Below are 72,089 nucleotides of genomic sequence, written 5' to 3'. Positions count from 1 at the left end.
ATCTACAAAAAAAAATGTTGAAGGGACAAAGAAGTTAAACCACATTCTGAGTAGTCAAAGGCCTATAAATAACAAAATAGGCTTGGGATACTCTAAACCATAGAATTCTTCTATGGGATACACGAGTTCCAATTCCACATGATTCGAAGACCCCTAGAGCTATGTAAAGGTGCTTAAAGGAAGAATAAATCAAGATAAAGAAGCACTCAATATGCTGAGCCTCATAAATGGGTAATTATATGGGCTCATTTTACCTCCTAACCTAGTCAAATCAACCATTCTCTTAGCTTATTGTGTGATTTTCAGATTATATTTATGCTTATAGAGTGAGTTGAGTTAGTTATTATGCCATGTGGTCTAACATGTATTTAATGTAGATTATTGATGGATTTCGAGGTCAAAGTCAAGGATTTAGTGGTCAAACTGCAGCAATAACTCGAAGTAGACAGAGGAGAGGACTTATAGGATGGAATCCCCCTCATTTATTTCTCCTCACTTTGAATTCCCCTTCATTCAGCTTGGAGTACAAGCAGCTGAATCATGCACTAGAAGGCAGTCGAGCAAGTGGAAGAGGATTGATAGTTATCTCGAGTTTTGTGAGCCAAGACTCCTTGATTTTAAGGAAGTTGTTGGTAGCTTCAGATGTATCAGTATAGAGGCCTAGGGCCTCACTAGGGTTGAATTTTTTTTGCTTGTGTAAACTCTGCTCAAATTTCGAGCTTACTATTTTATGACAGTTTTATGTAATATTGCTATTTTTTGATAATGAAGATGGAATCCTTTTTGATCTAGCACTGAGTTACCTCATAGGGATGAAGCTCTTGGGTTAGGGCCAAATCCAAGTAGCCAAGCTTCTCTTTACTTGTTTTTGTATGCTTTACTTCAGTTTGTAGATTAGTTTGCTGTTAGATGTATTTCTCGTATGGTTAAGAATAGATTGCTTTTGATGATTTAGTAGCTTTCTTCCATTTGTGCTTTTTGTAGCAGGTTAACCAGTGATCAGAGAAGATTCAAAAGGCTAGCAACAGTGCCTTGGCCTCTCTTCCTCCCTCTGGGACCATGATTTGAGGCAAAGACTCTCTTGCTACCCCAAAAACACAGATTTTCCTCATTCCTAGGACTTCTAGTGTTTGCAACTCTCTAGTAGGTTGATAGTCCAGTTTTTCTTTGCTTTAGATCTTCTTTATCATGTTCAATTCTTGATTTGCAACATTCCTTTTGCATGCTTTCCTTTCCTACAACATTTCCTTCTATACATCATAGTTTAGGCCATTTTAATGCAAAACTCTGTTTTTCCTAGGATGCACTCATTTCATTGGTTGCTTGATTTTCTTGGTTGACTGTCAGTTTCTATGCAGCAGATCTCTTCCAGCAGTAGGCCAACTTACCAGCAATCACACCCTCCATCTGATCCATGCCCTATAGGTCTCCCAAACCTCACCTCAATTCTGCCCTAGTTTCCTTCATTTTTCATAGAACTTCTTCCTCTCTCCTTGAGAAAACCCAATTATATTTCTCTCTCCTTGTGATTCATGGTAGACCTTAGGCACCCTAACACCTCATTACAACCTTCATCCACCTTTTCCACCCACTCTCACACCCTCAAAACAGCGAAAATTGCTCTCGGCCTCCTCCTGTAGGCCTCCTGTAGTTTCCCTGTTTTCCTCCTGTAGTTTTCATGTGTCCTCCTGTAGTTTTTCCTGTAGGCTTTCTTTTGAAGGCTGAGTGTGGGAAAGCCTTCAGAAGGCCACCTAATACCTCCTAGGACCCATCCACACCATCCTACCCTCTAACTCCACCTGTTCGCTGCCACACACACACACAATAAATTAGATGCATGTTAAATTCACATAAAAACACATAAAAATCCAAAAATATGTTTGTTTGCTTATTTACTTCCAGAAATAGCATGGTTAGATGTTGTTTACTTCTTTGATTAGGTAATGGCATTTATTTCATGGTTTTCATAGTGTTTTTGGCAAAAGTATAATTAGCTTGTTAATTAGGGTTTACTAGGTTTCGCCTTACATTCCAGTCTTTCTCCTTCCTGCAATTAGAATAACATCTGTAGATTAATATTTCTTTCCTTTAATCACACATAGAGCTTCTTCTGAAATCTATAGAATTTGTCTTGAGCTCCTAATGATCTCGCGCCGGCTGCCCAAGTGACAACCTACAGTGAAAACTAGTACTTGTGCATATAGTACCGACGCTTCCAAGTTTGTTACGAACTATCGGGTTGATAAAATTAAAGTTGGTAGCCCAGGAGTTGTAGCATTCTTGCTGCAATACTGGCACTCACCACTTTTTTGGTGCCATTTCCGGGAAGCGTCAGAGTATTCTGTGATTACTACTTTCTTCTATTTCCTATTGCAACATTCTGCTAATAGTTTATTTCGGCAAAAGTAGACTAGTCATTTCTTTTCTTTCAGTTCTACATTTCCTTGATTTCCTTTTCAATTCTACAAATTTCCATTCAAAAAGTTCATTTCAGCTAGTTGCAATTTATTTTGTTCAATCACAATTTCAGTTTCTGCAGGTACTTTCATTGTGGGGAAAAAGAAACAAAAAACCAACCAAAAATATTTCCTTTCATGCCTCGTAGGAGTAGAGATAACTTAGGAAATTTTTTACCCAACACCCCCACTGCTTCACATAGCTAACCTTCTCTCTTCTTCGGTAGCTGCAAGCAAGAAGAACCCTTAGGTGAACATCCAGACATATTTGAAGAACCTATAGGGGAAGAAGAAGAAGAAAACATTCCTTTGGAGCCAATGGTTGAAAACAGAAATGTTAGGGGAAATGGAGAGAGAATAGAGGGTACCTTCCCCATTCGGGAGACTAATGAGGACACCAATGTAGTGAGAAGCAACAGAAAAGACTGGGCAAACATATTAGTTGAGGCCACTTGGGCTTACAACACAACATGGAGGACCACCACCTGGTTCACACCCTATGAACTGGTCTATGGGAATAAGACTTCGCTGTCAATAGAGTTTGAATTCAATACCCTAAGGATGGAAGCTCAACTGGACCTAGACCTCAGCCATGCAGAGAAGGAGAGATTACTTCAGCTCAATGGATTGGATGAATACATATTTCAAGCCCTTCTCCATACAGAGGTAGTTCAGCTTTAGAGAAAGATATGGCATCACAGAAATATCAGGGAGAAGCAATTCCAAGAGGGAGATTGGGCACTACTCTATGATTCAGGATATAAGGATTTCAAAGGCAAGCTAAGGACAAGATGGATGGGACCCTACACTATGGAGAAATGCAATGACAATGGTTCAGTTCTGATCAAAACCATTGATGATGAAGCCATGCCCATGCTTGTCAATGGACATCGGTTGAAAGTCTACAAGAAACCCCTCTCCAAGCGAGATTTTATTGAATATTTGAATAAAAAATCGATGGTAGTGGAGCATGTATAAGCTTCCACTTCATCCACTCACTGAAGAAAAAAGAGAAAAAATAAGGACTCAAGTGAAAACCTTCATGAGGCGCTTGAGTCCCATCATTGGGTTGAAAACATCTTCTGCGACGACCCAGTGATGTCAAAAAAAAGGGGAAAGGAATAATATCCCTGGGTGAAAACCTCCCTTGGAGGCACCCAGTGTAGGAAATTAAGGTGAAAACATCTCTGAGGCACCCTAGTTGTTTTCAAACAAAAAAAAAAGAGAGAAAAAATGAATTTCTATTGCATTGCAGGTTTGCAGGAGGACTACAGGGAGCAGAAGAAGGTGCCAAGGGGACCCTGGCATTCATACCAACATCCATCTCATCTTCTCCACACCTTCCTCCATCATTTTTGGCATCTCTTTGACCCCATTTTACATCTTCTTCCAAAACTGTGTTTCCTAGAGGAGGCTCTATTTTTTCTACAGGAGGCTCCTGTAGGAATTACAGAGAGCCAAAAGTGTCTATAGGAGGCAGTTTGAGGGATGAGAAAAGCTTCATGAGGAACCTATAATACCTCTTACCATCTTCAAACCTCCTTGCCATCATTTCCAAGCCTGCATCACACTCCAAGCATCATTATTATTATTTTTTCCCTTTCCAAGAACAAAACACAGAAAAACGCTTTTCTAGTTTTGAAAAAAAAAGGAGGAAAAGGCACCATTAACTTTACCTGAAGCTTGCCTACTATCCCTCCATCATTCATCTCTACCTATGGCATCATTCTCAAGCTCCAGGCACAAGGAATTAGCTAAAGTTTCAAGGGGAGAAGCAGCTACAGGAGCTCCTGTAAGAATTCCTGTAGCAGCTGATCCCATAGAAGTCCAGCACCCGCAGTAAGGGACAACACATCTGAAGGTTGAAAAGTCACATACAACTCAGCTCCAACAAAAGAAGAACCTACAAAAACACACAACAACACATCAGCAAGCAGATACAACATGCATGAGGTGATGCAATAGAGAAAGCCACAGCAACTCACAGTCGATGGCGGCAAATACACTTGGATTACAAGTAAGTAGCTAAGTCAGTCCTCTATGTGCATTTGTGTAATTAGGAATCATACAAAGGCAACGAGATGGTTGAAATAGAAAGAGGGAAAGGTGGCCAGTTAACTTGGCCACCTTCATTTAGTTGACTCCACTTAACCGAGATATCACCCACACGTGTGCATAGTCAACTCAAGAAAAAGATGCAAAAGACAGATAGTGGGAGGAAGAGTTAACTCTAATGCAGTAATGAGGGGATGATTACGAGGGGGGTCATGATGACCAAGTAGTTGGGGACCAACGGTCCTAATCTGGGCAACGTACACCTTGCCAGCTCAACACTCATAACTGAAAACAGCCATAAAAGGTAATGAGCACTCCTCCCCGCGCATTCTCACCACCTTTTCTTTATTATCTCCTCGTAACTCAGCCACACAATATTCTTTTTATGCCCCCACAGCCTCGTATCCACCATCCTCCATCTATTTCATCCATATTTTTGCTCTCGACATCTTCTACAAGATCCCTATAGGTTTTCTACAGGAGCACCTACAGGAAATCTACAAGAGGGACAACGAGCTTCTACAGGAGGGGCAGTGAGTCATTTTGAAGGGAGGAAACATGATTTTTGGCACAAATTTCAGTCTGAAGAGGTAGGGTTCATGAATGCCCTCTGTTGAATATCAAAATGTGAAAGAGTTGGTCTCAAATTGAAGATAAAATGAGTCTTTAAGAGGGTAGAAATACATTAAAAAAAAATGTTTTTTTTTTTAAACCACAATCCCCTTTGTTTTTATATTTCACTCAAAATTCTTTGTCTCCACCTCCATATCTGTTTTTTCAAAAGAATTACAGGCAGTATGATAGGGGGTTTATGAGGAAAGAGCCCAATAACTCCACTAGACACCATGCACATCCTCAAGTGGTGGAAATATTTACAAGGGAAAACTGGATGAATTTCTTTGAGAAGTTTAGAGGGTTTGATGATGAAATTGCCCATGAATTTGCTCTCTCTCTGGTCCCTCACACAAGAAATCATGCTACTGTAACCATTAGAGGCCTCTCCATTGAAATAACCCCTGAATTCATCAGTAGGCTCACTACCCTTCCTCTTGGGCTGCCTTGGAGTAAAGATGAGAAAATAATTGGCCAGGCTGCCAAGAGGAAAATTACCCAAGATAATGAAACCCCTGTTGAAGACAAAAATGGAAATAGAAGGGCTAGTGTACCATATCCTAGGATGAGATTAGCTACCAAGTGATGAAATACATTTCTTGTGAGGGGAGGCACAACATTGTTTATGGATATCATTGTAGAATCCTCCAAGAATTGAGATATGGCATTGATACCCCAGTATATCAAAAGCTCAGTATCCCTTACTTTCTCCTTCAATCCCTCATTGACTCCAGCACCAAGGTACAAGAAACAAATTCACAGCAGCTAGCTCACCATGACCTAATCAAGATTCTAGTAGAAGAAGCCCTCCATACCCTTACAATCCCTATAGCATGGGAAGTTTTCATAAATATGAAAACTGAGGATGAAATCAAGGCATTAACCTATGATGTCAGTCTTGTTGTCAATGAGGAGGGAGAACAACAAGGAGGAGAAAATGAAGCTAGTGGTGACATAGCAGAGCAAGAGAGGAAGGAGGAAAGAAAAGAAATAGAGGAGGGGAGAGTTGAAGAGACAGAACAGGAGGTAGAAAAAGAGACAGAGCAAGAGGAGGAAAAAGAGACAGAAGAGGGAGAAAAGGAGGCAGAGAGGGCAGAGCAAAGAGAAGAGTCCCTTGAAACTTTGGAAAGAGAAGCAGTAGCTGCCCTCACTGCCCTCAGTACACCACTCAATCAGAAGCAGAAGAGGAAAAGAAAAACCTCCATGTATTTCAGGGCAAGGAAGAGTACCAGAATTAAAATAGGAAAACCTCAGCCCTCATCAAAGACTCCCATTAACATTGAAGATTCACCATCTTCCAAGGTGATGAGCCTCATAAATGGGTAATTATATTGGCTCATTTTACCTCCTAACCTAGTCAAATCAACCATTCTCTTAGCTTATTATATGATTTTCTGATTATATTTATGCTTATAGAGTGAGTTGAGTTAGTTATTGTGCCATGTGGTCTAACATGTATTTAATGCAAATTATTGATGAGTTTCGAGGTCAAAGTCAAGGATCCAATGGACAAATGGCAACAATAACTTGAAGTGGACAAAGGAGAGGACTTATAGGAGGTTTTAGGATTCCAAGAAACTCTCCTAGGTTGTAGCTCGGAGATGCCTGGTAACGTATAAATTCAACTATTGTTGCAGGTTTACTGGAAGGAATGATGAGTTGGTTCAAGCCAGATAACCACTTCTACTTTGTTTCACTCCATCCATGCGTGAACACCCTCAGACTACAAGGATTTAGACCACAAATGCTTACAATTTTAGATATTAGGTGAATGTGCAGAATACTAACCACACCAGCAGATGCACAAGACCATGTGATGGCCGACTGCAACTAGTAAAGAAACCTATAAATCTAATCTACTAATGCAAAGACAGGATGACAGCTCTCTTGCATTAGATAGAAAAAACCTGAGTAACCTATTCATTGATACATTCAACAATCTAACACAGGGATAAGATGACAATTATCTAGTGCTACACCTCAAAAGATCAAGAACACAGCATATCAGGCACAAGCATAGAACAGAGGAAAATGGAAAGTGAGCAGTTAATGGCAAAAGAAGCTTGTATTAGACGAAAATGAAGACGAGATGCTGCAAGTGATAAAATATCTACAGTCTTCAAAAGTTGAACCTTACATCCAATGCCAACCTTGATTACCTCTTGTTTCTAAGTATTTATAGATTTACATTACAAGGGCACTTGGCCGCTTAGGTATGGAGGGGTCATAATTGACCACCAACCACATTTAACTACTTGATGAAGTCCCTGAATGTGTTTTCTTGCTTCAGTCAGTGAATCCAATCTGTTCAGTTGTTGTGCTGTCCTTTTGGGCTATTGGAGTCCTCGTACCTGTAGAGTCCATAATTGATAAATTCAGTTACAAAGTCGTACTTGTCCTTTTCTCCCTTGGCCATGCTTTCTATTAAATATGGTTGTTGGGGGTCTGACAGTGACTAATATTGGCATATCTAGTCATCTCCTTCTTCGGGCGAACAAAATGGTCAAGGAAACAGGGTGCATGGGCAAATGGACAGTCGGGATGAGTGAGAAAGATGACCGTCAGGTCGAGGTGGGAGCAGGGTCAGTTACGGTCGTTAGATCTTCAGTGGATAGATCGGATGGTCATAAGGCGACAGAGCTGCGCAGGCGTTTAACGGGCGGAGTGGATTTGGTCAGGCGGTAATGGTATTCATCGCACCACTTTCGGGCATTGAGCAGTAAATTCCCGAGGTCGCACGATTCCATTCAGTGATTGACACGTAGCAGTGGATGAGAGAGAAAAACTGCTCTCATCACGCGTTATCGCTCGATTAAGTTGTAGGCGCGATAAAAGTGAAGACTGTCAGATCTTGGCAAAGATGATCTAACGGTGGAGAGTGGTAGAGTAGGTCACCTTTATCGGGTGCAACAGGAGCCATTGGATTGGCGGGGTGATCAATGGTGGGGATGAGACGCGATGAGTTATGAATGTGCAAAGACATATGGTAGGGTATTATGGTAGGTTTTGAGTTTTGCGCTCAGGGCTTAACATCAAAAGGGTTATTTTGTCAGGTTTAGGAGGCAAATAGGGGAAACAGAGATGGAGGAGAATAAGCTAGGTAGAGGAAAGAAGGGAAGAGTGACCAAATGTGAGCCCCTTTGAAGACACCACCAAACAGACCAAGCTTTTCTCTGACATTAGAAAGTCAGCACTGCATAGCAGAGCTAACACTGGCTCCTTTTGGGGATGAAATCCTCCCTATGAGGTTTCAAGAACCGTAGACCACTACCTTTCATACAAAACAAGATCAGCAATAATTCCTAGTGTTCCATTGGGCATGGAGTCTAATTAAGCCTACACTAAAACTTGTAAAAGAACATATTTACAATGCTGAGGCCTAAAGGCCTTAAACAATATAAATTTTCAGAAACTGCCCATTAACTGGGCCATCAAAAACTGTTTCTCCTTCCATACTTTGCAGCATGAAAGTGTTGTTCCCCTAGATCTGAGCAATGACAAAAGGTCCAGTCCACAGAGCATCGAACTTCCCATGATTGCCTTTCTTTTCCTTCAGTGCATTCCACTTAAGAACCAAGTCTCCAGTTTGAAAATTGTCCCTCTTTAACTTTCTGTCAAAGGCTTCTTTGATTCTTTTTTGATGTGCTGTAGACTTTTCAATCAATTGATCTCTGATTTGATGCACTTTTTCCAAGTCACTGATCTTCTTTGCCATGTCATCTTACTCATTCTACTCTTCTTGTAAGAACTTAGCCACAAGGAGGGTCAACTGAATTGGGAATATAGCCTCAGTGCCATATACTAATTTGAACGGAGAATTCCCTGTGGATTTCTTAGTGGTGACCCTGTCAGCCCACAATGCATACTTCAGTTTGGAATCCTAGTTCCTTTTTTTATCTTCCAACAGCTTTTTGATTATCCTTATCAAGCTCTTATTGGATGATTATTCTATACCATTACCTTGAGGGTAATATGAGGTGGAATGCACTAACTTAATGCCCATTGAGTCACACATGTCCACCAACTCTTTTGCCCTGAAGGTTGTTGCATTGTCTGTAACTAATTTATGTGGACAACCAAACTTGGTGAAAATGTTTTCTGTCAGAAACTTCATGACCACATGGTGATCAACTTTCCTAGTAGGGATGGCCTCAATCCATTTAGTGAATTAGTCAGTGGCTACTAAGATCCATCTGTGCTGGCCACTGGAACATGGATTAATTTCCCCTATGAAATCCAAACCCCACTACTGGAAAGGACCACTCGCATATATTGGCTTCAAGGGTAAGGATTTCAATTGCTATTTTCCTTCAAACCTCTGGCACCTATCACAAGATTTTACAAATGAAAACACATCAGAAAACAAAGTGGGACAACAATACCCAACCCTAAGGATCTTGTGAGTTGTGGTTTTCCAATAATGATTCCCTCCACATATGCTGGAATAAAACTGATGCATGACCTATATAGACTGTTCTTTGTCCAAACATCTTAAAAGGATGCCAGATGGATCCCTCCAATAAAGAAAGTTTTCATGAACATAGAATTTGGCTGCTCTGAGCTTAATAGTCCTAGCTTGGCTTGAACTAAGGTCTAGAGGAACTTCTAGCTTCAGCAAAAATTGAGCTATTGTGGAATACCATTCACAAGAAGCTAGATTTTCAACTAAAGCCTAGTCATGTCCTGTTGTTGGTTCTTCTATCTGTCCATCCTCTGAATTTGTACTTATCCAATTCATGTCCAGCATCCTGCAATTTTCCTCAGCCATCAGCTTGGCAAGGCCCTAACTGTCGTGGCGGAAAAAGTCATTTGGGCTGACACAACTGACCTCCCTAGGAGTATAAACTCACTAGCGACAAACAAGACAAAATGGAATGATCTTTCTCTAAATCTACCTTTTATAACATGAAAAGTACAAGTGTTTAGGCTTACCTTATTCCAAAACGCTATTGTTGTAGTTCGTTCTTGCCAATCCGGATGAGCTCCTCCTTCAAGTCAATTCCTGCAACCACAAACAATCAAACAATTACCGAGCACTTGTATTTCATATAATAAAACATAGATTCAACATGCAGACCAAGGAACACATGAAATAACTCATTAACATAAGCTATTGAGAAAAATAAACCAATTTGTATTAATAACGAAACAAAGAAACTCTTACAACCTGGCCTTGGTGTTGTGCAAGTTCCTCCCAGGGTCCATCAAGTGTCTTCCTCTACTTTGACAAAGCTCACCCACTTCCAAGTAGAATCATGTAAAGACAATCTCTCCTCACAAAGGTTCTAATGGAAGACCTAAATCCTGCAGCATTTACCCAAAGAAAATGTATAGCTCCAACCTCCTCTCCTTCTGGCTCAATGCCTTTATTTATAGTACTGTAAAGAGGTTATTCAGGTCCACTATCAATGGGATCATCCCCCTCTATGGGTGGGATAGCTCCCTTATTGATGGGATAAGTTCCCCCTTAATAGAGATACATGAACCAACTGGAGGCGCATCCATTTCATCAAACCGACCTCTAGAATGTTCTAGAAGTAACCACAAGTAACTTTTTCAAGATAAAACTCGCGCATTTTGCCTTTTACAGAGGGACGCACCTGTCCCTTAATATACAGAGCGTCCATGGACGCAGTTTTTGTGAACATGACCTGCGTCCCCGCAGGTAAGGCTAGAGAGAACCTGCGACCCCAGAGATAAACATAGTTTTTACAAGACTTTCTCTCTTCTTTGAGTTTGAGATGGATAACAGAGGCATAGACTTGCCTAAGAGGGTAGCATGACTGTTGATTTTGAGCCATACTGACTGTAAGTAGTCAAGGTGACATTTTTTAGTGTAACAGATTGCCCCCTAAAGTGCGAAGCCTGGAATAGATTGGTATTTTGTAATTCTAGGAAGGGTGAAGCGCTTTATCATTTCAAGGATTGACTTGTGGATGACCTGGTTAGAACCTGCAATTTTCAACACAAAATACATGTATAAGATTATATCATCACTGAGGTAGGCATTCCCATACTCAGATTCAAAACTTTAACTAATGGACTAACTAGTCTGATACAGGAATGATCTTGCAGTACATCATTTTATAGACTTTTGTAGACACAGTATGGACGCAGCCATCTGTTTATGATTAGTCTACATAGATAATGAACACAAAATTCCTCGCAGCCTGGATGGTAGAAACTAGATCCAGGGTCTTCACTTCTACTTCCCGAATTGGTACGATTCTAGCCATGTGATTAAATGATTTGATGTCGAACATGTTAGAAACCACTTGATTACCAGTCGATGATGTGAACTGTTAACAAGCGTGAGAGAGACCACCAGTAATGTCAATGGCTCTCAAAGTACCAAGCACAACCCGTGAAATGTGAATAGATGTTTTGATGTCGAACACTTCACGGAATCCTTTGATCGAAAGTCAATGATGTAAACTGACGTCAAAGGCGAGAAACCTGCCATTGATGCATGCAGACTTCAAGGTACTGTCGATTCCTAAGTCATCTTTCTAGATAATGTGTCGATGTCGATAGAAAGCGACCCGTTGCAGGCAAGCCCGCAACACGAAATCATTGTTCAAGTTGAAGAAATGTTGCTGTAAGGACTGACTCAGGGATGGTCAAATGGATGACAAGTATTTTGCAGATGAAAGTTTTGCTTGCAGACCTCTTGAACACATAACGACACAACAGATGGTTTGGTGACGAATAACTCAAAGTTGATCCCTGAACCCGGTTAAAGATTTTCAAAGTGATTTGGTCAACTGTGAGGTAAAAGATTTCCCAACCCAGGTGAAATGAAAAAGTGTCGTGCTCAAGAGTGGTAATAAAGTTTCGTTTGAGACAAAAGGTGACAAATAGGTTCATTCTTCTCTCTTTTCCCCCACCATTTCTGGCAAGTACCTCTTTATTTTTAACAAGCTTGAGGAGGATAACATATGCTTGATTATAAGCTCATCCTTCGGACGAGTCCAACCTAGTTTAAATTCGAACCCTAGGAAGGAGTGGTTCGTTCCTGTTTGTAATTGAACAGGTCCTTTACTGTAAAAGTTTAACGAGCCCAGTATAGGAGAAACTCGGCGTTTTTCATTTTTAGAGAGTCTGAAAAACTTAAGGAAACTCCACGTTGAACTTTTTCGTAAGTTTGTGTCCCTCAAGCCTGAAAAAGTATAAAATAATACCTGGGGGAACCGCTTGATCTTGCGACCAAGGAGTACTTTCATAATAGTGTCGTTGACCTGAAAAGTAAAAAGCGATCAAAGACACGTCGTTTTATTTCCTTATCGAGTTTGAAACGACAAAAACCCGGCAATCTTTTCCTGATTTTACGGTCAGAAAAGAGCTAAAAGGGGACCGTCTTTTAATTCCGTTTTAACGAGTGAAAAAGAAACACTCGGCGATCTTTTCATGTTTTAGGAGTCAGAAAAGGGCTTAAAAGATGACTCTGATATTTTTATTTGTGAAAATTACAATTTCCCTCGAAATCCCTTTGTCCTGCACAAAAGCGACACATTACTCATACCTGTTTAAAATAGGCAAAAATACATTGAAAAACATCTTTTCATGGTAAAAAATGAACTAATTCATCCAAAAAACCTATAAAAAGACCTTTTACCATGTCATTTTTACCGTTTGACTTTGAGGTTGAAAAAGGAGCTTTTGACAAGAAACTTCCCGTGGTCGCTGCGGAAAATCTGACCGTCGGAATCGAACGCCGCTTCACCGAGGTATTTTACACATCCCACTCTTCATTTCTATCCGTTTAGAAATTAGTTTTTGGTCTCTGTTTCATTTTTTGGGGGGGTTTGGGTTCAAAATGCGCCCCTCGGCGGACGCAGGTGCCCTTCGGGTGACCTGCGTCCCCCGACTTTTTCTCTCACGGGAAAAAGGTCGGGGGACGCAGCCCTCCTTCAGGAAAACTGCGTCCGGACGCCCTGTGCTACAAAGCCGGGGTGCGTCCTCCGCAAAGGGCGCATTTCAAAACCCCAACTCTCTCAAAAAACCACCAAATTTGCTCAAATTAATTTCTAATTGACTCTTTTGATGTGCAGGACCTTGAACATGTTAGACTGGAGAGAGAGAGAGCACGTAGAGGACGATGAAGCTGCGATTAACCACCAACCCTCTCTGGATGCCTTAAGAACATGTGGATTGTACAAATATTGGACCATACCGGGCATGAGGGGCCAGGTAAGATTTTTGGAATGGCTGGTTGAGCGATGGAACGTTCAGGATCAATGTTTTTACATTGGAGGGCACCAGCTCGAGATAGAGCCCTCGGATGTATACTTTCTCACTGGCTTGCCAAACAGAGGTGAGCAACTCAACCTTGCGGGGACCAGGCCGGGTGGCCAATCCCTTGATGATCTCCGCGAGGAGTGGTGCAGACCAGGGACTCGCCATAAAAAAGGCGTGGAGATAAAACACATCGCTCTGGCGGAACTTAGAGTTATTGCATTTACGGTCACCAGGATTTGTGGCGCGGCCGCCTTGCACATTGCCTCCGGATCCCAAATGCGGATGGCAGTTGACTGTTACCAAGGCACCATCTTCAACTGGTGCGAAGCTGTGTCGGCTCATATGAAGAGCCAACTGACCAAGGCAAAGAACGGACGACTAAAGACTTTTGGATATGGGCCTATAGTCGTGAGCTTTGCCTTGGAGAGAGTTCCTATGCTGATCCCTCAGCAACTCACTGTTGATGACTTGGGTCCTCGGGAGCCAAAGCTTGTTCGATGGGTTGCGGTGATGGCCCGGCATCCTGACGAGGGTGCTGCAGTGGTTCGATTCTCAGACAGTTACTTCGACTGGCTAGAGGGCCAGCTTTTTGTGATACAAGACTTTCCATATGCCGGAATGGATTTCAGAGGTGATCCGGACATGGTTCTTCCACAGGGAGAACAATGGGATGACAGAGGTACTTTCATTTTCACAAGTTTTCTAATTATGTATTTTTTATTTTTCATATATATCGTCTCAAAGTAACAGTAAAATTTTAAAAATGCAGATGTTGGACCACAGCGTCCAGCCAATCTCCGGCCTTATGACAGACGACATCCAGCTGCACCGGCACCGGCCCCACAGGACGCGGCTGCGGAAGTACTAGCTGATTTGGAGCATGATCTAGAGCGTCTCACGGCAGATATACCTGAGACTACTATGGATGATATTCCTATGAGGCTTCAGCGCTTCGTAGTTGCGGTCCCTGGACCGTTTAGGAGATTTTTGCGTAAGGTAGCCCGCGCAGTGGTGTCGTACAGAGAGCACCACCAGTGATTGACTAGTCACTTTTGTAGTCACATGTGACATTTTTGACTTTTTGTACTATCATTTTGCCGATCATAAGGTGTGTTAAACCTATGATCGAAGACGATGTATATATTTTTGGACACACTTCTATCTATATCTATATATCACTATTACCGGCTTATCTTGTTTAACATGTATGATGAAATGTCTTTTAAATTTACTTGCATGATTATTATAAATGTCTGTCCAACACTCGAGAAGCAATTGCATCTGCTAATGTATTCAAAGACCTTGGAATATGTTGATATTCAATGTAATCAAATTCACGTTCCAAGAGACGCACTCTCAAAAACAACCTTAATAACACAGGATTTCTAATGGCATAAACTCTATTAAGCTGTAATACAACAAGTTCAGAATCTAACCTCACTATCAAACGTCGAATTCCAAATGAAATAGATTCGGATAATAATTCAACCACTGCACTGTATTCTGCAATGTTATTCGTTGTTTGACCGAGGCTTACCCCATGCATAGAAACTAACTCGTCAGAGGGTGAATAGATAACCCAAGCTGCGGAAGAGATATTCCGTGTACTACGACAAGCACCATCAGCAAATCCAATGTATGTTTGGAGAGGCGTCGACATCTACAATATCAAGAGTAAAACCAAGATGAGCCAAAATAATGACGAAAACCACACTTGCTAAACTAAGCACACTGACTAAACTAACACACTTGCTAGCTAGAAAGGAAATCTAACCTATCTAAAAATTTCTCCATCCATCATTTTAAGCATAATACCTCTTTAGGTAAAGTCCATTTCTGGGTTTGCCCAAAGAGTCCCCATCAAAATCAACTAACTCATAAGCCCCTTTTGCTAGCTTTCGCTTTACAATGTAGGGCCCATGCCACATGGGAACGAATTTTCCAGCACCTAGCTTATCGTTCGCTTGATCATATAATAGTACTAGGTCTCCTTCTGAAAAACTTCGAGGAGTTACATTTTTATCGTACTGGGCTTTCATTCGTTTTGCGTGAGTCTCGATAGCTAAAGTAGCGTCACGTCGAGTCTCATCTAATTTAGCCAAGTATAACAACCGTTTCTCCTCTTCGGAAGTAGCTGGAAGTAATTCGACAGCCATTTGAAGTGATGGGATTTCGCACTCAATAGGTAACACAGCTTCTAAGCCATAAACTAGCTGAAAAGGGGTGAAACCTGTTGAATTTTTCACTGAAGTTCGATATGCCCATAGCGCCGAAAATAACATGTTATGCCAATTCGTTCGATGGATACCAATGATCCGTCGAATCATGACGACTAGAACTTTGTTGATTGACTCAACCAAACCGTTGGCTTGCGGATAATAAGGTGTAGAGCTATCGTGGCGCAAACCAAGCTGGCTTGTAAGTTCAGTCATCATGACATTTCGAAAATGGCTTCCATGGTCTGTAATGATTGCTTGTGGGACACCAAACCTAGTTATGATATGATTGAATACGAAAAGTGCAGCTGTCTTGCCGCTTGCGTCGAATGTAGGCATCGCCTCGGCCCACTTAGTAAAATAATCAACCGCAAGGATGATATACGCATGCCCCCCGGCCGAGTGAGGGTTACAAGTAATAAAGTCAATGCCCCATTTGGCGAATGGACCAGCGGCAATTATAGGGTGGAGAGGAGCAGGTGGAGCGCGCATCTTGCGATCAAACACTTGACAGTTGTGGCATTTTCTGACGGCAAGGATACAATCTTTAAACATAGACGGCCAGAAATAGCCAGCGCGCAACACCTTCTGAGCTGTGGCATACCCAGACATATGACCGCCACATGCTCCAGAGTGACAATCATTCAAAACTCTCTCAGCCTCATCGTGAGTTAAACAACGTCGAAAAACTAAGTCTGCCCCCAGGCGATAAAGTGTATCTCCAATAATTCTGTATTGCTGGGATTGAAACCGAATTTTTCGACGGTTTTCCTTGGAAGCTTCAGGCCGAAAGGTTTGGGTTTGGAGATAGATGATTATATCCCCATACCACGGATCTACAGTGCTAATAAGAAACAAAGATTCGTCCGCAATGGACTCCTCTGCCACAGTCTCTGTGTCAGCACTCGGGAAATCACACATCAATTCCGCGAAGACTAAAGATTTCTTAGACTTGGACTTCTCAAACTCCAAGTCGAACTCTTGCAGGATGACGATCCATTTAGAGTACTTGCCCCCTAGCAGTTGTTTTGTCAAGATATAAATCATAGGGTTGCAATCCGAAATAACAGTAGTTTTGCGGAGAAGAATGTAGTGACGAAAACGCTGGACAGCTTGAACGGCTGCCAGGGCCAATTTCTCCACATGTGAATATTTTAACTCAGTTGGATTTAAGGTTCTGCTAAGGTAATATATCACATGCTCTGCCTTGAATTCATCTTCTTGAACTAACACCATTCCAATGGTGGAATGCGAAGCTGCGAGGTATAAGAAGTAGTCCTGGTTGTAGTTGGGAGGATGCAATAACGGTGCATGGGTCAACGCGTGTTTTAATGCATCAAAAGATTGTTGAGCAATCTCGTCCCAAAAGAATTGTACGTTCTGTTTCAACAACCGTGTAAAACCTTTAGTGACCTCGGCGTGGCGTAAAAAGTTCGCTTTCCCTTGCAAACTTTGGAGTTGGCGCAAACTCGAAGGAGGAGGCAATTGGATGATAGCCTCGACTTTCGAGGGATCGACGCGAATGCCGGTTTTGGAAACAACAAATCCCAGCAATCGACCTGTTTCTATACAGAAAACACACTTGTGGGGATTCAACCGAATTCGATAATGCCTACACCTCATAAAGATTGCTCGTAAATGGACAAGGTGATCAGCTCGGTGTAAAGAATGAGCAGGTAAATCATCGAGATAGGGTTGCACAATGTGCTTGATGTCATGAAACGCATAAGACATAGCCCGTTGAAAAGTAGCACCGGCATTCTTAAGGCCAAAAGGTAATTTGCAATAAGCAAATGTCCCCCATGGACAAATGAATGCCGTTTTTGGTTGATCGGCAGGTAGAATATTGATTTGATTATAACCTGAGAAACCATCCATGAAGGAAAACATCTCACTTCCGGCACAATCATCAATTATTTGATCGATATAAGGCGTAGGATAGTTGTCTTTTGGACAAGCTCGATTGATATCCCTATAATCGATACAGATTCTTATTGTTCCTTGTTTTTTATTGACGGGAACAATATTCGATACCCAATCCGTTAACGGGATCGGATAAATGAAACCTGCTTTCAACAGCTTTTCGACTTCGGCTTTGATTGCAGCTGCTTTTCGAGGGTGAATCTGACGCAACCGTTGCCGAATGGGTTTAGCATCCGGGTAGGTTTTGATTTCATGAACAACAATGGCAGGATCGATTCCTGGCATTTCCTCGTAGGACCAGGCAAACACGTCGCGGAATTCTTGGAATAGGGCCTTGTAAGTTTCAATTTCTTCGTCAGTACATGCGGCACCTATATGAATGTTCTCTTGAATTCCGGGCTTCACTGATATATCAATGGGGACAGTACGAGAAATATTCCCCAAATTCAGCTCGGAATCAGAATGTTTCGTTGGATCCTGAGCGTCTTTGACATAATCAGCGGTAAAGATAGATGAAAAATCATTTTCAAATGTATCGCCTTAGGTAAAAACGAAGATCTGTGATGGAGATCTTCCCATGGTAGATCATCTACACTTAGGATTTCGCGAAGTCGTTCGTCAGATGACACTTCTTCGGGAAACGTTATCCGTTCTAAAGGTGAGGTGAAAAGTGACTCTTCACTGACCACATTCATTTGGTCGGTTGAATGAAAATCAGTAAAAGACATAAGAGCTTCATAAGCAATTTCATATGGACTCAACGGCATAACATCACCGAGTGAATCTAGCTCAGAGTCAGAGGGAACATACCAAGGATCATCGTAAATAATGTTTTCTGACGTGATCATATGAATTGTTGCGACTGAAGGGTCTGCATTGAGTGGAGGGAGAGGAAAAGTTCCCAGTAAACCGGAATCCTTAACTAAACCTACACCAATGTCCCTATAAGGGATTGTCGTTTTACCAACATGCTGGATAGTTTCTAAAGAGGTTGGGTCGGATGAAAAGTATGTCAGCTGATCAATAGTCACGATCTTACCGTTATGTGGAAATTTAATGACTCTGAAGACCGATGAAACGACCGCTGTCATAGCATATGACCAACTTCGACCCAAAAGAAGGTTGTAGTCTAGAGGGGCATCAACCACTTCCACATCCAGACTAACGGTTTTACCTTCGACCCCTATAGGCAATTCTTGTAGAATACCAAACGGACGGAACCCACGGCCATCAAAGGCCTTAAGGATGGTGGGGGATTGGTTCAACGAAGGAGAACCAAGCGATCTCCAACATTGAATCGACATAATACACGTAGAAGCTCCCTCATCAATCACAGTCCGATGAATAGGCCTGTTTTTGACTATCACTGGGATTTGGAAAGCCATTTGATGGGGGAGACGTGGTGTACTATTTTCTAGATCAAAGATCATTAGGTTCGGGTCCTGAACATCGACAGCTCCGATAGCCGACAAAAGCAATTTTCGTTGCGCTGGACATGATTGCAGCACTTCGAGTGCCGACATTGCTGAAGGTGAAACAGCTAAGTCTTCAACAATGTTGTAATTCTGGGCTGCTCTCGCATGTGGGTTGAAAGCAGACCTTCGAAGTACACCCTTGGCGGGCGGCTTAATCACTAAGTCTGGGTTAGGTTTCTCGATCTGTAGTGGATCGGAACCAGGAGTTGAGGTTGATGGGTTAGAGTGAGAAGATTCTGCTTCTTTACCATCAATAGGAGCCTTACTACCATAATCTTGCGATCGAGTCGCAATCCTGACATGAGACATCATCAAAATGGGTTCTTCACTGGCATTCGAAGAAGAACCTATCATCTTATTTTCCTGCTCGGGAAATGGATTCTTTAACACAGCAGGAGTGGAAGAACCTCTAACGATTTTCACTACCTCGGCCCGATGAGGGCAGTCTCTCGTAAAATGATCTTCTTCACAAATGAGACAAGGATAACGAGGTTTGCGTTTTTCGTCATTGGTTTCCGATTTTTCTACTTTCTCCTTTGGAGCCTTATCTGCTTTGGTCTTCTTCTTTCCTTTCTTCTTTCCACCGTTTTTGGATTTGGCCGTAGATGACTCTACAGCGTGAATGTCGGCGGTAAGTTCAGGAGCAGAAGACTCTCCTGTCGGAGAAAAAGTGATAATTGGAGTATTGGAGGTCTTGGAAGACTTCTTCTTACTCTTCGTAGTCACGATGCCAATCATACCATCAGCGGCATGAGATCCCGAAGGAGCAGCAGCGATTTGGTTTGATTTGGGAAGATCCGGTATTTTCTCGTGTAACGTACCCGACTGAGTATAAACTAAGTCAAGGTACTGTGCTTGAGCAATGACTTGCTCCTCAGTAACTACTCCGGCCTTAGCTACATCTTCAGTAATTCATGGTAATAATGATTTTACAAACCATTCAGCTAAGATTTGGTCCGGGATAAAAACTTTCACTAATCTTCTTCGACGTCTCCACTCATGGATGTGATCAGAAATGTACGTGGATGTCGATTGTTTTAGCGAAGTTAATAATTCTGTACCATTATCGTATCTTACTGGTAACTGAAAATGAGTTAAGAATGAAGTAGCTAACTGGCTAAAGTTGTAAAAAGAAGCCCGTGGCAACTCAATGTACCACTTGGCTGCGAGACCAATGAGTGTACGCTGGAAAAGACGTAAGCGGATGGAATCATCTGAGATGGAGTTTGATGCACACCAGAGGTGGTAAGTCATCACGTGATTGGATGGATCCTCTCCAGACTTACCCTCGAACTTGGGTATATCGCTGGGCAACTTATTTGGCATTGGCGGCCAGAACTGTTGATATTGAATTGGATCGTTTGTTAGGCGCGTCAAGTCGGGTAAATCTAAAGTTGCAATAAAAGGTAACTGCCGGTTAGGATCTCTAAAATTCTGAGTCACAATACCAGCCCCAGGAGGAGGATATCCAGGATAACTAGGAACAGGAATCGCATTGGGGATATTATATCCTCCTGGAAAACCAGGATTAACCGGACCGTACTGGGGTTGCTGAGGTTGTTGATAAGTGTACCCAGGATACGGTTGATACTGGTAAGCCGGTTGTTGGGCAGCTTGCGCAGGTTGATACGGTCCCTGGTACGGAGGTTGAACAAATTGAGGTTGAGTAGTAACAACCGTACTTGTACCAGGTGGTCCTACAGGCATCTGGACTGTGGTTTGGACTGTAGGTCCAGACAACGGAACAGATGTCTGAGGAGTGGTTACAGGGACTGTAGAAACCGGAGCTGCCGATACTCCAGAAGTAAGCATGGTAGATGAAGCGGTAGTTGCTGCAGCCGTGTGAGGTGGAGTACCAGGTGCAATTGGCGGCTGAGTAACTACCGAAGTTACAGGGGTCTGAACACTTGACTGGACAGGTTGCGGTTGCTGGAGTAGACTAGGAACTACAGGTTGTCCTGCTTGAGGTGCCGACTGTACACTTGGCTGCAACATCTGTTGACCTTGTGACGGGTCCCATGTTAACATTCCAGGGTATTGACTCGTAACAGGTTGAGGATACTGAGATCCATAACCGTATTGAGGATAGGGTTGATAACTGTAAGGTGCAGTCCCATATGACTGTCCTTGAGGTGGTTGATAACTTTGACCAGGGTATTGACCCGTAGGTTGATAACCTTGAGGTAAATACGAGTACTGGGGTTGACCTTGACCTTGGGGTTGGTATCCTTGAGGTTGATACCCTTGGGGTTGATACTCTTGGGGTTGCCATCCTTGAGGTTGCCATCCTTGAGGTTGGTATTGATACTGAGGTTGACTTTGGGGTACATATTGAGGCTGGGGTTGATACCCTTGAGGTTGCCCCCCAGACACGAATGAAGTACCTTGAGGTTGCCCCCCAGGCATTAACGAAGGTTGCCCCCCAGGCGGTAATTGGCCACCTTGAGGTTGGTTAACGGGAGTTGAACCTGACATCATATAAACATCACCTATACTCAATGGAACGTTACCACTGTTTCCAACGAATAACCCATGCTCAATGGGTCGAGGAGATGCTCCTGAAAAAGTACCAGAAAGTGACTGATACCCAGCAGGAACAGAAGGACCACCATGTAAAAATGATTCAGGACTTTGTGAAAACACAGATGACGGACCAGACATATTTACAGGACTATGAATTCCTCCGGGTGGAAAAGGAGTACGAGGTGTAGAAAAACCTGCTGAGTTGTCTAAAAAATTGGTTAAAGCAAGGTACCAAGGTTCACTTCTAGGAGGACTGTAAAAGATGGACTCACGCTCCCTTAGATCAAGGGTAATTATATCTTCAGAATCAGAAACGCCTAGTTCTTCCTCTGGAACAAGTTCTTCTATTGCAATTAACCCAACAGGAAGATTTTCGGTGATAATTCTTTCTATTCTTGGTGAATCAGGAACACTAGGAGTTGGAGTAATAGGTTCGGAAATTTCAGGTTCTTCGCCTGTTTCACTGGCAGATGAAAAACTACCAGTAAGCTCGGAAACTGTAACAACTTCGGGATTGTAACCTGTTTCTAAACTTTGGTAATCTGGATGGACTACCAAGGCAGACTCTCCTTCTTCAGGTGAACCTACTTTACTGCCACTAGGAGTTACAAGGACCTTTAAACCCTCTAAAACACCGGGGACGTCTCGAGGAGGTGAACCCCTAAGTTCACGGGATCTTCTCAACAATTCGGCCACAGAAACAACTTCAGGAGACTGGCCCGCAATGCGACGGGACCGTCTCGGTAATTCCGCCACAATTAATGATTTTAATTACAACACATGAAAACAAAGTAAAAAATTTCAAATCAAACCACCTAAGTCTTCTAAAGAACCAAACAGATTTGAAGCATACGCCTAAATAATCTAGAGTGTCAAAGCACACACAAACAGTATCTTCCGGACCAAAAGCGCTAGTTGGTGATTAGGCCCAACCTCGCAGGATTCAGTACAGAAATGGCGGGTGGAACAGTTACGCCGACAACCTGCTTAATGAATAGACTGGACCAAGTACCTCCACTTTAACCGTCTCGAAGTGAAGCGTACCCCCCAGAAAATCCAAGTGAGTATAGCCGACGTCTGCTCCAGGTACAGTGGGACCTTCCCTCCACCGTCACCTTGGGTAGAATCCTAGATATTATGGCCACTAAGGTTACCAATCACAACAATTACACCTGGGGGAACAGTCTAAACTCCGACAGCACGCAAGGGCAGAGTAACAAGCTCCAATCCCCTTACCAGCTCCTTGACAGTAATCCAAGGTTTACCGATAAGTGACCCCTGGCTCCTCGACAATGGTTAATCCGAGGTTTACCGTTTTTAATACGTACTGCCTGGCGTCGTTCCCAACGAGGGAGGAATGATCCCCTCACTGGTTCGGACACGAGCTCGTGCTTCTCCTTTAAGAGGAGCTTTCCCAGAATGTAACTGAAATAATTGGATTTGTTCTACTCAAGATAGACTAACTGTTTGGTTTTGTAGTCTTGGAGAGTTAAGTACTCACCTACTCCAAGACCCTAGCCTAAGCTATGTTGGTGCTTCAGAACCCTAAAAAATAAAAGTTACTAGATCAATTTTAATTTAAGCGTTACTTTTAAGGTTGTTCTTTAAGTCAAAAGGTGATGGAAGTGAAACTTGTGGTGTGTTGACTCGACTCAAAACCACTACAAAATGCACCTAGGATGATTTATCCACTACTTTTGCTTTTTCGATGAATTGTTTTAACTAAAAAGTTGAGAGAATGCAATCTTTATAAAAGCAACTTCTTAATTGAAGACAATCAAAGAAACTATTCGATTTTCTTTTCCAAGCATAAAAACATAACTGCTCTTTACATACACGGAAAACTCTTTTCTTCTTTGAAAAACAAAAAGCTACTTGAAACAAGACTTTTAAAGAAGATGTTTTTGTATTTTTCTTTTAATAAAGTAAATAAAACTAATATAACCAAAAGCAATCTTTTAACAACTATCAAAATCTATGACAATCTACTCATAAGCAAACTAAAGGCAAATTTATTCTAAGCAATTCTAACAAGGTCAAAACTAACAATGATTATTCTAAGGTGTTTTACTTGATTATGAATGAATCAAGGACTAGCTTATCGCAGAACCAAAAACTAGTCAAAACAAAATTCTAATCTTTTTGTCCTTTTTGAAAATGGAAATCAATACTTTAAAAACAAGCAATGCGAAATTTGACCCAAAACAACTCAAATGATAAGTTGCTCAGACAAGGAGACTTTACGACAGGCTCAACTTCTAAGAAGGTTGACTAACCAGAGATATCTAAGGCTGGACAACTTTCTAAGCTCAAAGTCACTACAGAACCTATTGAAAAATCAAACCCTAGGTCTAAACTTCGTTGAAATCCACTAAAACACTCAAAGCTCACAAAACCAGTTCAGGTGAGAATTCTTGACAGGGTACTAAAGGATCTGGGCAGAAAACACTAAGGAAAAACAAAATCTAAAAGTAGTTTAAAGCAAAAATGGAATTTTCTTGACTTTTACAGGAAGACGCAGGCCACCCGTTGTCACAGGTGCGGCCCCGCACTGTGCAGTCGACAACAGCGCGTCCAAGGACGCACTGTGAAACACACAGAGACTGCGTCCTTCTGGAAAAAGGAAGAAAAACTAAAGCCAACTAAATCTACAGCTAAACCACCCAAATACTAATTCCCACAGCCAAAAACCAGAAAATAAAAAATGATTTTCACAAAGCAAAGTTCATATAAAGGAAAAGACTTATCCATTAATGGAGTCCCCAGTGGAGTCGCCAATTTGTCGTGGTGGAAAAAGTCATTTGGGCTGACACAACTGACCTCCCTAGGAGTATAAACTCACTAGCGACAAACAAGACAAAATGGAATGATCTTTCTCTAAATCTACCTTTTATAACATGAAAAGTACAAGTGTTTAGGCTTACCTTATTCCAAAACGCTATTGTTGTAGTTCGTTCTTGCCAATCCGGATGAGCTCCTCCTTCAAGTCAATTCCTGCAACCACAAACAATCAAACAATTACCGAGCACTTGTATTTCATATAATAAAACATAGATTCAACATGCAGACCAAGGAACACATGAAATAACTCATTAACATAAGCTATTGAGAAAAATAAACCAGTTTGTATTAATAACGAAACAAAGAAACTCTTACAACCTGGCCTTGGTGTTGTGCAAGTTCCTCCCAGGGTCCATCAAGTGTCTTCCTCTACTTTGACAAAGCTCACCCACTTCCAAGTAGAATCATGTAAAGACAATGTCTCCTCACAAAGGTTCTAATGGAAGACCTAAATCCTGCAGCATTTACCCAAAGAAAATGTATAGCTCCAACCTCCTCTCCTTCTGGCTCAATGCCTTTATTTATAGTACTGTAAAGAGGTTATTCAGGTCCACTATCAATGGGATCATCCCCCTCTATGGGTGGGATAGCTCCCTTATTGATGGGATAAGTTCCCCCTTAATAGAGATACATGAACCAACTGGAGGCGCATCCATTTCATCAAACCGACCTCTAGAATGTTCTAGAAGTAACCACAAGTAACTTTTTCAAGATAAAACTCGTGCATTTTGCCTTTTACAGAGGGACGCACCTGTCCCTTAATATACAGAGCGTCCATGGACGCAGTTTTTGTGAACATGACCTGCGTCCCCGCAGGTAAGGCTAGAGAGAACCTGCGACCCCAGAGATAAACATAGTTTTTACAAGACTTTCTCTCTTCTTTGAGTTTGAGATGGATAACAGAGGCATAGACTTGCCTAAGAGGGTAGCATGACTGTTGATTTTGAGCCATACTGACTGTAAGTAGTCAAGGTGACATTTTTTAGTGTAACACTAACCTCATACAAGCTTGGTGGGCTTCAATTCTATGTTGAATTCAATAAGCTTTGCAATCCATTTAGCCCTTCTTCCATTAGCATCTGGCTACGTTAGGACATATTTTACTGAAGCAGAGGGCACATATGCAATCAATTTGGAGTGCAGAATGTATATTCTGAAAGCTTTCAAGGATTTGATCAAAGCGTAACCATGTTTTTCTATAATATCACACCTTAGTTCTGCATCCCTTAAGTTTTTGCTGAAGAATTCCACTGGATGTTCTAAACCTTCATCATCTTTCTGTAAGAAGACTGTTGCAAGGGTGCCACCTGAGGCAAAGGAGAAGATATGGAACTCCTTGCTATAGTCTGGGCTGATCAAAGTGGGGGCTTCCATAGTAGCTCTTTTGATGGCTTCAAAAGATCTCCTTGCTGCATCAGTCCATTTGATCTCTGACCCCTTTTTTAGGATGGAGATGATGTGCTTTACCAGTTCTGCAAAATTAGGGATGAACCTCCTTACGAAATTTATTTTGCCCAGAAAGGATTGGACGTCCTTTTTTGATCTTGGGACAAACAAGGTTTGTATTTCTTTTACTCTCTCTGGGTCAATCTTGACACCTGCAGCAAAAACAACGTGTCCTAGAAGTTTTCTCTCTTCCAAAGAAAACTATCACTTCTTAGGATTCACTGATATCCCAAACCTCCTGCACTTTAGAAACACTTTCTTCAAATGTTGCAAATGATCTTGATGGCTGTTGGAGTACACTGTTATATCATCCAGGTAAACAAGGACAAACTTATCCTTCTCTCCTACAAACGCTATATCGATAGCTCTCTGAAAGGTGGATCTAGCATTCATCAGCCCAAAAGGCATCTTGGAGTACATAAAAGTGCCCCAAGGAGTGGTGAAAGTAGTCTTTTCTTGGTCATCTAGATGTACAACAACTTGGTTATACCCTGAAAATCCATCCAGGAAAGACATGACTTTGGCTCCTGAGACTTTCTACAGCAAATGCTCCATCTTGGGCAGAGGATAATTGTCTTTCTTAGAGCATTTGTTTAGGTTCCTAAAATCAATGCACAACCTGATTTCTCCACTTTTCTTCCTTACCACTACCAAGTTGGCTACCCACTTTGAAAACCTTAGGGGAACTATGATTTTGGCAACCAACAACTTCTTGATTTCTTTTTCAATTAGAGGGAGGAGCAAAGGATTTATGGGTCTCAGCTTCTGTTTGAAAGGGATGGTGTCTTTCTCCAGTGGGATCTTATGTTGGATGATCATTTTGTCATAAGTTTTGAGGTCACTGTATTCCCAGGCAAAGACATCAGCAAATTTCTTCATTAAGGTGCAGTACTCAAAACTTTGGGTAGCAAACAAATGGGTGGATAGATTTATATACTTTAGATGATATAGACTCCTTATGTTATGCTTATGGACTGTAGACTGATCTTCTTTTTGGGCAATCTTATGAGGCACATCATTCTGGTCAAACAGCTTCTCTAGAGGCACTAGCCCTTTAGGGATATGATTGCTAGGCAGTTGTACAATACTGTCTTGGCCAATTCTATTCCTTAGCTGGGGTTTGGGGCTTTCCTCCAAGGTTTCATTCTCTTGATCAATTTGCATTTCAGAGAATTCATCAATGACTTGCAAAAACCTATTTACTTCATCATCATCCTCAAAGACTTTCCAATGCTGGACATTATCAAGCAAAGATGGTCTATATTTTATCTGGACTTCATAAACCAATCTTGGGGGCATGGGAGGGATGAACATGCTAGCAGACACGGCAAGGGAATCAACAAGTTGATTTTACTCTAGGAATATATGAGATGCAAAAACTATCAAAAGAATCTTTGAGTCTCCATACCTCATCTCTGTATGCTTTCAACCTTGGGTGCCTTGCCTGGAATGTTTTGTTCACTTGTTGAATGATGAGATTAGCATCTCCAAACACCTTTATGTCTATGATTCCCATGTCTTTGGCAGCATTTAAGCTCAATATCAGAGCCTCATACTCTGCTATATTGTTGGCGACCTGAAAAGTCAGCTTAAAAGACAGATGTGTGCTTTCTTGCTTTGGAGACACCAGCACTACCCCTGCTCCTATAGTTTCCTTTGAATAAGCTCCATCAAAGAACATCTCCCAAGATTGTGTCCCTTCTTCGTCCATGGCCAGGCATACTGGTTTCTTGAGCTGCACCGAGGCCCTATGGGATTCTTCAATTTGGAGAATACATGCTCCAAAATCGGTGTCCATAGCGTAAATGGGATGATTAGTGGGATTTTTTTCATCACTGATGATATTGGCTAGCTGGGCTTCCCTGTACAATCTTTTGCTTTCTCCTCCAAAAACTGGGGCAATGGCATAAGATAAGTCATTTTGTAATGTCCCACCCAACCTCTTAATCCATCCTTTGGAAAGTAGCATACCAAACTTGGGGGGACATCTTCTACCACAATATCCATCATCATACTCTTCATGGGCAGTTGAGTTAGGATGATAGATAAGTCTTTGATTAACCACAGACATTTCACCTTCCTCGAATCAAAGGAGAACAAGTCATGATAAGGTCTGGTAATATCAAGGCCTAACTCTTCCATGACAGCTTTGGGCATCAGATTATGGCTAGACCCTATATCTAGTAGGCAATTGTGGAGGATTTTGTCATGAATGGTTAAGGAGACATAAAATGATGGAGAGTTTTCATCAGCAGGTTCAGTCATTGGGCTAAGCACAACTGTAGGCTTATCATCTTGTAAATTCATGTAGTCAGTGGATGCTTGCATGGCTTTCAGCTCAAGGGCATCAAGGATGGGCTTCCTAAAGGCCTCGCTCTTTACAAGTTCTATCAGAGGTACAAATATTTTCAACTTCTAGACTTCTAATTCAAAACTGAAAGGGGAAGGGGACTTTTCAGGGCCTCTTACCTCTTGAGCTGGTGTTTTGAGGATGATGGGATCATTTGCAAGTCTCTTCTATTTGCTGATATGCTGCTCTGTGGGGACAATAGCTCTTTGGACAATATTCTCTTTGACATTACTCGTTCTTGACCTCAAGTTATATCTTTTCTGGTCTTCAGTTTGTAGAATAGCTTCTTTGTCCCACTCTTGACTAGTCTGGTCCCTGAGTAATGACTCTTTGTAGGCAGCTAATGTCAAAAAGGCAGCACTGCCCTTGTCTTCCATGCATTGAATCTCATCCTCTTCATCAAACTGCTCCTCCTCCATGACTACATTCTAGAAAGGAGCCTTAACCCTTTGTTCTTCACTGGCCTCTTTGCCCCTCTGAATGATCTACAATTGTTCATTTTCTCTTCTATATGGATTTGGATTTCTAGGAGCAAATGTATTAGGAAGCCTTACTTTCCCAGAACTCTGCTCCACCTTTAGTTTGGATATTTTGGCAACCAATGACTCGATCATTCTAGTCATTTTGTCTAATTTGGGTTCTGAAGATGAAGAAGAAGAGGAAAGCTCACCTCTCTGCCTCCTTCTATCAGCATGTCCTTTGAGTTTCTCTGCAGCCATAATATTTGATTCCGCCTCCAAGGCTACATCTTGCATTTCAACTAGAGAAGCACATCTTCTCTCTCTTAATAGCAGGCAGAAATCAGAATCAAAGGCATTGGCATAGGTGAGTTTTGCAGAGGTGGGGCTAGGTTTCACTTTAGATGGTATCTTGCGATACATACGATTGAATCTTTTATTAAAGTCTGACAATGACTCCCCATTTTCCATCTTCAGGTTGCCAAAATCAGTATGTTAGTATAGGAGGTCTTTCTTATCTCCCCAATGCTTTAAAAAAACATCATCCAATGCTTCAATGTCTGCTATGGACCTAGGTGTTAGCTCTCTAAACCACTTTCTAGCCTCTCCATCAAGGCTTGGGACAAACACTCTCCTCCACAAATCATCTTCACTGATATCTAGGCTATCAGCATAGCTATAAAAATACTCTAGGTGTTCTTCAGCTGTTACTCCCTATGTACCAGTGAACTTAGGCATGTATTTCTGATATTCTCCTACATGCGTGGCATTCAAAGGAACAGGCAAGACCAGGGGTCCATACCTAGCAAATATGATTCTTTCCATTTTGGTGGGTGCTTGTGGACCTGCCATGACTGGGGTAGATGGAAGAGTACTGACAGTTTGAAAGGTAGGGAGTTAAGAAATTACTGGCAGGGCTAAAGGAATATGGTGGACTAGAAGGGAGGTTTTCTGTGGATTGAGATCCCAAGGGGAAATTATTGAACAAGGAGCTTTATGAATCTCTGAGAATATTTCTTCACTGATATTACTAGGCTCTATATTTTCAACATGTGCATGCTCAGTTACAATTCTTTCTTGCAGAGATACATAAGATTGTTTAGGTTTACCTGATCCTGATGCTCCTTTTCTTGATATCTTGCTTTGCTTGACAATCTTCTCAGGGTCAAGCACTGGGTCAGCTGGTGATTTCTGAGGATTTCCCTAAGCATGTCTAACAAACTAAGCCAAAACTGTGATGTGGAGTCACCAAAAGGTTGGTCCTCCAGTAGAGTCGCCAAATAGATGATTACAACCAAAAATGTGTCCAAACTTTGTCTATCATCAAATTTGGATCTGTGTCATTCTCCCAAGGAAGTTGAGCTTCAATCTCCTCTCCCTGGCAACGGTGCCAACTTATGTTAGGATTCCAAGAAACTCTCCTAGGTTGTAGCTTGGAGATGCCTGGTAACATATAAATTCAACTATTGTTGCAGGTTTAATGGAAGGAATGATGGGTTTGTTCAAGCCAGATAACAACTTCTACTTTGTTTCACTCCAACATGCGTGAAAACCCTCGAACTACAAGGCTTTAGACCACCAATTCTCATAGTTTTAGATATTATGTTAATGTGGAGAATACTAACCACACCAGCAGATGCACATGACCATGTGATGGTCAGCTGCAACTAGTAAAGAAACCTGTAAATCTAATCTACTAATGCAAAGACAGGATGACAACTCTCTTGCATCAGATAGAAAGAAACCTGAGTAACCTATTCAGTGATACATTCAACAATCTAACACAGAGATAAGATGACAGTTATCTAGTGCTAAACCTCAAAAGATCAAGAACACAACATATCAGGCACAAGCTTAGAACAGAGGAAAATGGAAAGTGAGCAGTTAACAACAAAATAAGCTTGTATTAGCTGAAAATGAAGATGAGACACTGCAAGTGACAAAATATCTACAGTCTCCAGAAGTTGAACCTTACATCAAATGCCAACCTTGATTACATCTTGTTTCTAAGTATTTATAGATTTACATTACAAGGGCACTTGGCCGCTTAGGTATGGAGGGGTCATAATTGACCACCAACCGCATTTAACTACCTGATGGAGTCTCTGAATGTGTTTTCTTGCTTCAGTGAGTGAATCTGATCTGTTCAGGTGCTGTGTTGTCCTTTTGGGTTGTTGGAGTGCTCATACCTATAGAGTCCATAACTGATAAATTCAGTTATAGAGTCATGCTTGTCCTTTTCTCCGTTGGCCATGCTTTCTATTAAATATGGTTGTTGGGGCTTTGACAGTGACTAATATTGGCATAGCTGGTCATCTCCTTCTTTGGGCGAACAAAATGGTCAAGGACATGGGATGCATGGGCAAATGGATAGTCGGGATGAGAGAGAAAGATGACAGTCGGATTGGGAAAATGGACGGTGGAGATGGCTCGGTGGAGGCTATCGGCCGAGGTGGGAGCGGGATGAGTTATGGCCATTAGATCTTTAGCAGATGGATCGGACGATCATCGGGCGATGGAGCTACATCGACATTTAACGGGCGAAGCGGATTTGGTCAGGGAGTAATGGTATTCATCACATCGCTTTCGGGCATTGAGCAGTAAATGCCCGAGGTCACGTGATCCCATTCAGCGATCGACACATAGCAGCGAATGAGAGAGAAAAACTGCTCTCATCGCGTGCTATCGCTCGATTAAGTTGCAGATGTGATAAAAGAAAAGACCGTCAGATCTTGGCAAAGAAGATCTGATGGTGGAGAGTGGTAGAGCAGGTCGCCTTTATCGGGTGCAACGGGAGTCGTTGGATTGGTGGGGTGATCAACGGTGGGGATGAGGCGTGATGAGTTATGAATGCACGAAGACATATGGTAGGGTATTATGGTAGGTTTTGGGTTTTACGCTTGGGGCTTAACGTCAAAAGGGCTATTTTGTCAGGTTTAGGAGGCAAATAGGGGAAATGGAGATGGAGGAGAATAAGCGGGGTAGAGGAAAGAAGGGAAGAGTGACCGAAGGTGAGCCCCTTTGAAGACACCACCAAACATACCAAGCTTTTCTCTGACATTAGAAAGTTAGCGCTACATAGTAGAGCTAATAGGATGGAGTCCCCCTCATTTATTACTCCTCACTTCGAATTCCCCTTCATTCAACTCGGAGTACAAGCAGCCGAATCATGCACTAGAAGGCAGCCGAGCAAGTGGAGGATTACTGATGATTATCTCAAGTTTTGGGAGCCAAGCCTCCCTGATTTTAAGGAAGCTATTGGTAGCTTCATTTGTATAATTAGAGGGACCTAGGGCCTCACTAGGGTCAGAATTTTGTTGGATTTTTTCTTATGTAAACTCTGCTCCAACTTCGAGCTTATTATTTTGTGACAGTTTCATGTAATCTTGTTATTGTTTTGATAATAATATGGAATCCTTTTTGATCTAGCATTGGGTTACCTCAGAGGGTTGAAGCTCTTGGGTTAGGGCTCAATCGAAGCAACCAAGTTCCTCTTTACTTGTATTTGTATGTTTTATTTCAGTTTGTAGATCAGGTTGTTGTTAGATGTATTTCTTTTATGGTTAAGAATAGGTTTCTTTTAATGATTCAGTAGTTTGCTTCCATTTGTGCTTTCTATAGCAGGTTAAACAGTGATTAGAAAAAAATAAAAAGGCTAGCAACAATTCCTTGGACTCTCTTCCTCCCTTTGGGACCATGATTTGAGGCAAAGACCCTCTTGCTGCCCCAAAAACACATATTTTCCTCCTTCATAGGACTTCTAGTGTTTGCAGCTCTTTAGTAGGTTAATAGTCTTGTTTTTCTTTGCTTTAGATCTTCTTCATCATGCTCACTTCTTGATTTGCAATATTCTTCTTTCATGCTTTCCTTTCCTACAACATTTCTCAGCATTTCCTTTCATAGATCATAGTTTAGACCATTTTTATGCAAAACTATGTTTTTCCTAAATGCATTCATTTCACTTGTTACTTGATTTCCTTGGTTGACTGTCTATTTCTATGCAGTATATTTCTTCCAGAAATAGGCCAACTTATCAACAATCACACCCTCCATTTGATCCATGCCCTATAGGTCTCCTAAATATCACCTCAATTCTGCCCTAGTTTCCTGCACTTTTCCATAGAACTTCTTCCTCTCTCCTTGAGCAAACCCAATCATCTTTCTATCTCCTGGTGATTCATGGTAGACCCTAGGCACCTTAACACCTCATTCCATCCTTCTTCCACCTTTTCGACCCACTCTCACACCCTCAAAATAGTGAAAACTACTCTCGGCCTCCTCCTGTAGGCCTCTTGGAGATTCCCTGTTTTCCTCCTATACATTTCCTGTGTCCTCCTGTAGATTTTCCTGTAGGCTTTCTTTTGAAGGCTAAGTGTGGGAAAATCCTTTAGAAGGCCACTTGAGACCTCATAGGACCCATCCAAACCATCCTACATCTTCTCAAGTCCCAAGACTGCCCTTCAATGCCACCTATTCACTACCACACTCACACATAATAAATTACATGCATGTCAAACTCACATAAAAGTACATAAAAATCCAAAAATACGTTCTTTGCTTATTTAATTCCAGAAATAGCATAGTTAGATGTTGTTTAATTCCTTGAGTAAGTAATGGCATTCCTTTCATGGTTTTTGTAGGGCTTTCTCCAAAAGTAGAATTAGTTGGTTAATTAGGGTTTTCTAGGTTTGCTTCACATTTCAGTCTTTCTCCTTTCTGCAGTTAGAATAACATATGTAGAGTAATATTTCTTTCCTTTCATTACATATAGAGCTTCTTCAGGAATCCATAGAAGTTGGCTTGAGCTCCTAGTGATATTGCACCGGCTAACTAAGTGACAACCTGTAGTGAGAACTAGTACTTGTGCATACAACACCGACGCTTCCAAGTTTGTTACGAACTACTGGGTTGATAAGAGTAAAGTAGGTAGTGAAGGAGTTGCAACATTATTGTTGCAATACTGGTGCTCACCACAAGGTGAAAGAATATCCTTCCAAGACACCCATAACCTATGAAAGGAGGACTACAAAATCTTCTACATGGAAGGGAAAGAAAATTCTACAGGACCCCAAACCAGACCTACAGGAGGCTAAAACAATCCTATAGGAGACACTGTCCAAACTACAGGAGACACAAAAACTTGAGGAAAATATAGGAGGACAACCATAAGTGAAAGAGGAAGCACAAGAGCTACAAGAACCTGACCCCCGACCTAATCTTGACTCCTATTACCGACTACTTTAGGGAGGCAAGATAATCCCACAGAAATTTGCAATTCCACTGTTTTTTGAATTGGAAAAAGAGAGAGTGAGAATGCATAGGCGGATGCAGATAGCCAAGTCCAAAGGAGTTGAGGATATTGGCCACTTGGAATACAAACTCAGGGAAATGGACAGGGAATTGAGTGCTCTCAAAGACAGAGAAGCCATTACAAGAAGCCACCTTGAGAAGGAGAATGAATTACTAAGGAGGCAACTGCAGGAGAAAGAGACTCATTTGGCATACATGGCCATCTTATCCATAGAAGCATTACAATGCAGAACACCAGCCAAATCTTATGGCCTCTATCTGAAGGATCAATGGCTTCTATTCCAAATAAAAAATTTGGCACAAAGAGGCATAATTCCTTTCCAAGACTACAGTCAGTTCATGGTTTGTGTGACCAAAGCACCTCCGAGGACAAAGCAAAGATGGTAGAGTTTTATCTACACAACATGGTCCTCATAGACCTGAATTTGTGGGACCCCAATGCCAAGCTAGGGGATCTGCAATTAATGGCCGTGGCGTCATGGATGAACCATGAAGAATTGAGGGTAACATAAACGAAAATATTGTTAATAAAAGAGTAGAATGAACCATTGATGATAAGAGTTGAACCATTAGATCCTATGGCACTCATTAGCACACACAACCTTCTTGCTAATGACCCTCAGATTGCCCCTAAATATCTAGCCAATCAAGAACAAGCCATTGCACAATTTGAATATATGCTTAAGCTACTTACGAATGACTGTGTGCTTGCATGGATAAGAAGATGGAACACCCTACCCCACAGCTTGCAAATCAGAGAATACCATTCCCCCATGACGTTGAAGGAGGCATTTAAAAGAGTTCCAATGTACAAGCACTCCATGCAAAGGCTGAAGGTCAACTGGATTGGCCTCAAACTGAGTCCTCCACTCATATTAGGCATGCTGGAAGGAAGAAGAGAAGAAGAAGAGAAGGAGCAGTGGAAGGACATAGACAGAAAGGCAGGATTTTATGGAGAACATGAGTAGACCACATCAGAAGCCTGGAATGCTAGGGAGGCCACCAGGGCCATGAAAGACCAAGAGATTGACTAGGTTTCTCAAAGGATGAGCAACACCTTCAGTAGGGGGGTGATGATGAGCCTCATAAATGGGTAATTATATGGGCTCATTTTACCTCCTAACCTAGTCAAATCAACCATTCTCTTAGCTTATTGTATGATTTTCTGATTATATTTATGCTTATAGGGTGAGTTGAGTTAGTTATTATGCCATGTGGTCTAACATGTATTTAATGTAGATTATTGATGGATTTCGAGGTCAAAGTCAAGGATCTAGTGGTCAAACTACAACAATAACTTGAAGTAGATAGAGGAGAGGACTTATAGGAGGGAATCCCCCTCATTTATTGCTCCTCACTTCAAATTCCCCTTCATTCAGCTCAGAGTACAAGCAGCCAAATCATGCACTAGAAGGCATCCGAGCAAGTGGAAGAGGATTGATAGTTATCTCGCGTTTTGGGAGCCAAGTCTCCCCGATTTTAAGGAAGTTTTTGGTAGCTTCAGATGTATAAGTAGAGAGGCCTAGGGCCTCACTAGGGTCGACTTTTTTTTTCTTTTGTAAACTGTGCTCAAATTTCGAGCTTGCTATTTTATGACAGTTTTATGTAATCTTTCTATTTTTTGATAATGAATATGGAATCCTTTTTGAGCTAGTTAGTTTTATGTAATCTTTCTATTTTTTGATAATGAAGATCAAATCCTTTTTGAGCTAGCACTGAGTTACCTCAAAGGGCTAAAGCTATTGGGTTAGGGCCCAATCCAAGCAGACAAGCTTCTCTTCACTTGTATTTTTATGCTTTACTTCAATTTGTAGATTAGTTTGTTGTTAGATGTATTTCTCTTATGGCGAAGAATAGGTTGCTTTTGATGATTTAATAGCTTGCTTCCATTTGTGCTTTCTGTAGCAAGTTATGCAGTGATAAGAGAAGATTCACAAGGCTAGCAACAGTGCCTTGGCCTCTCTTCCTCCCTCTGGGACCATGATTTGAGGCAAAGACTCTCTTGCTACCCCAAAAACACAGATTTTCCTCATTCCTAAGACTTCTAGTGTTTGCAGCTCTCTAGTAGGTTGATAGTCTAGTTTTGCTTTGCTTTAGATCTTCTTTATCATGTTCACTTCCTGATTTTCAATAGTCCTTTTGCATGCTTTCCTTTCTTACAGCATTTCCTTCTACACATCATAGTTTAGGCCATTTTAATGCAAAACTCTGTTTTTCCTAGGATGCACTCATTTCATTGGTTGCTTGATTTTCTTGGTTGACTGTCAGTTTCTATGTAGCAGATCTCTTCCAATAGTAGGCCAGCTTACCAGCAATCACACCCTCCATCTGATCCATGTCCTATAGTTCTCCCAAACCTCACCTCAATTCTGCCCTAGTTTCCTTCATTTTTCATAGAATTTCTTCCTCTCTCCTTGAGCAAACCCAATCATCTTTCTCTCTCCTGGTGATTCATGGTAGACCTTAGGTGCCCTAACACCTCATTCCAACCTTCATCCACCTTTTCCACCCACTCTCACACCCTCAAAATAACAAAAATTGCTCTCGTCCTCCTCCTGTAGGCCTCCTATAGTTTCCTTGTTTTCCTCCTATAGTTTTCTTGTGTCCTCCTATAGGCCTCTTGTAGTTTCCTTGTTTTCCTCTTGTAGTTTTCCTGTGTCCTCCTGTAGTTTTTCTTATAGGATTTCTTTTGAAGGTCGAGTGTGGGAAAAGCCTCCAGAAGTCCACCTAAGAGCTCCTAGGACCCATCCACACCATCCTACATCCTCCCAAGCTCCAAAACGACCCTCTAACGCCACCTGTTCGCTGCCATACTCACACACAATAAATTAGAGCATCTTAAATTCACATAAAAATCCAAAAATATGATTTTTTCTTATTTACTTCTAGAAATAGCATGGTTAGATGTTGGTTACTTCCTTGAGTAGGCAATGGCATTTCTTTCATGGTTTTCTTAGTGTTTCTGGCAAAAGTAGAATTAGCTTGTTAATTAGGGTTTACTATGCTTTGCTTTACATTCCATTCTTTCTCCTTTCTACAGTTAGAATAACATCTATAGAATAATATTTCTTTCCTTTCATCACACAGATTTTCTTCTGAAATCTATAGAAGTTGGCTTGAGCTCCTAGTGATCTTGCGTCGGCTGACCAAGTGACAACCTGCAGTGAGAACTAGTACTTGTGCATATAGCACCGACACTTCCAAGTTTGTTACGAACTAGCGGGTTAATAAAATTAAAGTTGGTAGCCTAGGAGTTGTAGCATTCTTGCTGCAATACTGGCACTCACCACAATAGTTGAATAATAACTCTAATTTCATAAAAGATGCAGACTATAGAGGAATGAACAAATTAGAAAAATGACAAAGGTACCTATGACCAACTCAAACTCGTTAATTATCCAAATTTAGGTACCTAGATTTGTTTTATTTTCATTGCTATAAATTTCATATTTTTTGACATAAAGTTATTAATTGTAGAAGATTCAAAGTTGAAAGAGATGAAAATTTAAGATACATAAATGATCATAACTCACTCCCTTGGAATACAAATCATTTCTCTCCTTTGATGGATGAAGTTGAATGCTTCAAATTCAATAATTTTGGGCACAAGGAAAGTGAGTGTAGAAGAAGGTTTGAGTACCCTTCTAAATTAAAATATTCTTGGGAGCCAAATATCTCAAAAGACAAGAAGATTTGGAAATAGAAGACTGAGAAAACCATGGTGTAAATTGTCCTCATTGGTGCATGACTAAGAAAGTAGATGGTATGTAGATAGTGGTTATTCTAATCACACAATAGGGGATAAGAGTGAATTCTTATCACTAAAATAAAAAGATAGAGCGAACAATGTCAACTTCAAAAAAAATGCTCCAACAAGAATTAAGGGAAAATGAATAGTCATTCTTGATGAAAATACTAAGGCTAAAAATGTGTTATATGTAGAGCGTCTCAAGCAAAATTTTATTAGCATGATTTAGATGTGTGATAATGGCTATAACGTGACTTTTCGATCCAAATACTATGAGATATGAAAGGACAAAAATGGAAATCTAGTGGCAAAGGCAGTCATGAATCACAATAATGTATACGTGTTTGATGACTCCAAAGTAAGTTTCTACCTGAGTAAGATAAATCAAATTAATTATGGCATAGGAGACTTGGTCATATAAATTTCAATAGTTTGATAAAAGTCAACAACATAGAGGCATTAATAGGATTTCCAAGACTGTCAAATCTCGATGACTCAATTTGAAGATCTTGCCAATTTGTAAAGAAGACAAGGACTTGATTCAAGACAAAGGAGTTATCAACCTTTAAACCTTTGGATCTAATTCACATTAATATTTGTGGTCCAGCAAGAAAATAAGGCTTGAGAGGAGAAAGGTACTTTATTCTATTTATTGACGACTTTACCAGATCCACTTGGATAATGTTGTTAAAATAAAATTCAGAGGCTCTAAAAAAATTCAAGATGTTTAAATCTTATGTAAAAATTGAGAAAGATATGAAGATCAAATGTTTAATATCATATAAATGTGGATAATTTACTTCAAGATATTTTGAATAATATTTTTAAGAGCATGGCATAAGGAGACAATACTCAGTGGCTATAACCCCACAACATAATGGAGTAGTAGAGAGAAAGAAAATAACAATTCAAGAGATGGCCAGAGCTATGATGGATGATTTAGATGTTCCACACACATTTTGGGGAGAAACAACACAAGAAAAGGTGTATTTAGCAAACAAAACACAACTCAGACCTAACAATGATAATACTCCCTATGAGTTATGGAAATGGAGGCTAGCATCAGTGAAACATTTCAAAGTATTCGGGAACATATGTTATATCAAAACGAATGATACAAATCTTGGAAAAATTGACTCTCAAGTTGATGAAGGTATATTCCTTAGATACTCATTCAAAAGAAAAGGTTACAAATGCTTCAACAAGAGAACAAAAAGGGTTGAAGATTGCATTGAAATTGAACTGGATGAAATACTACAAGGATAAAATCCATCTAAAGAAAATGTAAACTTGGATGGAGAAGGAAGTTCAATGACCAAAGTCTCAGATCAAGATGAAGCAAAGGTAGACAATGAAGATGAAGAAATGAGTACGGCACCAAGTCCCAAAACTCCTTCAAGTATGTGCAGAAACAACATCCTGAAAGTCAAATTACCAATGATCAAAGACTTGTCTTTCAAACTAGGAGGAGATTCCTTGGCAGTTCAAGTTGTGAAAACCTTGCTCTGTTGTCTCAAATTGAGACTAAGAATCTTAGTCAGGCAAGTGAGGATAAGTCCTGGGTGAAGGATGTGAATGAATAATTCAATCAAATTGAAAATAATGACACTTGGGAGCTTGTTCCAAGATAGAAAGGGAAAAACATTATAGGCACCAAATGGGTCTTAAAAAATAAGCTAAATGAGCAAGGTCAAGTAATCAAGAACAAGGCTCGACTAGTCTGCAAAGGGTATGCCCAAATAGAAGGGATAGATTTTGAAGAAACCTTTGCACTTGTAGCAATATTAGAAGCCATCAGAATGTTTCTTGCTTTTTCCAGTCACAAGAACATCAAGGTATACCAGATGAATGTGAAGTCAGATTTTCTCAATGGTAATCTAGAGGAACAATTATATATATAAAAAGCGGAAGGTTCCATGCTCTAAGAGAACATATATTATGTATGAAAATTAAAAAAGGATTTGAATGGGCTCAAACAAGCTCCTAGAGCTTGGTATTCCAAACTAGATAGATATATCCAACAACAAGGGTTCGAGAGAGGCAGTGTAAACAACAATTTATATAAAAAAAAAGATCAAGATGATAATTCATTGATTATTGTGATCTATGTTGAAGATATTAACTTTGGAAATGATTTGGAACATCTAGGACATTGATTTTATTAGTCCATGTAGAAATAATTTGAGATGTCAATGACAGAAAAACTAAATTTCTTTCTTAGGTTGCAAATCTCTCAATCGAAAGATCCCATCTTCATCTCCCAATCCAAATACTTAAGAGAAACAATAAAGAAATTTGGGATGGAAGAAAGAAATCCAGTTAGTACCCCCATGATTCCTAGTTGTATGTTATGTAAAGAGGATGAGACACCTCTGGAAAACCAAAGAGTCTACATACCAATGATTGGAATCTTGTTGTACCTCACAACCTCAAGACCATACATTATGCAAGTAGTGGGCTTAGTGGCCATATTTCAAGCCAGTGCCCTCATCAAAGTCATGTCATTGTTGTAAAAATATTTTGTTAATATTTTCAAGGCACAATAGACTATGGATTGTGGTATGCCAGAAGAAGATATTTTAAGCTAAAATATTATATTGATTTTGATTGGGAAGGTAGTCTTAATTATAGAAAAAAGGCTTCTAGAGAAACATTCTTTTTGGGAGATTGTCTAGTGTCTTGGGTCAACAAAAAATAAGACTCTGTGTCATTATCAATAAACCAAAGTGGAGTACAATTCTACAACCACCTGTTGCACACAAATTCTTTGGATGATGTAGACCTTAAAATACATCAAGGTAGAGTTAATTGATCCAATTCCAATCATGTGTGACAATACTAGTGCTATAAGCATCTCTAAAAATCTTCTCATGCATTAAAAGACCAAGCATATTCCAATTAAGTTCAATTTCCTAAGGGAAAAAATTGTTGCTAATGTTGTTAGACTTGAGTATGTGGCCACTACTGATCAACCTGCAGATTCTCTAAGCCATTGACACGAGAACCCTTTGCATATATTAGGAAGAAAATAATAGTTGTTTCTCCTACATCCAAATGACTCATCTTGCATAAAATCTGGTAGCTACTCAACTTTTTAGAACAATTAAAGAGTATGTTGCAATGGTGTAGATGGATTTTCTTTACATGTTTCATCCTTTGCTATTGATTTCAAAGGGGGATAAGAAGCCCTTGGGTGGAATTATTATTGATGCCAAGGGGAGTATAAAAATGGATAAAACCATGCTTGGTTTCACAAGGATCTTGATCAGTTTCCATCAATGCGAAAGGGGGAGATTGTTGATAATAATGTTTGCATTGATGTCAAATGGGAAAGGATGGCATGTGTATGGGAGTTCTAGGATTTGAAGGATTTCCTTCCTAGGGATTTTAGCTTAAATGTTAAATTTTCAGATTATTTTATGTTGTATCAATTACTTTAGCCCAAATCAATACTTCAATTAGGAATATTTCCAATTACAACTAGTATTCCCATTCATCAACAGTAATTTAAGATATAATAATAAATTCAATTACAAAGGAGACAATCAACACATCAACAAGAGACACCGGGTTTGGTCAAAGACTAGGGGAAAACCCCACAACGGGGAAAACCCTTTAAAATTCTTCTTCTATTAGACTTTCATAAAATGTTCAGTAGAGATTACAATGATCCTAGTAAAAAATAATCATCAAAACAACCCAATAACATTTAGAAAAAAGTTTCCAGCATCAGAATATATCAGAGACAAACTTTCTCATATGTAGTCAACTTCGGTCAACAGTCAATTTCAGTAAAACTTTCCAGTCACATGCAGGAGGAGATATGCGAGCGACTAGAGGCTTCCAGTCTCACCGTTCATGTCTTCAATCTAGTGACTATGGTAAAATTTACCTTGTGACGTGCCTGCAAATGTAATCCAAAAACCCTAAAATAGATGTGAGCCTTAGACCCTGTAATTTTAGACCTTTGCAAATTTCTTTTGTTGACCCAGCCTTAGACCTGTGCGAACAAATAAATGAAGAAGAGAATAAGAATATTCTTGGTGATGTCCAAATGAGCTTGAGGTCACTTGTATTTATAGTCTTCCAAGGGTGTCCAAATTTCTTTAGGGTCAACCTTGTCTAAAAGTGCATACGTGGGTTTTTCTTCATAAGTACACTTTCCCTTGTCCAAGTTTGATGATCTTTAGGTCAATTTTGGTCCTCTTGAAAAGTGGAATTCAATTAAATAATCATATCCATAAAATAAGTTTTCCAAAGTGTAATTTAACCCTAGTTGTATATTTTAACACTCCCTTTCAACTAAGCAGAATTCCACCTCTCAATATTTGACAATTGATCAGCATGTCATGAATATCCTTTCATCATATCATTTCCCATATTTTCTCAACTATATCTGCTGAAAAATTCTCAAATATAAAGAAGAAAAATCATCAGGGAGAAAAATCTACCACCCTCTACATCGTCAAAGAGCATATCACAATCTGAAACCACATCAGGGAGTACATCTCAACTCAAAAACTCATGGGGGATCTAAATATCTCTAACCCCATATCGAGAAATAGGTGATATAGGGGAGCACATGTCAACCCATCCTATTTCATATTGATATTCCCAATAATGACCCTCAAGAGTGGTAGAACACCTACATCATAATCTAATCTTGGGCTACATACCCGGCTTACCAAAAGGTAAGGATCACATGCCCCAAGCCTCCTCTACCTATTGGCCAGAAGAGAATAGACAATCCTAGCAAGATAAACTTGTGGGTATGATGCCAACTAGAGTATACTCTATAAATACCAAGATATGGAAACACCATCTTAAACCCTATGGATAACAGATAGGGATGATACCCTATTGTCCACAAATTCCTCAAACCTAGGAGCCATCTATCTCAATTCCACACCGTGAGAGCTCAAATAGGGGGGAAGATTTGGCTTAGTATCGTCTATCAGTGACCCCCCTTATCAGGAAGGGTCACACCCATCAGTCCAAGCTACTCTCTAAAGACCAAGAACTTCCCTTTCGAAAAATCCTTGGTAAGAATATCTGCAATCTTCTCATCTTTCGATATGTGATGGAGTCTAATGGCTCCCCTTTGCACCATGTCTCGTATGAAATGATATTGGATCTCTATGTGCTTGGAATTTTCATGAAATAAGGGATTCTCTGTGAGACAGATCCCACTCTTGTTGTCAGAATATATCACTACAGTGTCTATGACCTACTCAAATAGCTCTCCAAATAACTTCCTTAACCAAACTACTACGTAGCTAGCCATGCTAGCAACAATATATTCAACCTCAGCGATACTCAATGCTACATACTTCTTCTTCATGCTCATCCAATATATCATGGTATATCCAAGGCTAAAAATACACCGATATGTGCTCTTCCTATCAACAACATTTCCTACCCAATCAACATCGGTGTATCCATGAAGTAGAACATATTCAACAGAATATCTCAGGCCAAGTGTGATCGTTCCATGCAAATATCTCAAATGTGTTTGGTAGCGATCCAATGTGCATTCAGAGGCTCAGTCATGAGTTGACCCAATGTATTCATTGCATTGCATATGGCTAGAAAGGTGTTCACTAGGAATGTTAGAGCCCCAGTCAACTGTCTATACTCAGATGGATTCACAAAATCAGGTCCTGCAGTTTCTCCACATAACTTCTTAAATTTCATTTCCATCGGTGTGGGTAGTGACTAGTGTTGAACAATGTGTAACTAGGTTCGGTCTTCATAAATATGAAATTTACTTTTTGATTATTGTTAATTGTAAAATGAAAGAAAATTATTATTATTATTTTTGTAGTATGGGTTCATGCTCAAAGTCTTTTATTTTATGGGTCAAGCAGCCATTGAGTGTTTCTAGGGTTTATCCTAGGTCAATAAGTCAAAAGAGTCATTGTCATAAGTTGAAGACCCATTTGGGCACATTGTAACTTGTAAAGAAAATTATTTTTGTCTTTAAAATTTTCAAAATACCCTTCAAGACCAACTCAGCCTAGCAGTTGGCAAGTCGACCTAAAATTAGGAGCCACATCAACCGTGAGGAGCCTATATAACAAAGGAAACTCAACCTCCTTGAAGCACATCAATTATCTCTCATTCAATCGAAGGAAGAGGAAGAAGAAGGAAATGAAGAAGGAAGAGGAAGAATAAGGCAATGAAGAAGGAAGAGGACCAAGAAGACTTGGTCTTGAGTTATTTCTCTCTCACACATGTGAAGAAAGGCTAGGGATTTGGTAGCAGATCTATGGTTTTCCTCTACAAGTTCGATCTTGAAGAAGGGAAGGCAAGAAGGACAAGTGAAGGTCACAAGAAGCCATCCTCAATCTCTATAAGTTAGAGAAATCCAAATGAATATCTAAGGAAGACTTGGAAGACTAAAACAAAGATTACACATGTGGAAACAACAAATACAGGTGGGCCAAAAATTTTAGGTCTGTAGTGGAGGCTGAAATTCTGCAGCTGGGAGTTGAAGTTGTGCCACTGGGAGAGATTTGACTGGGTTTGACTTGTTCAAGGAAAGCACATTATCCAAAAAGGTTGGACTTGGTCTTGAAGGGTATTGGTCTTGGTCTAGAGGTCTTGGAATTCATCAATTGAATAATCTATAAGGAAGAGAAGAGATTTGTGGGTTTTCCTCTCAATTGGAGAGGTTTTGGCACTGGCTTGCAACCTATATTTTGTGTTCTTATTCTTATTGTTTTGGTAGTTGTTCAATGGTATACAAACATATTAATATGTAAGTAAGTTAATGAGTAACAAAAAGTTAAAAATACATCACAAGCGTTATCAAGGAAAGAGAAATCACTCTAATCATTTCCTTATAGATTTCTCAACATGTTATCAGAGCTAAGGTTGGGTAAGGGCATTATGAATATCACTACTACATTAAATAATTTCCTCAAGAAGTGTTCAAAGATATAAATAGGGTATCAAGGAAGCATGGAATCTTCTATTTACTCCAAAGAAGCAAGTGACCAAGACAAAGGATGACGAACTCTTCTCGGCACTCGCTGGCACATTTCAAGATGAGAACATTTGGGTGATTGATAGTGGTGCATCAAGACATATGACTGGTCATCACAAGAAACTAAAGAAATTATCAAAAGGAAAATATTCTTACTCCGTAGAACTTGGAGATAATAACATCTATCATGTAAGAGTAATTGGATCAACCTCAATAAACTTAGTTGGAGAATGGAGGTAATATTCATCTCAACAAAATCATTTTTCTTCCAAGTTTGCATAAGAAATTACTCTCCATTTCAATTCTATAAGATAAAGGTGATAGAGTCACTTTATTTTATCAAAAAGTTTTAGTATGGAGTAAGAACTCAAGCATAGAATATATTATCGTGAAGGAAGGCTTTACACATGGATATCTCCTCTTTCTCAAGCTTTGGTTCACATTGAAATCAACCCATGTGAACTTTGGCATAGAAGATTTGGACATATCCATTTCAAAATCATTTCTACTCTAAGTTCAATAGTAGATGGAATCCCCTAACTAAAAGAATATCAGGAAGGAGTATGCAAAAGATGTGCATTGGTTAAGAACACCAAGAGACCATTTGGAAGCAGTGATTCACAGTCAAAATAAATCTTGGATATTATTTATTCTGATGTTTGTGGTCCTATGACTCCTATATCACTTGGAGATCATATATATTATGTCACATTTATAGATGGTCATTCAAGGAAGACGTGGATTTACTTAATGAAATAAAAGGATGAAGTATTTACAAAATTTCAAGAATTCAAAGTTGAAGTAGAGAACCTTACCTAAAGAAGAAGCAAGATATTAAGATCTGGTAATGGAGGAGAATATACATCCAAGGAAATCATATCTTTTTGTAAGGAGTCTAGGATTAAGAGGGAATTGATTGTCCCATATAATTCCGAAAAAAATGGATTTTCAAAATGAAAGAATCGATCCATTAAAGAAAGTGTAAAAGAAATGTTACATGGTTAAGACTTACCAAAATTTCTATGGGGTGAAGCTACAAAGACAACTGTATACATACAAAATTGAATTCCCCACAGGTCTCTACATAACAAGACTCCTGAAGAGGTATTCACTGGGAAGAAACCAACCATAGATCATCTTTGAATTTTTGGTTGTCCTATCTATATACATATACCTAAGGACGAAAGAAAGAAGCTAGATCCCTCTGGCATGAAGGGAAGCTTTGTGGGTTATAGTAACTCTTCTAGGGCCTATAGGATCTACATAAAGGAAGGACATCAAATAGAAGTCATTTGAGATGTGATATTTGACGAAAGTATTGCATTCAAGAAATCAAAGGATCTCCCTATGGACTCTGATTATGAAGAAATTATGGTATTTGAAGAAGAAGTTACTAGTGAAGAAGAAGAATTAAACCATGAATATGAAGGTCCCTGTGAACCAATACAACCTGTGGTAATTCTTGAACTAGAAAAATACCTAACTAGTTGAAGTCTACACTTCTAAATGTAAAAGGTCATGGAGAAGTTCAAGGTACATTCATAGAAAGAAAGAAGCCAAAACGATATTCTGTTTATGCAGCCTACATGACAAAACTAAATGAAGCAGAGCCATCCACATTCGAAGAAGTTTTCAGTCACCAAGAATGGAAGGATTTCATGAATTAAGAATATTAATCTATAATGAAGAATGGTCCAGTTTGGGATATCGTACTTAGGCCTGAAGACAAATATGTGGTAAATTCCAAATTGATATACAAGATCAAACATGTAGCAAATGGAATTATTGACAAGTATAAGGAAATATTTATGGCTAGGAGCTTCTCTCAACAGGAATGCATTGACTATGAAGATACATTTGCTTCGATAACAAGCTATACAACTATACATTCGTTGGTCTCTTTAGCAACATCAATGGGATGGAACATCCACCAAATGGATGTTAAGACTGCATTCCTGAATGGCACAACTGATGAGGAAGTATATATATAACAACCCTTGGGTTTTTAATTTAAATATATAAAGGCATATGTTTTCATATTGAAGAAGGCATTATATGGCCTCAAGAAAGCACCAAGGGCATGGTATGCTAGGATGGATGAATACCTACAGAATTTAGGATTTACCAAGAGTTATGATGATCCAAACCTTTATATTAAGGTTGTGAAGGTGTTGACAAGTTAAATCCTCTCTGTGGACAGAGACGATCCCTCTATCCCAATGATTGGTTCTATCAACTGAAAAGACAATCAACTAGACATCTTCCTGGATTATAATTGAAAAGTAGAACAAGAGAGGTGGCCTACCTTGCTCTTATGCTAATCTGATTTCCTTTGTTGATATCGTCGAACCGTTTGTGTCACACACTTGTTCCTACTTCTTCCAGCGCTTATGTACCTACACAAGTGACCAAGAGACAACAAAACATGCCAAAACCAATAACAAATCCAATAATAACCTACTTAGCTAATCAAGGAATGCCAATCCAATACATACATGAACATATATATTTTGGGAAGATGAACCAATAGTTCTATTATTATTTAAAGAATAAAGGGGAAGCTTACAACCATAGCCTTGATGTTGAAAGGCTTCTCCTTGAGTGGGAATCCAATTCCAAGCTAAGAAACTCTCCAAAACTCCTTCTCCGAGTTTAATGAATAGCCTCTAAGCACAAGCTTAGCATATGGGTGTAAATGGACATAGATTAACCATTTGGGAATGGGAGAGGAGGAATTTATAAGCTGGGAGAGGGAGTTAGGACTTCTCCAAAGATAGGAATAGGTCCACATCTCAAGGATGTAGCCCATAGGGATGATACCAAGATGTCAAATTAGGAGGATTTGACCTCATCTATGTGAAACCACCTCCAACTCGCTACTCTTGAAGCTTCTAGAGCACGAAGCTTCTCATCCTCTTTGGGGAAACTTCCTTTTTGAGACCATTGCAGGTATGCAAGGGAACATAGTGATGCCATCTCTAGCCCAACATGGTGCAATAGGAAACCATCATAGTTTTAATCTTCATAAGAGTGATGACCCTCATTTTAGGGTATTACGAGCTATTTCTTCAGGGAAAGCTCCAAAAATTTTCCAAGAAAAGTTAAAGGAGGGATCTGAGTTGTATACATGTATGAGTATATTGTATAATGGTCATGTTTCAGGAACTTCGGGGTATGTCACAGGGAAGTGCAGGAGGCATGAAAAAATGCTGTGTAACAAATGCCCCCTAAAGCATGAAGGTAGAACGAGGAGTGATGGATGAGATGGTTTACGAGCTTTTGACAGGGACGAGGACACACATTGTTAGGAGACATGAAAATCAAGGACGCACATACATATACATATCTGAGATGAAAAAATGAATCCACGGCATGGACGCAGTCATACGGATGATGAAGATTAGATAAAATATCCATGGTATGCGTGCAACCATCCAGAGAACAAGGATCATCATAAATATAGTCTCACGGTATGGTCACAACCATCCGTATAGTATAAACATGTGTAAAATCATGAATAACATATAACTCCATGCAACCTGAGTCATAATAGATAAGACTCAGGGTCTTGCGCTCCATCCTGACCTGATAAATGTATGAATTCCATCATGTGAATAAATGCATTGAAGTCAAACATGCGAGATACGACCTGATTACCGGCCAATGATGTGGACCGTTAAAAGGTATGAGAGAAACCACCAATAATGACAATGGATCTCAAGGTACAACAGTACAATCCATGAAAGTGATAATGAAGTTGAGGTCGAACACTTGTGGAATCACCTGATCGAAAGCCAATAATGAAGACCTGTCATCGAATGCAAAGAACTAGCCATTAGGGCATGCCAACTCTAATGTATCGAAAGAGAGTTCCTAAGTCATCTTCCTGGATAATGAGTCGAAGTCGACGGGAAGTGACCCATTGGCAGAGGGAAATTATGAATCCCCCATCATCGACACAAAACAAGGAATAAAGTGGAATGATATTCAAGACTGTAGCAACGACTCAAACAATGCATAGGTAAATAACTGTAGAGTGGACTTCTCTTGAACATATTGGTGACACAAATCTGAAGTGTGGCAGCGTCTGACTCAACATGGGACTAAAGGTCATGATGGCAGTGGAATAGTCAAATGAGATGCAAAATGGATCACCCAAACCTGGGAGGACAAGTCACTAAGTGAGCATATCTCAAACCCAACAGAAGAGTGTCATGTTCAAGAGCGACATGTTGCCTATCCAAAGGATGTCTCATCATCATTTTCCCCCGCTATTTCTAGTGAGTACCCCAATTATTTTTATCACAAGCTTGAAGGGGATAGCATATGCTTGTTATGTAAGTTCATTCTTCGAATGAATCCATCCTAGTAAGTTTTACGAGCCCTAGGAAGTATAAGATTGGTCTCATCATGGTGACAAGCCTTTCGTCGTAAAGTTTTAATGAGTTCGATGTAAGAACAACTTGGTGTCCTTTTCATGTTTAGAGATTTTGAAAAAGAAACAAAAAATAAAACTCCATCATGTCCCTTTTTGTAATTTGTCCCTCGAATCCGAAAAGGTAGAAAACAATATATGAGGGAACCTCTTGACCATGTCGACCAAGGTGTACCTTTTTCGTAAATAGTCAATCTCAGCCCGAAAAAGGGGTAAATGTATACTGAGGTGATGTTGATTCATTTACTTTAACAAGTTCGAAATGACAAGTACTCAGTAATCTTTTCAATTTTTGTGACGCTGAAAAGAGCGGAAAGATGACTCCAGGGGGGTTCCTTTTTTGTTTATTTAATGAGTTCGAAAAAGAAATAAAACAAAACTCCCAAAATCAATAAATAATGATCATTGTTCACATTAAAGGAACCTGTAACTACACAAGAAACACACCCATCACTGATATTGAGAGAAAAATATTAAAATATTATGAAAATATTTGAAAAAATGACTTTCAAAAGTTATAAATAGGTAAAAGTAATTTCATTTGTTACGATATTAGCAAACTGAGCTCTGAAAGTGCTTTTGTGGCCTAATTCTCTTGATTTTCTGGTGGCTGCTCTGGGATATCCAGGGTACCCTTTCATGATCCGTCTACGTAGGTAAGAGCCTCATCCCTGCTCTTGCATTTCATTACTTTTTTATGCAATTTAAACGAAATATTTTAGGCTAGAAAGGAGGAATTCAAAATTTTAGGTCACTGGAGACCATCGCAGGTATGGTCATCGAACCCACGATGGTCGCTCTCGAGCCCAAAGGCTCACGCGATGCCATCGCACTGTTTATAAAAACAGGTGTGATGGCATCGGGAGTGATTTTTTGAGATTAAAAACTCTCTTTTAAGAAAAAATGTTGATTTTTACCCATGCAAAAAGCATTAATAAGTATTTAAAAGTTGTTTTGCTGGAGAATATGGTCTTGGAATGGAAATAAGGAGTCCATGAGGCCAAATATTTCCAAGAATCTCATGATCCAACATGCATAAATTCTCTGAGGGATTGTGGACTACTAAAATTCTTTAGGACCACAGGGTTGAGGGCTCAGATGGAGCTACTACCTTATCTAATCAGCATTTGGGATGTAGATCGAGATATCTTCATCATCAAAGGGAAATAACTGGAAATTGAGGAGATGGACATCTATTTCATCATGGGATTATCTCGTCAAGGAGAAGCAATTCAAATCTTTGGATCTTTCCAAAGAGGTGAGAGTACTAGGAGTCTAGTCCAGAGATATTGTCCTAGTGCCGAGATAACCAACAGAGGTAAGGTGAAGATTGCAACAATCACCAACAACCTCGTTTAGAGAATAATTTTGTTCACCATGGCACATGTATCTAGTACACAAGCTTTGGATGAGGCTTCAAAGTCTCAGTTTCAGTACGTTACTGCATGCTTGACTCCCATTGTCTTCAACTGGTGTGGAAGCCTTTTGGAAAATATGAAGCGAAAATTGACCAAGGGTAAGAATGGAAACCTGAAGAAATTCAAGTTCGTCTCTATACTGGTGACCTTCTTTTTGGAGTGAGCACCATTCTTCTGGTATCATTGGGCAGAAGTACCACATCCTACCCCCCGAGATCCAAGGCTCATGAGATGGAGCTAGCTCATGCCTCAAGGAGGCACGGATCAACATATGCATTATCCACCACAGTTCTTCGCTTGGCTTGAATTCCAACTACTCGTGGTAGAAGACTACACTTATGCTGGCATAGATTTTAGGGGGGAACCAAATCTACCTCTTCCACGAGGCAAACAGTGGACCGATGCAGGTGAAAACTTGTTTTTCGATTTTTTCAAATTTTATGATTTTTTATGAAATTGTAAACTGAGGTTCAACTTATGATAAATGTGTAGATGTGGGACCAGAGAGACCACCAGGCATGTCACCAATAGCATGGCGAGTTTCCCATCTGACAGTGGGTGCGGACTCTGAGGAATGTGCTGACCCCTTAGCAGAGATGGAGCGAAATCTGGAGGCAATAACTCGAGGCATTCCAGATTATGCCACTATCGACGATGTTCCACTGCGTTGGCAGAGACATACTTTGGGAGTCTCTATGAGACTGCGTCAGCTGCTAGGCTGAGTGATCAGGGCGGTCTCATGCTATCATGAGCACCATGTAGTTTGATAGTTTATCTAGTCTTTTACACATTTTGTAGGCTTTGAAATCCAAGTGTCTTAGAACACTCTATTTTTTTACATTTTAATGTAAACACTCTATTTCTACTTGTGTGTTCATAACAAGATTCAGTTTTACAAATGATGCAAATGTCTATCAAGAACAAATTTTTTTAATCCATCGGTTAATGTATTTAAATTACGTGGAATATGTTGATATGTAATGTAATAAAAAAAAAAATCCAACAGTCTAACAAGTAGATACATACGCAATATTTGTGGATTTCTCATTGAATAATGATGGTTCAATTATAACAAAACGAGTTGCAAATCCAACATGAAAACTAAATCCCTAATGCCAAGAGCAACTGCTTTTGACAAGAGTTCAATAAATGCACTATATTCAGTGATATTATTGGTTGTTCAACCAAGGCATATACCTTGTAAATTAATCAGCGCGTCATTAGCGCCATAGAGTACCCATGCTACGGAAGAGAGGTTCCATGTGCTACGACAAGAACCATCAACAAAACCAATGTAATGACCTGATGACATCTGCAAACCGAGTGGAACATAGGGTAAGAATAAAACCATATGTCTGCAAAGCAAACAAACACACCAAAAATACAAAATTCACACTAATGAATTAACACACTAATGTACAAGAGTTATTACATAAATTTCATGCATAAAACCTTTTGAGATACAACCCATTACGGGGTTGTGACAACCCATTTCCCTCATAATCACATAGCTCATAGGCACATTTCTGTAAGAAACGCTTAACGATGTAGGGCCCATGCCACATGGGTTCAAACTTGCCTGCCCCCATTTTATTGTTGGCTTGATCATAAAGAAGGAAAAAATCACCTTCAGCAAAAGTGCGAGGAGAAACGGTTTGGTCAAAATGAGCCTTGACTCGCTTCTTTTGAGCTTCAATAACTATCGCCGAAATGTGACGAGTCTCGTCAAGTCTCTCAATATATAGTAGTCTCTCCTCTTAAGGCGAGGTATTCGGAAGAAGTTCGATAGCTAGCTTAAGTGAAGGGATTTCACATTCGATTGGAAGAGTTGCCTCTAAACTTTACACCAACTGGAATTGAGTGAATCCAGTGGTTGTCTTACTAGAAGTTCTGTAAGCCCAAAGAGCTAAGAATAGCATTAAATGCCAATATTTTATGTGCTTTCCAACGATACGTTGAAGCATAGTAGTCAAAAACTTATTGACTGCTTCAAGCTAGCCATTGGCATGTGGATAATAAGGAGTTAAGCTATCATGTTGAAGGCCCAACTAAGAAGCTATCTCTACCATCATGTTGTTGTGGGGAAAAATGCCTATGCAGGACGATCCTATCCACCTAAGGTGTGACAATGCCTTAGCAACAAACAGATACAGCTATTCTGGTTTCTTCCTTTATGAAATGTGAAAGAGGGGAGATCGATAGACTTACCGTTGTCTTCCGTTTGTCCCCCGATCTAGATCCTCTTCTCTTTGGGTGTTCACAGCTACTTGCCTCCTCGCTTGCTTAAGAGAACAGCTACTTGATTCCCACGAGATCACAAGAGAACAGCTACCTGTGACAAGAGAACAACTACTTGCGACAAGAGAAGAACACAACACAAAGGCAAATATTCATATTCATAAATGATTCAGGATTAGAAGTAAATCAAATACACTAATGCAATCATACAAAATACACCAGCATATAGGAAAGAACCAAGATAGCTTTATTGATTGATAACAAGGTTCAGGAAGAGATACAACCCAGAGGGCTCCAATCCAGCATCTCCTTCCCAGCAGAATGGAATTCCTTCTTCAGCTCCCTTCAAAGCATTAAGCACCCAATGATTCCAGTCTCAAACCAACAGCAATTCTTTGCAATAACCGAATTCCAGCCTCTAGATCTCATGGAGGAGATATCTATATATAGTTATTTTGGAGAGAGGATGAGTCAGCTTGAGATCTGACTAGTGTCCTCTCCCTCTCTCAGTTCTTGAGTCCACTTGGAGGTTCTTGCTTCCACTTGGAGATTTGGAACCTCTTACTCATCACCAGTCGAATTCCCTGAGGCAAGTGTCATTTTGGAAGCTTCTTGAGCATTGACATATTGAGGAATGAGCCTGCCACTTGTCCAAACTCGCTCAACACAGGTAGATAGTGTTGGAGTTGACATTCAACGCAGGTAGCCAGTGTAGCAGTTGACATTCAGCGCAGATGCTCAGTGGAGCAGTTGACATGATCCTGAATTGACTTGTTTTTGAGTGGTTTCAGGTGGAGAACTTCTGTGAATTGCTGTGGTTAGTTAGCCTTGTTCCTCTAGGGGTAGGAACAACATGTTTAGGGACTTTGGATCCTTTAGATTATGGACATTTCATGCTCAATGCTGTAAGGCACAAAAATGTCTATAACAGTTGCCCCCTAAAGTATGAGGCCGTTTATCGGGTGAAATGCTTTATCCAGGAGGGTCCGAAGTTCATCCATTTGCTAGGGGGAGACCTATATTAAGATACAATACAATACATTATGATTCATACTGCTTTCATGATCTAGCTGAGGCGGGCATTCCCATGCTCAGCTTTATAAATTAATTTTTGTACATAGAACAGATGATCTTCTGATGGTAGACTGATAATTTTGGCGAAATTATCATCCTTTGAGTAGGATGATCATATGCTGCAATGATGTACATGTCAAATGTCTTTATTTTTCCTGAATATATATCGCAGCCCGGATGGATGAAACTAGATCCGAGGTCTTCAAAACTCGTTTGATCTTCACTCTAAGTACAAGTCGATCCATGTGAGAATTGCACTGAAGTCGAACATGGAAAGACATCGCTTGATTACCAGTCAATGATGTAAACCGTTAACAAGCGCGAGAGGAACCACTGATAATGATAATGACCCTCAAGGTACTGCAGCACAATTCACGTGGTGTGAATAAAGGACTTGGCATCGAACACCACGCAAAATCTTCTGGTCGAAGGTCATTGATGTATACCTGTCGCCGGAAGTGAGAAACTTGCCATTGAGGAATGCAAGCTTCAAAGTACTGAAGGGGTTGTTCCTAGATCAACTTCTTGGATAATGAGCTGATGTCGACAAGAAGCGATCCGTCAAAGGAGGGCCTTGATGAATCCCACATCAGTGACATGGAACAGAGCTAATGATTTTAATGGAGGTGAAAACGATCTGTGACATATGATTCAGGGTGGTGGTCATGAATGAATGAAGGATAATGTATGGTAGTGGATGGGACCCGGTTGACTCTTTCTGAACGACTTCTCTTGAACATATGGTGACACTGATGTGATGGATCGGTAGCATTACCCCAAATATGGATGGTATGGCGAGACCATGGTGATGTGACTGGTGAATGAGACAACCCAACCCGATTGTGGTACGGAGGAAAAGTGTCATGTTCAAGAGCAACCTGCTACCATCAAATTTTTCTCGATTTTCTCCCAATTTTTCCCCAGTCATTACTGACCAGTACCTCTTTATTTTTGTCAAGCTTGAGGAGGATAACATATGCTTGTTCTATAACTTGCCCTTCGGGCAAGCCCATCGCTATGTTTTAACGAGCCTAGCGATAGTGAAACTCGTTCTCGTCTAAAGACAAGTTTGTCGCTATTTAATAATTTTAACGAGTCTAACGACAAGGATAACTCGGTCCTTTTCATTTTTAGAGAGTCTGAAAAGGTACATAAAGTTAACTCCCAAATTCCTTTTTCGTCATCTAATCCATTAAGTCCGAAAAAGTATAAAACAATACAGAAGGGATGAGTTTTCGATAGTTTTAACGAGCCAAACAAAACAAGCGCTTGATTTTTTTGTGCAATAATCCCTCAGGTCCAAAAATATTAAAATCTAGAGGAGGGATAGCTTTTCCGATCGCTTTAACGAGCTGGAAGGCCAAAACTCAGCAATCTTTTCATATTTTACGAGTCAGTTAAAAAGAGCTTAAAGAAGACTCGTCTTTTGAGGAACGAGTGATAAACAGGGATAGCAGCTGATTCCAGGTACAGGTTGGAATTTTCCAATCACGGCAGTGTCACAAGGATGGCTAGGTGAAATCACTCTTCGCAGCTATTCCTCAAAATGGGTAAACAATCATATGGAGGTAAACGATCGGCCAAATGAAAAGTGGAGGTGACGGTGCAAACACGACCAAGGCTTTTATGGCTGATAAGGTTACGTACACAATGGTTATTTTACCGGTAATGGGTTCATTTTTTAAAGAGCTTGAATGCGCCAAAACACTGCTCAAGCTTATGTTTATTTTTTAACGAGCATGAATTCCGCGTTAAAACTTCTCGGATCTTGCGTTTATTTTTTAACGAGCATGAACTTTATGCTAAAACTGCTCGTTTACCCAGTCATATGATAAGAGTGTCTCATGTAAGATTCCATTTTTTATAGAGCTTGCGCCTTACCAAAGCTTTGCTCAACATCCTTTCTTTATGCAAGTTAGGAAACGGCTAACCCAAAAAACAGATAAATAACCGCTCTTTGCTTGCACTCCAAAAGGTTTGCATGCCCCCAGGTATAAAGTACGATTTCAAAGTTACCTCTACTTCATTTCCGTCAAAACTTTCGTTTCACTGGGAGAGGCCTACCTCTTTCAGGTTACCCAAAGATTGTCTCATTATTCTTTCAACAAAACACTTCTTCGGCGATATCTACCGTAATAGAAAAAGGTGAGTGACAACGAGCACCAAACACATAACTTTGACAAAAGAATCTTATTCTAGAACAACCCCTCTTCCAACCACGGACGGGGTACGGACTAGTCATATTCTCCCGCGGAAACCTACACTATACCCAAAGTTTTCCTGCCGAAGCAGGCCAGGATGCATGCACCCTGGGTTCCAGTCATATCCTCCCGGGTTACTCGCGCTCATCAGGAGGACGGACTGTGGGTTGAGGCACTTCTTGCGTGTATAGACCATTTCGGGATGGTATATGACTATTTGCAACGAAATTTGGTCTACGAGCTTGACCACTCTTCCTTCATGCGGAAAACACATTACTCTAAAGAGTGAGGTTACAATAGCTCCCATCCAATATATATAGTCTTGTCCAAGGAGTAGGTTATAATCCAAGGGTCCTTGAACGACCATCATGTTCATTTGAACGGTCTTTCCTTTCAATGTCATAGGCACATTGGGGAGGATCCCTAAAGGTCGACTGGTTCCTTTATCAAAACCTGATAGATTTCTCATTTCAGGTAAAAGCGCTGGCAAACCAAGTGCTTTCCAAGCAATAGAGGAAAGGATACTCACAGATGCCCCCTCATCAATGATAGTTCCAACCATTACCATTCTGTATATTTGAATGATAATTCTAAATGGTATGCTTGCTGGCAACCGGGGTTTGCCTAGCTAGTTCCAGTCAAAGGACACAACCAGGTTGCTTGGTGGTGGGACCGAATAAACGGCTGGATATCGCTCTGACGAACTTCTTTCCTGCGATAAAGGAATGGGGGCATTGCCCCCTTGTTCATCAGATTCAGTGTTAATGAAGAGAATTTGGACGGTGTCGTCTTTATTCTCCTCTGTGATGGTGTCATTCGAAGATAGAGCCTCTGAAGGCAAAACCGGGTCAACTGCCGTTTCAACCTTTAGACTTTCGTCAGGTATGGATTCAGACGGTTCATCTTCAATGACAGGTGCTTCAGCTGACCACCTGGGCGGGTCAGCTGGATTCTCAACTAGTGAGGGACTTGGCAAGAGTTTTTGATATCCAGGAGGAAGTTGCGCTCGTAAAATCGGGCGATCTTCCAGAACTCTTTTTGCCTCGTCTAAGAAGGGACAACGGTGGATGGCATGATCGCCTTCACACAGTCTACAGGGAAATTTAGCTTTCCCTCTCTATCCTGGGGTTTCACTCCCACTAGTTGATGGTGAGCAGTCGACATGGCTATCAGAGGTCGATGCTACCGAATTGTGCAAACGGGGGGACCAGTCCCTTAGTATCCGGGGGATACAGGGACAATCTCTATGGAAGTAGTCTCCCTTGCATATGATGCATGGCGATTTAGGCCTTACGAGTGCTGTGTGTGGATCTTTGTTAGATGACACTTGTTTGCCCCCAGTCGCCTTAGGCTCCTTCTTCTCCTTAGGAACCCGGTTTTTTGTTCGACCAGTTCTGTCAAGCGAAGAGGAAGGAGGGGAGGAAGATGAAGTGGAAGGCTGGGAGACAACTCTTGTCTGATCTAACTGTTGACTCAACTGTTCAGGAACAGTGGTATTCTGAACAACATTGGTTGAAAAGAGCCAGACTGGTAGGCCAATTGTCAGTCCTGGAAGTGACAATGTGGCCATGTGGGGCGCACCAACATCTCCCCAAGAGGAGAAGGGACTAGGATTTCCACCAAGAGGAATTCCTTGGTTGGTGTGCTCCATCTTTTCAACCTAAAGATCAACGCGGGAATAAAGGGTGATTGTTCCATTTAAAATAAATTGTTAACGACGCTTTAGACACAACTTGCTTTTTCACTTTTAAAGAGTCGAGAAAAAGCTAAAGATGACTCTAGTCTCCTTCGATGTTTTAACGAGCCCGAAGTGACAAATGCTCGGATGGAATTTTTCTGTTATAGAGTCTGAAAAAGGCCAAAAGAAACTTCTCTGGAGTTCTAGGTAGAGGGTGTGCCAAACTTTTCGCAAAACCGCAGAATACTTTTTAAGGTACGGGCGGTCGATCTTCGTGAATGCTGTGTTCACTGCATTGCGATCAGTAGGGCGGCCGACACGGCTTCCTAAGGATAAAGGATATATGCCTATAGGGGTCTCCCAATATATACGCGATGGTACGTGGGAGCACAATCCGTACTAGCGCTATCGTCCCTCAGGAGGAATCACCCACCTTCCATGAGATCGACAGTCACTAGGCTTAACGACGCCGGAACACGTCTCTAGCCTAGACCTCTATGTTGTGCGTTATGTTACAAAGCGTTGTTAGGTTCATTCAGTTTATTTTAGGTTGATCTTTTTAAATTTTTCCTTTCAAGGTTCACCACGAGATGTATGATACAAATTCCTAAATGCAGTCTAAAGATGATAAGCAAGCTTTATATCTTTTCAACTTTGAAAATCCTAGCTACTAAGGGAAAAGAAAAACACTATCTTTTCTCAAAGAGCAATCAACACACTCTAATGCACTCTTTCCTAAATCAATCATGCAAATTTATCAAAATGAAAATGCACAATGCAGGTGTTTGTTTTCCACTTTCTTAGTATAGATGCCTACAAAGAAAGCTTTTTGTACAACTTTGAATTTGATTTTAAATGACAGATACAAACAAGTTTACTTTTTCGAAAACAACAAGGGTAGAAGAGATTACAATCACTTTGCGAATTTCGAAATGAATACTTGTTTCGACACTTAAAAGAGACAAATTCAAACCAACAAGCAAAAGCAAACGATAATGAACTGTAAACAACCAATGAACTCTCTCCTAAGATCACAGGCAATTAGATCTGAATCAAGGGCTACAGGATGATTATTTTACTCATGCAAAGGAAAACTGTAAATGACGTAAAAAAACATAAAAACACCCACAGTCTTTTTGTACAAAAGGAGGCAGAATCTAAGCAAAGAAAAGGAGTTATCAGACTGGTACCTATGCTTGTTAAAGGCTGCAAGAAACAGAGATCAAAACAGGGCAACAGACAGCAAAGAACCCCAGTTGCACAAGGCTAAACTGGTTCAGCGCAAGTCTAACACTGTGGAGTTGACATTTAGCGCAGGTAGCCTTCACGGGACCTGCGTTGAAATGCATACTGCCTTCACAGTGTCTGCGCTGAAGGAGAAACTCTCGTTTCCCTTGGGTTCTGGGTCATAAAATGCTCAAAAATCAACTGTTTCAGGCCAAATCAGAAACACAAACAAGGTATAATCAGAGGGATGCTTTGAGAGGGTACTAAAGACTATCACAAAGGATCATCAAGTCATTTGTGAGTCCATTGTTCAGATCATAGACAAAATCCAGTGAAGGATCAAGGCAACAACAGTCTACTTTGCAGAAGCAGTTCGATTGTTGTCGTTGAGTCTATGAAACAAAAAATGATGTGAACACAAATAAAATGACTAAAGCAATCTCCCCAGCGGAGTCGCCAATTTGTTGTGGGGAAAAATGCCTATGCAGGACGATCCTATCCACCTAAGGTGTGACAGTGCCTTAGCAACAAATAGATACAACTATTCTGGTTTCTTCCTTTATGAAATGTGAAAGAGGGGAGATCGATAGACTTACCGTTGTCTTCCGTTTGTCCCCCGATCTAGATCCTCTTCTCTTTGGGTGTTCACAGCTACTTGCCTCCTTGCTTTCTCAAGAGAACAGCTACTTGATTCCCACGAGATCACAAGAGAACAACTACCTGTGACAAGAGAACAGCTACTTGCGACAAGAGAAGAACACAACACAAAGGCAAATATTCATATTCATAAATGATTCAGGATTGGAAGTAAATCAAATACACTAATGCAATCATACAAAATACACCAGCATATAGGAAAGAACCAAGATAGCTTTATTGATTGATAACAAGGTTCAGGAAGAGATACAACCCAGAGGGCTCCAATCCAGCATCTCCTTCCCAGCAGAATGGAATTCCTTCTTCAGCTCCCTTCAAAGCATTAAGCACCCAATGATTCCAGTCTCAAACCAACAACAATTCTTTGCAATAACCAAATTCCAGCCTCTAGATCTCATGGAGGAGAGATCTATATATAGTTATTTTGGAGAGAGGATGAGTCAGCTTGAGATCTGACTAGTGTCCTCTCCCTCTCTCAGTTCTTGAGTCCACTTGGAGGTTCTTGCTTCCACTTGGAGATTTGGAACCTCTTACTCATCACCAGTCGAATTCCCTGAGGCAAGTGTCATTTTGGAAGCTTCCTGAGCATTGACACATTGAGGAATGAGCCTGCCACTTGTCCAAACTCGCTCAATGCAGGTAGCTAGTGTTGGAGTTGACATTCAACGCAGGTAGCCAGTGTAGCAGTTGACATTCAGCGCAGATGCTCAGTGGAGCAGTTGACATGATCCTGAATTGACTTGTTTTTGAGTGGTTTCAGGTGGAGAACTTCTGTGAATTGCTGTGGTTAGTTAGCCTTGTTCCTCTAGGGGTAGGAACAACATGTTTAGGGACTTTGGATCCTTTAGATTATGAACATTTCATGCTCAATGCTGTAAGGCACAAAAATGTCTATAACACATGTGCTAACGAAAATGTGATCCATGGTCGGTCACGATCGCTTCAAGGACACGAAAACATGGTATGATGTGGTTAAAAAGGAACTAAGTAGAAGTAATACCATCATCATTGTATGTAGGCATCACCTCGTCACATCTCGTAAAATAGTCGACAACGACGATAATATAAGCATGCCGCCCAACCAAGAAAGGGTTACATGTCATGAAATTAATACCCCATTTGGAAAATGGGCCAACAGTAATTACTCGGTGTAGGGGTGTGGGTGGGGCACGCTGCTTGTGGTTAAAAATCTGGCATTCATGGCATTTTTGGACAGCTAGAATGCAGTCTTTGAAGATGGAAGGCTAGAAATAACCAGCGTAGAGGATTTTCTAAGCAGTGGCATATCCAGACACATGACCACCATAGGAACCAAAGTGGAAATCATTTAAGACCCGCTCAGCCTCTTCAAGGGTGAGACATCTGCGAAGGACAAATTCCACACCAACCTGATACAATGTATCACCGAGGATCTGATAGGGTTGGTACTGATGCTGGATGTGACGTCGGTCGGATCGGGACAACCTAGATCGGAAAGTCTAGGTTTGGAGATAAATAATAATGTCTCCATACCATGGGTCAAGAGCGTTAATCATAAATAGAGTGTCATTGGGTTTTTGCTCAGTAAAATCACTTGGGGTGCTTGCAGACGGAAGACCACAGATTAACTCAACGAAGACGAGTGATTTCTTTGATTTGGCAGCAGTAAATTCCAAACCAAACTCCTATAGGATCACAATCCATTTGGAGTATTTTCCCCCAAGTAATTCGCGAGTTAGTATATATGTCATGGGGTTGCAATCAAAAAATCTCGGTGGTTTTCCGTAAAAGGATATAGTGTTGGAATCTTTTGATGACATGAACCGCCGCCAAAGAAAGCTTCTCGACATGAGCATATTGAGACTCAGTATCAAGAAGATTCTAGCTCAGATAATAAACAATGTGCTTGTTTTCGTCGTCATTATCCTAAACTAATACCATATCAATAGTGGTATCAGTTGTAGCCAAATATAGGAATTAATCACGACGGTAATCGGGGGGATGCAGTAGAGGAGCACTGATCAGCGTGTTCTTTAAAGCATTGAAGGATTCTTGGGAAACTCCATCCCAAATAAAAGGGATCCCCTTCTTAAGTAAGCGAGTAAAACCCTTGGCAAGTTCGACGTAATTAGGGACAAATCAACGAAGAAAAATATCTTTTCCTTGCAAGCTCTGCAATTGTAGCAGTGATGTAGGGGAGGTAGATTAACTATGGCCTCAAATTTCAAAGGATCAATCCTGATACCTTCACGAGACACCCAAAAACCTAAGATCCAGCCAGACTCGATGCAAAGCACACAATTGTGTGGATTGAGATAGATATTGTAATGCCGAAATCGTAAAAAGATAGCTATTAAGTGATTCAAATGGTCGTGACGTTTAGCTGAATGAGTGGGTAAGTCGTTGAGGTATGGTTGAACAATGTGTCAGATGTCATGAAATGCATAAGACATTTCTAATTGGAAGGTAGCTCCAGCATTATTCAAGCCAAAAGGAAGCTTTTTGTAAGAGAAAGTGCCCCAGGGACAAATAAAGGTCGTTTTATAATGATCAATAGGCAAAATGTTAATCTGGTTATAGCCAGAAAAGTCGTCCATTAACGAAAAAATCTCACTCCCAGTGCATTCATCGATGATTTGGTCAATAAATGGATTAGAATAATTTTCCTTAGGACACGCACGATTGATATCGTGGTAATCAACACAAACTCGTATCATGCCCTGCTTTTTGGCAACAAGGATGATATTGGATACCTAGTTCGTCAATGGAATAGGATAAATGAAACCTTCTTTAAAAAGCTTCTCTACTTCTGCATTGATAGTAGAAGCCTTTCGACGGTGCATAGGGTGAAGTTGTTGCTGGACAGGCTTAGCACTAGGATAATTCGAAATCTCATGCACCACTATGGATGGATCAATACCAGGGATTCCTCATATGACCAAGCGAAAATGTCTCAGAATTCTTTAAAAAGCTGAGTGTAAATATTGATCTCATCTAGAGAACAAGAAACCCCAATATGAATGTTCTCGACAAATCCCGGTTTAACAGAAATTTCAAGAGGCATTGTAGCAGTGATGTTTCCCATATTACCCTTTGACAAGACTTCATGTATCGGGATAGGTGTCTGAAGTGGAGGTGTAGGAGAATGAGAAATAGACGCTTCAAGACATGAAGGCATCTCGTCGAGGCTAGGAAGAAAAGAAGAACGATGATGTAGACCGTTCCATGGAATTTACTCCATAGACAACCTCCACGATACTCTCATCAATGGGGAATGTCTCATTCAAAGGATCTGAAGAATCCCAAGAAACAAGCCAAGGAGATGGCACATAAGTGTCCAGGTTCATATTGAAGACAGTATGACCTTCTAAAGTGTCCATCGAAGCTAAAATAATTTCTTGATAATTTATCTCCAATGGACTTAAAGGCATAGCATCACCAAATAAGTCAATTTGATCGTTGGAAGGGATAATCCAAGGATTCGTAGAATCTGAGATCATATTGACCGAATGAACATTTCGAGGTGGGAAGGAAAAGGTACCCATTAAATCAGAGTCTCTAAAGAGACCTGCTCCCACACTCTCATAAGGAATCTCAGTATTTCCCACATAAGGAACGTTGTCATTCGATGAACCAGAATAAAATAAGGACAGTTGATCAACCATGAAATTTTTGTCCTTCACGAGGAAAATTAATTACATGGAACAAATAAGACACCACACAAAACATGGCGTGAGTCTAGCTTCACTCGAGAAGAAGGTTGTAGTTGAGATTGGCATCTACGACTTCGACATCTAATTCAACAGCCTTTCCTTCTATGATAATAGAGCCTGCTTTTGGGAGGGGCAATTTTGCGGTACCTCAAGTGTCGACATAGCGGATGGCGATTGGGCCAGGTCCTATACTATATTATAATTTTGTGCTACTTTAGCATGAGGATTAAATGTTGATTTGTGTACTACTCCCTTTGGCGGCTTTATCATTAGCTCAGGAATGATGGGTGGCACAACTTCGGTTGAAGTTGTTGTCGAACTACTCAGTTGATCAGTAGCCTTGTTGTTCGACAGCTATGGATTCCCGTAATCTTTATTCCTTGTCGATATCAAAGCATCATTTTGCTATTTTGAAATGGACAACATAAGCACTTGGGAGCAGGAAGCACTTTGATTAGCAACCAGTTTGTTCCTCGGGTTTGGAAACAGATCAGTCAATACTGCTGAGGTTTTTGAACTCTTAAAGAGTTTCTTAACTTCAGCTTTATGTGGACAATCTCTCGTTCGATGATCCTCATCGCATATCTAACACCCCACAATGGGTTTCCTTTGCCCAGAAGGGTTTGCAGAAGGTTTTTCAGGAGATGACTCATCCTGCTTCTTTTTTCTCCCTTTCTTTTTCTTCTTGCCCCCTAGTTGCTTCAGTTGTTTTCCCTTGTCGGTCGACATGGCATTTACCTCGGAGGCGAGAAGTTCTTCATTTGTATTTTGATCAGAAATCTTATGGGCTTTCTTAGATGTAGCCTTTGTCGATTTCGTGCTTGTCGTACCTATCACGCCATCGCCGACATGAGAGTCTTTATTTGATTTAGGAGGGGGAGGAACAAAAAATTCCAGTCTAGGAGCATCAGGTATTTTATCGTAGAGCGTGCCAGACTGAGTATAGATCAAGTCTAGATATTGTGCACGAGAAATAACTTGCTCTTTAGTGACAACTCCTCCCTTTGCCACATCTTTTGTGATAGAAGGTAATAATGACTTAATAAACCATTTAGCTAGCAATTGATCAGGAACATATGTTTTTACCATTCTGCGACGACGTCGCCACTCATGAATATGATCAGATATGTGAGTGGCCGTTGTTTGTTTGAAATTGGTAAGAAGCTTTGTTCCTGTTTCGTACCTTATTAGTAACTGAAAATGGGTTGAAAATTTTGTGGCTAGGGTGTTGAAGTTATCAAATGAAGCTCTAGTCAATTCGATATACCATTTTGTTTCCGGACTAGTTAACGTTTGTTGAAAAAGGCGAAGCCTAATCAAATCATCGTTTAGAGTGTTAGATGAACACCACAGATGAAAGGTCATCACATGATTCGACGGGTCTTCACACGGATTTCCATTAAATTTAGGAATATCTGATGGAAGTTTATGCAGAATCTCCAGCCACCAAGGGGCGTAAGCAATTGGATCATTCATCAGCCGGTTTAGATCTAGTAACTCTAAAGTCGCCACAAAGGGTAACTATTGATTCAGGTTTGGAGAAGCATACCCAGGATAAGATGGAATTTCCTGAGAAGTTGGTCTTTGCATACCAACATAATGCATTTGATGTTGATAACTTTGGTAAGGTTGATGGGCATAACCATTATAGAATGGTTGATTTTGACCGTTTTGAATATACGGCTGCCCATTATTTGCAAAGAATTGTTGCTTAGATCCTTGGTAAACTTGTTGGAATTGCGGTTGTTGATATTGTACCAGCCATGGTTGTGAAGCCATATGTTGTTGTCCAATACTGGCTGTTTGACCAAGATGAGGGGTAATTGTACCCGTTTGGGCCTGCGTCATTCCACTAGTTGACGATTGTGGTTGAGTCGCAGGGATAAGAGGCTGTTGCATTACGGCCTGAGAAACCTGAGGTTGACATACAGCAGGCAACACTTGTACTTGCGAGATCGCCACAATAGCCGGCATAGTTGGTATATTTGACATAGGTAAACATTGTTGCATCGAGTATACAACTCTTGGTTGTTGAGGCAGTATTGGCACCCAACTGCTAGATGTAATTCCAAAATAATCTGAATTTTTTTGTGAACTCTTGTATGGTTGTTCTCCTGGAGGAGACAATGAAAGGGTATATTTCCCTCCATACGGTGGTAATCTGGTACTCAAATGAATGATTTGCCCTTGAGGACCGGACTGCCCAAATTGACACCGTGAAGGATCAATTTGCTGAGACTCAACGTAAGAGCTCCCAGATATTACTCCGGATGAACAAACGGGAATGGACCATACTGTCGAAGTAGCCCCTGAGTGGGCCCCATCTAGCGATTGAGAGCTAGTTGGGACAGATGGCACGCCGGCGAACATTGTTGGAGTGACAGCAGGAAGTTCTGCCGTCACTGTGTCATATGACACAGTCCTAGATGTCGATGGTTGTTCAAACATTTCTAGTCTATCCAAAAGCTTTCCTAGCGATTCTACAGGAGCTACCGATAACAGTAGTCTAATTTTTGATGAAAAAGGATATAGGGTGATCCCGACTCCAAATTGCGATGGAGTACTAGATGGAGAATCCTCCACAATCTCTTCTATAGCAATCAGACCAGGTGGAATAGGTAGACCATCAGGTCCGTAAAATATTTCTGGTGGCGAAGAAGGTATAGATTCTGTAGCGACAGATGTTTGGGGAATAACACCTTCCGAATCAGCTGTAGATGGAGTTGGTTCAGTAATACAAGTGTTTACCTTCACATTAGGATCAGCTCTACTGTCCTTTGGTGGCTGCGGAACTTCTTCTATAGAGGTAGGGATACCAAAAATGTTTGGAGTAACCGGAGTCCCCGACGGTGTCAGAACACTTGTTCCAACTTTACCAGGGGACTTCAAACTGGTTAAACGAGTTCGCTTCGTCCGTAACAGTTTTGATTCTAGAGACAAATACGGTTAACTTGTAAGTCTCTGCGAACGATGGGGTTTCAATTGAATTTCTTCTGGACGATTGTTGATTACTCGATCAACTAAAAATCAAGGGAAAATATGTTTCCGAATTAAATGAATTTTAGACGCTTTGACACAACTTGTTTTTTCAATTTTTAAGAGTCGAGAAAAAACAAAAGATGACTCTAGTCACCTTCGATTTTTAATGAGCTTGAAGTGACAAGTTCTCAGATGGACCTTTTCCTTTAAGGAGTCTGAAAAGGAACGAAAGAGACTACTCTGGAAATCTAGACAGAGGGGTTACAAAACCAATCGCAAAACTGCAGAATACTTTTTTCGGTATGGCAGTCAATCTTCCCGAATGCTTTGTTCAGTGCATTGCGATCGATAGGGCGGAAGACACGGCTTCCTATGGATAAAGGATATAGCCTATTGTGGTCTCCCAATATGTACTCAATGGTACGTGGGAGCACAAGTTCGTACTGGCACTTTTCGTCTCAGAGTGGAGGAATCACCCAACCAGCAATGAAAACAACAATTACCAGGCTTTACGACGCTGGAATACGTCTCTAACCTAGACTTCTGAATGTTGTGCGTTAGGTTCCAAAGCGTTTTTAGATTCATTAAATTTATTTTACAGTTGATCTTGCTTAAGAAATTTTCCTTTCAAGTTCACTGCGTGATGTAGATATACAATTCCTAAAATGCAATCTAAGATGATAAACAATCGTTTAATCTTCTTTTTGCAATGAAAATCCTAGCTACTAAAGAAAGAAAGATGATATTCTTTCAACATAGAGCAGAGAGCACACACTATATGCACTGTCCTAAATCAAACCAACAAACAGTCTAAATGCAAATGCACATGCATGTATTTTTTTTTAGCCTTCTTAATGTGTGAATGATAAAAATAAAGCTAAGCGCAAATCTGAATTATTTTTCAAAGCGACATTACTAACAAGCTTCTTTTCAAGACAAAATGAAGACAATGACGACACTTTGTGATTTGGAATTTAAAACTTTCTTTCGACACTTGAAAAACTACTAATTCAAATCAAATACCAAAGTAACAGTGTAATCGACTATCAAGAACAATCAAATTCTCTTTTATGACTGAAAACGACACTTGCGACACTTCCAAATCAAGAAACGACAGTTCAATTACGCTACTTCTTTGGAAAATAGAACTAAAAATGGCTCACAATACATAAAAACATTTACAGTTCTTTGCACAATGGAGGCAAAATAATGGCAAGGAAGGGGGTTTCCAACATAGGTATACTGACTACAGACAGTAAAAATCCTGAATAGAGTTGAAAAAGGTGAAGAAAAACCAAAGTCTGGAGGCAAAATTAGCCTTCTCTGATCAGCGCACCCGTTACACAGGGATTCTAGTATGCATCCCACCTACAACACACGGGAAGTGTGATGCATACTGATATCCTTGAAGAGAGGGTGCGATGGTACAGTGTGAGACTTTTGATCCAGTTCTTGATCACAGTTTGCAGCACAGATTAGGGATTTAAGCCGAGCAAGTGATAATCAGTAAATAAATCACAGGGGTAGATGTAAGGAGGTTACTAGAGCCACCACAAGGGCAATTAGAGAGTTTGTAAATCGATCGTTCAGTTTATAAACAAAACCCGGAGATAGACTGAAGCAGCCTTGATTTACTTTGCACTTGCATAGCAAATGCAATTCGAAGGCTAGCTGGTTTGACTTCAGGCTTCGTCTGTAAGTTTATAAAGCAAACAAATATAGACAAACAAACAATCTATTCGCTCCCCAGCGGAGTCGCCATTTTTTTATCGGGAAAACTAGTGTCTATGCAGAACTGCTAGTCCCACTAAGACTGGTAGCTATCTTAGAAACAAACAAACTAAAACTACTTTCATTTTCCTTTATGAGAAGTAGATAAGAGGGGAACAAAGGAGACCAACCTCTGTCTTGCGCTTGGTTCCTTTCTTGATTCCTCTCCCTTCTGATAGATCTTCGCCACTCGCTTCCTCATCTACCCAGCTTCAAAGAGCACCTGTGGAATCAACGCAGCATAACACTATCCAAGAACAGAGATCTACTATCTTAAACAATATAGGACCAGATATATATTGACCACACAAATGCATATATCATCAATCATACAAGAATGTGGAGGAAAACTTGAATAGCTTTATTAATATCAAGAATAGCAAAGAGGATTACAACCAATTGTTCTGACCCAGCGTCATCCTCTCAGCAAGAAAGCCCTTCTTCACCTCATGAAAAGCTTAGATCACCCAACACTATGATGTTGCACCAAGAAACCAGCAGCACTTCTTTACAAGATACAAAATTCTAGCCTCCAACCTCCTAATCTCTGGGATGAGAGATCTATATATAGATATTTGCAGAGGTGTGAGTCAGCTTTGGGTTTTTTATTAGTGTCTTCTCTCTGATAGTTCTTGATTCCACTTGGAGATCTCATTGATCTCTTACTCATCCTTGGGCGATTCTGAGAGGCAAGTGTCACAGGAGAAGTTTCTGGAATATTCCATGATCATCCACCTCGCAAACTGTCTTCGCCACTTGTCTATTCTCGTTCATCGCAGCCTATAGAAGGAATTTTCAGTATGCATCGCACCTCCCGTAGGTGGGATGCATCTCACCCTCTGCACTAAGCAATCAGTATGGTCCAGTTTTGACCATTTCTGAGTAGTTTTTCATGGAGAACTTCTGGGAGATGATGTAATCAGTTGACCTTTTTTCTTTAGAGCGTTAAGCAACACTTTTAGGGACTTAGGAGCCCTTGGTTTATGGACATATATGATTGGGGTTGCAGTGCCCAAAAATGTCCATAACATCTATAAATATAGACCCTTGATAGGCTGACCATCTGTGTAAAGCCATCATACAGATGATTTAGTACTCTCCTAAAATTGCAGCCCGAATGGATGAAACTAGATCTGGGGTCTTCTATCTTGTCCAATCGTTCGCTTAAGTATGAGCCTAACCATGTGAAAATGTGACATGAAGTCGAACATGGGAAGACACCGTCTAATTACTAGCCAATGATGTAAGTTGTTAACAGACGCGAGAGAGATCACTGATAATGATAATGATTCTCAAGGTACTATAGTACATTCTGCATGGTGTGAATAGATGTTTTGATTTCAAACACCATACAAAATATTTCGGTTGAAGGCCTATGATGTCAAGTTGTCGCCGGAAGCGAGAAAATTGTCATTGATGTATGAAAGCCCCAAGGTACTAAAAGGGTGTTCCTAGTCAACTTCCTGGATAATGTGATGATGTTGACAAGAAGCAACTTGTCACAGGAGGGCTTTGATGTATCCCCCATCAGCCACATGAAACAAGTGTAATGATTTTGAAGACACAATGTGACTGATGACACAAGGTTCAAGAATGGTAGTCATGAAAATGAAGGTTTATGAGTATTGCAAAGGATGAAGTTTACTCAGCGACTTCTCTTGAACATGTTGATGACACTAAATGAATTGGTAGAATTGACCCAAAACCAAAGTGATGGATGGTGTGATAGAACATAAGTATGATAACCATCAACAAGATAACCCAACCTAAATAGTTACAAAGATGAAGTGAAATTGTCATGTTCAAGAGCGACCTGCTACCATAAAGTGGTTTACCCCTTTTCCAATTTTCCATAGTCATTACTGTCTAGTACCTCTTTATTTTTTTATACAATCTCGAGAAGGATAACATATGTTTGTAGTATAATTCCACCCTTCAGGTGAATCCATCGCTATGTGATGTTTTAACAAGTCTAGTGAAGGTGAAACTCGGTTTTGTCGTGATGGACAAGTTTGTCGCTATTTGATGTTTTAACGAATTTAACGATAATGAGAACTCGGTCCCTTTCATGTTAGAGAGTTTGAAAAGGAAAAAAAAGAAAACTCCAAAAGTTCTTTTTCGTAAATTTGCCTCTCAAGTCTGAAAAAGCACAAAATAATACAAGAGAGAACCTATTGACCATCTTCGATCAATGTATTCCTTTTTCATAAGTAATCTATCTCAGTCTGGAAAAGGGTTAAACTTATACTGAGTAGATGTTGTTTCTAATCCGTTTATGAGATGAAAAGGACAAGCACTTGGCAATATTTTCATATTTCAAGAGTTTGAAATGAGCTTAAAGAGGACTCCAAGGGGTTCCTTTTTCGATGTTTAACAGAGTTCGAAAAAGAGATAAAAGTATGCTTTGTGGTGAAAAGTGCAATTCACGACCATGCACATAAAATTCACTATGTCAGTTGTAAACCTGCTCAAAGAACCACCAAATGGATTAAACATACTTGTTTCAATGGTAAAAATAGGTAAAAGCTATAGTTTATTCATTTAATGAACATGAAATAACCATAAAACAAGAGTTTACCAAGTCATTTTTACCTGTTGATATTTACCATTCATTTTTGTGCTCTGAACTAGTTTTTACCTCGAGCTTTAGCAGCTGATTACAGGAGCTTATGTGGATCATTCTTTGTGCCATTAGGACCAGGTAGGAGATCTACCTCTTCTCTTTCATTTAAGGTCATTCTTTTGCAGTTTCAGGTAATTTTTTTAGGGTTTTGGGGTCCCTGGGGAAAATATACATCGCCCTGGGATCAGCGTGGACTTGGACATCAAAAACGGTGCTGCAATGCAATCAAGCAGAAGGGTACTTGCTCTGCAACGTACTGTCTCAAGACAAGGGTTGCGCTGGGTAAAGTTCAGAAATTTTTTTCTTCTATTTTGCCAAAAATCTCTTCAGTTTTTTGCATGAAAAGGATCCTAACTAAGCTTATGGTTTGATTTGAAACTTTGATCATTTCAGAATGGCTATTACTTGGCATGAAATAGAACATGAAGAAAAGGATATCGTTTCCCTAAATGATCTGGGTACTGTTGAGGCCCTCAGAGATTGTGGGTTACTCAAATAATTCAGGTTCTCCACGATGAGGCAACAACTAGAACTAATGCAGTTCTTATTTCATTCATGGGATCCAGCGGGTTAGGCTTTTCACATAGGGGACAAAGTGCTCCCTATATTGATTGATGACATTACTTTCTCACAGGGTTTTCGAGATGTGGTGCCCCCATTTCTCTTTCAGGTTCTGCCCATGGGGGTGAATCAGTGAGGGATTACATTTGACAATTCTATCAGCCAGTTATACAGCCTAGCAAAGATGGAAAGATAAGCAACAAAGAAATTCGTGATATGACCTTGCGAACAATCCTTTTCACCATCACAAATTTGGCAGGTAGTGCGACACTTCATATGGCTAATATATCATACATCAAGTATGCGTTCGAGTGTCTTGAACCAACTGTGTTCAACTAGTGTGAGGCCATACTTTATTCAATGAAAGAGCAGCTGACTAAAGTAAAGAGCAGTAAGATGAATAATTTCAGCTATGGATTGATCTTAATCACTTTTACTTTATAGAGGATTCCATTGATGCAACCTCAGCATGTGACACTGAGTTTAGTTGGCCCCGGAGATCCACAGACGCAAATATGGGTGGAGTTGATGGCTAGACATGCTGGTCAGTCATCAGTCCCATTTTCTACTGCATTATTCAGTTGGCTCCATCAATAACATATTGTTATTGAGGAGCATCCACATGAAAGGATGGATTTTCGTGGAGATCCAGATTTTAGATTACTAGTCGGTGCTTAATGGGGTGCTATAGGTAAATTGTTCTGACCAAGTGTTTTTTATTCTTTTGAGTTTCTACATGTTTTTGTGTTTTTTATGTTTCCAAGACTAAACTAAAAACGTTCTCATGCATACATATGTTGTCATTGTTTGACTAACGGGTCACCAATAGGAGGCGGGTGAACCAGCGTGGAAAAATGTCAAAAGAGCAGTTCTCTAGGATTTGGATTTTACTGAGAC

Source organism: Pinus tabuliformis, chromosome 8, assembly GCF_031772625.1.
Source record: "Pinus tabuliformis cultivar Carrire ecotype Pingquan chromosome 8, CPIR1, whole genome shotgun sequence".
In the NCBI taxonomy this organism is placed as follows: Eukaryota; Viridiplantae; Streptophyta; class Pinopsida; order Pinales; family Pinaceae; genus Pinus; species Pinus tabuliformis.
This window is presented reverse-complemented; position numbering follows the sequence as displayed.